Raw genomic sequence first — 72,089 nt, 5'->3', positions numbered from 1 at the left:
TCAACTCAAAAAATAGGGATAATAATGCCTTTATTACCTATCTCACTGAGCTCTTATGATGATGGAATGAGATAATCTGTATAAAGTCCTTTGCAAACATTCAAGCATTATGTAAATATCTTCGATCGTTATTAGTTAACTGGGTAATTTGGGGGAAGTCAGTTTCTTTGGTCTCAGTTTCCCCATCTTTGCAGAAAGAGAATATTGACCAGATGAGTTCTAAGGCCCCCTCCAGCTCTAATATTCTATGTTCATTTGAATCAAATTTATCTGGTAGAAAGACAGTTTAGATACTGTGGATGGGAAAAGTTCCCAGAGTTCCCTCTTGTGGAAACTTTTTGTAATTGCTTCTCCCTATCCTACAGTGGCAGAGTTTTAGGAGGCTTCTAGGTCTTGGTAAAAAGGCTTCTAGTCTAACACTACTTTTTAAAGCATAAGGAAACTGAGGCCCAGAGTGGATAACTCAAATGAATACTATTTATTAAGCACTTTGTGAAATGGGATACAAAGACAGGTAAAAAATAGTTCCCATCCTCAAGGAATCTTTACATTCAAATAGGGATGTCAATAGGTAAATAATTAAGTATAATAAGGCAATAAAGAGGGAAGGGCATTAGCAGCTGGGAGTACAGAGATCCCTGTCCCTGTAGAAGGTGGTATATGAGCTAAATCTTGAAGGAAACCAGAGAAACCAAGATGCAAAGGTAAGAAGGCAGAGTATTCCAGGGGTGATGGACAGTCAGTACAGAGAATAGAGGTGGAAGGTGATAGAGTGAGGGCAGGGGAGTAAAATGTAAGAGGGTAGGAAGGTAGTATAGTCTAGGTATTTGTGTCTTAGCCTCTTACTAGTTTGTGAGTTCCATGAACTTATCTAAATTTATCTAAACTTAAGGCAGACCCTAACAGTAATTACATCAAAATCAAGATGCCTATGGGAGCCTTCTTGTACGTTGTCTGACTAAAGATGACGAGAATTGATTAATGCCTATAAATGACCATTTCCATGTCACATGCCCTCAGCTCTGGGCATTTTCTCTGCTTGTGCCCCATGCATGGAATGCTCTCCCTCCTCATCTCTGCCTCCTGGTTTCCTCTCAGGTCCCAGCATAAATCCCACCTTCTACAGGAAGCCTTTCCCAATCCTTCTTTACCTTCCCTCTGTAATTATTTAAGTAAATAGAGTGCCTTCCCTCTGTTAATTATTTCTTATTTAACCTATATATTACTTGTTTGCCCATATTTGTTTTTTTCTTGTCTCCCTCTTTAGACTGGGAGCTCCTTTATTAAAAGCAGTCCATTGCCTCTCATTGTATTCCCAGTGCTTAAGGCAGTGCCTACTACAGAGTAGGTACTTAATAAAAGATTATTGCCTATGTCACTAATTTCATATTTAGTAACCAGAAAGCATCCTTCAGACTGAAAACTGATATCCACTTTCTAAAGTTCACCATTTCTTCCTTGGGCACACAATTCTTGCCCAAAGATGTTTGTAACTATAACAAAGACAAACATGTTTCCTTTTCTTTTGGGAAGACAATAATGCTTTCTTGCCATCAACTGTGGAGAAAATGAGGTCCATATCCTATCTTGAATAAAACTGTCTTAATTTGCTAATTACTTGAAATCAGCTGCAGACCCTAAAATAGCCCACAGGGTTGTTTTTTTTTTTTTTTTTGTCTCATACCAATCACTGCCCAGTGTGGACTGTACCATTCTAGGCTTATGCCTGGAGTCAGAAACATCTTGAGTTATAGGAGCTAGAAACAGGCTTCAAAGCACTTGTCTCTTTTGCTCCAGGCAGTAATTTACATTCCACAGTCTGGAGAAGTTTTCTCCTAAATATGATGCTGCTGATGATGAAGACTCAACCATTTTAGTCTCTCTCAAATTTATTTCAACAACTATAAATTTCTCCCCACCCTCTGAAGTGGCTTTTTATCACCCTTTTCTTCAACATGTTTAAGACTGAGACAACACCTGCTCTCTCTCTTTTTTTTTCTTACTTAAAACCATTCTGGTTAAGACTGAACATTTTAGAGAAGGCTTTTTATAAGCTCATAAAAGATATATGTTTGTATCTTTATGTAACTTTATTTTATTCAAATTAACATTTATATTCTCTCTCTCTCCCCCTCTATCTCCTCCTGAAAAAAAGGAAAAGAAAAGAAAAATGAGACCCTTGTAATAAGCATCCATTAAATCAAGCAAAACAGATTTCCACATTGACCATATCCAAATGTATCTTAAATTAGTAGCATGATTTATCATCAGATTATTGGAGTTATGATTTGTCCTTGTATTAATCAAAGATCTAAAATCTTTCAAATCTGTGAGTCTTTATAACATTATTTTATCAATTACTCTTCTAGTTCTTCTTACTTCGTTATATGTCAGTTCATAGAAATCTTCCCAGGTTTCTCTGAGACCACCTCATCATTTCTTGCAGTGAAATAGTATTCCATTACATTAACATATAATAATTTCTTTAGCTACTCCCTAGCTGATAGATACTTCCTTAGTTTCCATTCTCTGCAACCACAAAAGAACTACTGTAAATATCTTTGTCCTCATGAGTTCTTTTGCTCTTTGATCTCTTTGGGGTCTATGCATGTCTTTTCATGACTTGTAAAGTTCGAATAACAATAGTACTTACTTCAGAGGAGTGTTTTGAGGATCAAATAAGATCCATGTATATAAATCATTCTGAAAACTTTAAAGCTTTATATAAATGTCAGCTAGAGTCATTATTATTATTACTTCATCACATTATCTTCTGAAAATTTCAGAAGGGTTTATTGTGAGATGGTTCACAGCAGGGTAGTTAGTTTGTGTTGAGTAATGCTGCACATAAATTCATATTCACAGTTACTATACAGTCTAGAAAGAGAACTAGAGATTTTGGTGCCTAAAGAGAATTTCTATGGTTGTGACCTCTCAGCCCTACAGGAACATCTTTACCTATAGTTTTCTGAGGAATGAGGGCAATAGTGTTGGGACTGGTTGGCAGAAGAGGGTCATGGTGTAGACTTGGTTAGGGCAGTGGGCATAGGTCAAAGTGATTGAAGATAGAGGACAGACCCAATAGTAATTTTCCCTTATCATACAAAATAGGTAGGGCAGCTAGGTGGCTCAGTGAATAGAGTATTGGTCTTTGAGTCAAGAGGTCCCAGGTTCAAATCCAGCCTCAGAAACTGACTAGTTATGTGACCCTGGGCAAGTCACTTAACATTGTTCCTCATCTGTAAAATGAACTGAAGAAGGAAAAGGCTCCAGTATATTGGCTAAGAAAACCCCAAATGGGATCATGGAGAGTCAGACACCGCAGAAATGATTCAACAATAACAATCAAGCAGACAAGAGGCAAATAAGGTAGTAGAAATAGCAATATAATTGATGACTAAAGATCAGGACTCAAAGTCCAGCTCTGGCCCTTATAACTGTGTGACTTTGAAAGAATTCCTTCACTTTTTGGTGCCTCAGTTTCTTTACCTGTAAAATGGGAGTGTTAGTACCTTCTCAAACAATATGGCTGTGAAGATCAAATGAGATATGTGTATTTTGTGACTATAAAGTATTATTTCAGTGGGGGTTTTTCATTCATATTTGCTCTTGTGATCTAAACAAAACAAAACCTTAAATAATGCAGCATAAAACAAAGCCAAATTAAAAAAATAAGGTTAATAGAACACTTTTGCTATCCCATCCAGGGATTATAGTGGAACAATGCTAGTATCTCACATTTCCTTCCTTTGTAGTTCATCAAGATAATTGCCCTGAATTAAGATCCGCCCACCATATTTCTTTGTATCAACTTGCTGTTTATATGTGTTTATCTGCATGTTGTTTCCCCCTCCCTGTCCCAGTAGAATGCAAGCTTCTTGAGGGAAGAAACTTTTGGTTCTTGTATCCTTAGTACCTATCACAAAATAGGCAATCAACCAATCAACCCACAGGCATTTATTCAGTGCCAGGCACTCAACAAATGCTGGTTGAATTGAACTGAGTTAAATTAAAGCTTATCTCAATTCTGGCTAGAATGGCCACATTTCAGGATTAACTAAAGTAAATAATGGATAAGAACAATTAGCAAGTAAATACATTAGGGTTCTAGTTATATATCTGTTACTACTGTAATCTTTTCCCCCTCTAAATCAAGACACTATGCCTTGGATATAGGTTTCAAAATATAAAAATATTGATTTGTCTGTTTCCTGCTTTGAAATGCAAGATGTTTACATTTCAAAGATATTGTGGGGAATTCAAACACATTTTCATTCCTTCATGGCTGTTATTAAGTGCTATTCAAGACAGTTTCTTTTTTCTATATCCTTATGGTCAAACTTGATAACAGAAGTGTGAAGAGAATCTTAATTTATACATTGACTTATTCTTCATCCCTGCTGCTTCCATTACTCATTTTGGTCCTTAGATACTATAGACACACAATGAACACATAGAGTGCTGTCCTGGACATTTCTTCTTCTTTGGTCATATTCACTGGGTTATACTGCTAATGTATTTTTTGCTTAATGGGAAGATCTTTCCTGTCCATTAATAGGTCCATGTGACCTGTTTGAGCAACATAGAACCTGTGGTGGGAGAAGCTTGCTGAACAGATAGAACAGGAAGGGTGGAGCAGGAGGAGTGGAGCAGAGGCCAGAGGAAGTTGATGAGAGCAGTTAGAGCTGAGAGAGAGAGAGGAAGTAGGCTGTGAGTGTTTGTTTGTGGGAAGGCCCTAGCAGGGGGGAGGGTTGGGGATGGCAGTGCCCCCCTACAGTGTTATTGTGTATAGATTTCTTTGTTGCCATGATGGATTTGGCTTTCTGGTGTTGGGATTTGGCTTTCTGGCGTTTGAATAAATGTTTTGATTCTTTCTTCCATGTGAAGAGTCTGTTATATTTTGTGATTCAGAATTATGCCAGTTTATTCATAGCCACCATAGGCACTGTGAATATTGTGTTGGCACAACATGAACTGATGAAAAGAACATAAAAAACTACAGCTACTACAAAAATACTTGGAATTAGCTGATGACAAAAACTCCTTGTAACATTCTAGGCACCTAGAAGCTGATTTGTCATACCCCAAACTCCACCATTATATTTACCCTATTGCCTCCTGCATCCCAGACACCATGGTTACAAATTCTCTAAGATAAGGATTTGTGTCTCTTTTTTCCTCTACATTCCTTTTAGCCAATGTGTGATGCCAGCTGAGGACTGCCAAGGGTACTGGCAGAGATTACCAACTTGATGAAGGCCTGCCTCCAAAGACTTTGGGACCTGAAGTCCTTTAATAGAGGGTCATTACACTCTTAAACTATCACTCTTCTTGATCAGTGTCCTTCAACTATTATCTCTTTGCCCCTTTCCTTCCTCCTTCTACTTTTTTTGTACTCATTCCTTCCTAAGATAGCCTGTAATAGGAGAGAGGAATAACCCCTTAGCTTTTTATGTCTTTTATCCCTACTCATGTTTTAGGACATGGAATGAGAAAGGGACAAGAAGGAGGAGGTTGGAAAAGGGGACAGTGTCTATCTGCCGAGCCTGGAAAGGAGGCCAGGATGAAAGAGACTCTATCAGTTTCCTATTACCTGCCCAAGGCCTTCCTCTCTGTGCTTTAGACATGCCAGTCCTAACCAGCAAGCAGAAAGGAAGGAAGGAAGGAGGAAAGGAAGGAAGGAAGAAAAGAAGAAAGGAAGAAAGGAGGAAGGAATGAAGAAGGAAGAAAGGAAGAGAGGAAGGAAGTAAGCACTTACATCATAGTTATTGGAATAAGAACTTACAATTTGACAAAAACTGCTGGGAAAACTGTAAAACAGTATGGTAGAAACTAGGTTTAGAGCAACATCTCACACCATATACCAAAATAAGTTCCAAATGGGCACATGACTTAGACATAAAGTGTGAAAACAGAAACAAACCAGAGGAGCAAGAAAGAAATTACTGCAAATCTATGAATCTGTAGAGTTCATGATCAAATAAGGGACAGAGAAGACACAGATGTTAAAATGGACAATTTTGGCCAAATAAAATTTAAAAGATTTTTCAATACAATTTTTCACTTTATATAAGTGAGTCAGATCTCTACAAAAAGTAATTTTACCTAATGTGAATTTGCCCAAATGTGGGGAAGGGAGGGAGGGATGCAAAAAGGGGGCAACATCTGTGGAGGGGGCCAGACACAGGGAAGTAAGAGCAGGAAGAGGAACTCATAGGGCCAGGAGTCAGCCTTGTGGGGGCTTGGTCTGAACTGAAAGGAAGAAGGTAGATCTAGGGGGCAGGCACAGCCTTGGGGCTAATAAATGGAAGGACATGTGGGGCTGGATAACCCTGGCAGTGGGCAAAGGTCTCCACTCATAGTGCTGGAGGTCTCAAGCCAAGCCCCTGATCCTGCAGCATGGTGGTGGAGGTCTTTCCTCCAGTCCATTTTTCTGCTTTCACTTTTTGGGTATTTTTGGGGGTGGTAGTGGTGGAAAGATTGGGAGGTTGTGGTGTGCCAAGCTGAGGGGCAGGAGAAGAAGGGGGGGAGAGAGAGAGAGGACACCGTATTTACAATAAATTCAATATAGATTTTTTTTTTTGGAATGTGGATTTCTTTAAGCCAAAGTTGAATTTTCAAAAAGTGAATTGATATAAAGCAAGAATTGTGGCTAAAATTAGAAGAGAAGCAAATTCATGGGGAGGGAGGAGGAGAATGTTTGTGGCAAGTTTCTCTGATAAATGACCTATGTCTAATATGTAGAATATAAACACATATACATATACATACATATATATATGAATGATAGAAGAACTGATTCAAATTTGTAAGAATAAGAGCCCCTTTCCAGTTAATAAATGTTCAAAGTATATGAACAGGAAATTTTCAGAGGAAGAAATCCAAGCTATCAATAACCATCTAACAAAAATGCTCCAAATTACCAATAATTAGAGAAATGCAAATTAAAGTAATTCCATGGCTCTATATCATCTCCATCATACTGGTAAAACTGGCAAAAAAAAAATGTCAAAAATCTAGATGGGCTAAGGGAAAGAAAGAAGGATAATGTACTACTGGCAGAATTATGAACTGGTTCAGCCATTCTGGAAAACAATTTGGAACTATACCCAAAAAGCTGTTAAACTACTTTTGACTTAGCAAAACCAGTACTAGGTCTATTCCTCAAAGAGATTTAAAACAAAACAGAAAGAAAAAAGACCTATATGTACAAAAATATTTATAGCAGTATTTTTTGTGGTGGCAAAGTACTAGAAAACTAAGGAGGTGAACGGGTAAACAAATTATGCTATTTAAATGTGCTGAAATATTATTGTTCTGTATGAAATTATGAAGAAGATGGCTTCAGGAAAACCTGGAAAGACTTGTATGAACTGATGGAGAGATCGATTTATATAAAAGCAACAATACATTGTAAAGACAAACAATTCTGAAAGATTTGGGAACTCTAATCAGTGCAATGACCAACCAGAATTCCAGAGGCCTCCTGATGAAACATGTTGCCCCTCCCTCCCAACAGAGAGATGCTGGACTCAGAAAGAAGACCGAGACATGTATTTCTTGGATGTGGTCAATCTGGGAATTTGTTTTGCTTGACTATACATATTTCTTATAAGGATTTTGTTTTTCTTTCTTTTTTAGTTGAAGGCAGAGGAGAGGTGGAAGGGAGAGGGGATTTCTCATTAATTAAAAAAAATTAAATTAAAAAAAAGAAAAATACTGAATTGGTCTAGGGGATGATTCTTCACACAACAGTTAATTATTAAGTTAACTTAATAATAAGTTAAATTATTAATTATTAACACTTAAGCAGAGTAGCAGGTGTTCCTAAGGTTTGAAGGCGTCCTGCTGCCATAAGAGTCAACATACTCTCCTGACTGGACCACATTCACCCGAGTCAATGCTATATCCTTGTTGAACATCTTTTCAATCCTATAATATTAAGTAAGACCATTTTGTAACATTTCTAAAAATGCATTTATTGTTTTATTATGTACAAAGCATTATACTAAGTGCTGAGGGGAAAAAAAAGAAAGACAAAACAATGCCTGCCCTCAAGGAGCTTATAGTCTAGCAGGGGAAGACCACACCAAGAGGATGTCATTCAGTTGTAGGGTGGATCAGGCCCCGGAATCTAAGGGTGCAATGGCAGGGCTGATGGCTACCACCCTGCCCTATCCTATCCCTTCCTTGTCAGGAGACTTTAGTTAAGTCTGAAATCAGACCTTCAAAAGATTACTCCTCATGTCAGTTCTTTGTCTGTGAGAAGCTTTTCTGGGATCACCTTTTACTCAGGAGCCACTGTAATTTTACCTGACGTAGAGGGGTTGTGCCTTTCAAGGGCTTCTCATTTAAATAAATAATAATAGCTTATATTTACATAGAACTTTGTTTCCAAGGTGCTTCATATAGGTAATCTCATGTGATCCTTACAACAACCCCATTAGGTAAGTGCCATTATTATCTTCATTTTACAGATGAGGAAACTGAGTCTGAGAAAGGTTAAGTAACTTACCTGTCTTCACATGGCTAGAAAGAATTTGAGGCAGGATTTGAACTCATATCTTCCTGTTTCCAAGTCCAGCGCTTTCTCTGCTAGGTCACCTACCTGCCTTACACTGATGATATAAGCTAAACGCAAGAGTGAAACTGACATTTAGCATAGTCACTTTTAGGGGGAGTATGTGACAGCCTCCAATTGTTCTCCACCAGAATTCTCTTAAAAATCACCCTCTGCTCAACTTTAGGGTTTGGAGTTTAGGAGAGGGATGAAGGGAACTCAATGCAGGATCTCACAATGTAGTCAGAATGCAAATTCTGGAAAAGGCTTCTCTGAGGACCTCTCAAGGCAGTAATATAGTAAGTGTAGTAGCTAGGGCAATCTCTCACCTGCAGACCCCCAGGAAAGCTAAGTCAAGTTCAAGGTACTGTGGGAACAGTACCCAGTCTAAACACTGTAGCTCATAAGCCCCTATAAATTTGACCAGTCAGCCAGAGGACATAATAGTTCAAAGTAAAAGACATTTAAGCAAACAGCATAGTAAACATTGCAATAAGATAAGGTCCTCCATGTTTACTTGGGGTATAATTTACCATAGGTTACCAAATTGCCATTAGGGGACTGGACAAATACAGAGAATCTTTATGAGCTGAGGACATGTATGAAGGGAAGCAGGAAACGACAGCAGTTCATGTAACCAGAGTTCACACATAGAGGATTAGAGTCTAACATGACAATGATGCAGAACTGCTGACATCTCAACTGATAAGATTTTGTAGTATTCATAACAACAATGATAATAATAAAGCTATTTAGTATTTATGTAGTGTGTTACTGTGTATCAGGCACTATGCTAAGTGCTTTACAAATATTATCTCATTTGATCCTCATAGGAATGAGGATCCTTATATAGGATATAAGTGCTATTATTATCCCCATTTTACAGTTGAGGAAACTGAGGCAAGGAGACATTAAGTGATTTGCCCAGGGTCATAGAATTACTAACAGTGCTATCTTCAATGTGATATTTTTAGAAACCTGTCCCTGACAAAGAGCAGCTAGGTGATGCCATGGATAAAGAGCAGTCCCAGAAGTCAAGAAAACTCATCTTCCTGAGTTCAAATCCAGTCTTAGACACTTACTAGTCATGTGACCCTGGGCAAGTCACTTAACCCTGTTTGCCTCAGTTTCCTCATCTGTAAAATGAGCTGGAGAAGGAAATGGCAAACCACTCCAGTATCTCTGCCAAGAAAACCCAAATGTGGTCACAAAAAGTTAGACATGTTTTGGTTGTGTTTTCTTTCATGGCATGACTTACTTGGAAATGTGTTTTGTATGACTACCCCTGTATAACTGATGTCAAATTGCTAGCCTTCTTAATGTGGAGGCAGGGTAAGGGAGAGAGGGAGGAAGATAATTTTAAACTCAAAATTTGAAAAATAGAATGTTTTCCAAATAAAGAGTCAGACATGTCTGAAAATGACTAAATACCAACATCTCTGACAAGGGTAGAATAACAATTTGGAGGGAATTTTTTTTATTAAGACTTGTGATTTTTATCAGTGAAAGGAGGTCCCTGATAAGGAAATTCCTTCTGCACATTTTAGGAGCTTCTCTATAATTTTTAGAGTCCCCTAGGATCACTGTGAAGTTATGTCCAGGATCACAATAGCTGGTATGAGTCAGAGGTAGCACTCAAACCCAGATCTTCCTGACCACAAGGTCATTTCTTTGTCCACTGCACCACACACTGCTTTTCTGACAGTGTCTCTGGCAAATAACCAAGACTATGATTCACTAGCCTGAGCAAGGAGGAACTAACAAAACCCAGCAGAATCCCTTAAAGCTAACTATTCTTTTAGTTTAGTCTGATACAAATTTGAAGTCCATGGTCCTAGATATTTGACTTTGATTTAAGAAATCCCTTTTAACTGCTGTTACATCCCTGATTGAGATCTTGTTGTCCAAGACTGAAGTCAAAGACTGTCCCACTCAAAAAGAGTATTGTGGCCCCTGACAGAACCCTTGGCTATCCTCAGTCTGCACCGTGCATTCATTAAGAGTGATGTACAGGAAGAAAAGGGACACACACTCCTTCTTTTGAAAGTTTGCAATTATCTGGGGAAAATGGGCAGACTATTAAGAATGTATTCAATAGGGACGGCCAGGTGGCTCAGCAAGTAAGAGCACTGGCTCCAATGTCGGGATGACCTGGGGATCAAATCCAGGCTCAGATACTTAGCACCACACCCAGAAATAACTGGCCGTGTAACCTTGAGCAAGTTACTTAACCCCATTGCTTAAAAAAAAAAAAGAATGCATTCAATGGAGGACTTAGGAGTATGGCACATCATAACCTGGGGGGATAAAACTTGTCTTACTCCCAGGATCCTCTTTGATTACATGCAGATGAAGTTGGGCAAGAACAAAAACTAAATGTAATGGTCAAAGCTTTCTGAACCCTACTGATACACACACACACACAGTCCAAACCCCAACTTTGAAGCTATCACAAAACCTCCCTGTTTCCCTGTATTAGTAAACTAGGGTGTCTGAGGCACCAAAGGACACTTTTCTTTTTATGTTTATGGATTTTCTCGAGGAGGAAGCAGCAGGCATAGAATCCTCCTCTTCCAACCGGTGTTTGCAAAAGAAAAGCTAAGGCAGACTTTTGTAATCTTGAAGTTGGATAAATATCAGCTTCCTTTTTTTTGTGCCTGAGAGATATTGATACATCTTTCTTTTTTCCTAATATATGGAATCAGAAAACCTGGATTCCAGTTCTGGCTTTGCCCCTAATAACTAACTATGTGACCCTTAGGCAAGTCATTTAACCATTCTGGGTCTGTTTTCCTTATCTGCAAAATGAAAGGATGAAACTAAAATGATCTATCCAAATTTAAGACAGAGGGGAAAATTTAGATGGTGTTAAAACAAAATATAGCAAAACAATTTGTGTTAAAAAAGATTCTCTGATTCTATGCCATTTTATTTTCTTTGAGCTCCTCCCTCAAAGGCTTTTTTTTCCCCTAGGAAAGGAGCTTATTTTTTCTGGAGAGCTGCATCATGGCATTGGAATGACTTCTGAGGAGAAATGAAAGAGCACTTTATTTCTTGTCCTCATAATTCCCCTGGTTCTCTACCACTGATTGACTGTAGTTGGTGATTTTCTCAGGGGGCACTCCACCAAGGGATCTCATTTTCCTCTTCTCTCTTCACTGATTTGTGAATGCCTTTTCAGATATGGTGATAAGATGTATTGGAATGGCTTGGATCCTAACCACATTCTAGATCCTCTGATTTTTTCCCCCATATTGCTAAAAGCTATCCAATTATCATACTAGAAGTTCTAACTGTAGTGCCAATGCAATATTTACTGTGCCCACCATCACGATAAAGACTGTGACTATAAATATTGCATGACGTTTGTTCACAAAATATAACAGATGCTCTAGGTAGAGGACAGAACTGAAACATTTATTTCGATACCAGAAAACCCAATCCCAAAACCAGTAAGCCATTTCCATCATAGTACCAAAGATATTCAGAAGCCATAAAAACACTGAGAGCCACAGCATCCTAAAGGATGCTTTAAAGCATTCTAAAGGAAGGCTAAAGCCTTCCCACAAACCAATATTAGATCAATATTTACTCACAAAACTCTCTCTGTCTCCTTGCCTGAGCACCTCTCTCTCCCACTGTCTCTACCAGCTTCCTGTGGACTCTGCTTCCCTTCAGTGAACTCCTCGCACCACAGGCTCTATGTGATTACATTCAGCCTATTAGGGGACAAAATTTACTTTCAAAGCAAGGGAGTCCTTCAAACTCCCCGCTTGCTCTATTAAGGGACAGGGAAGATCTTCAAATTCCCATTCCCATTACACTAACCAATCCAAGTGCATAAGAAGGCTGCTAAACTCAGAATTAAGAAAACTCAGGCACTGAAGAGGTAAATGGTTTGCCTAAGGTCACATAGCCAAAGAGTGTCAGATGCTTCACTCCTTGATATGGCACTGGGGGAGGACCTGGGTAGAAGCATATAAATATTCTATATTTTCTGTTTCCAAATATATATGTATATACATATATATGCTATATACACTCATTTATGTATACTCACATATATTCTCATTATATATAATCATTTATATATGTACTCATCTATATTTATAGATATTTTATATATGTTATATATATACTCATATACACATATGGCCTTATAAGGCTTTCCTGATAACTTTAGACCACCAAAAGATCCCTCCCTTCTCTGAACTCCTACATTAGGTCTTTCAATATTTCATGCATACTTGTGTGATGCTCAGTCTTTCCATCTTTTTTTTTTTTGCTGGTTATTTTTTTTTTGGAGGGCAACTGGGATTAAGTGATTTGCCCAAGGTCACATGGCTAGTTTTTGTGTTAAGTGTCTGAGGCCGCATTTGAACTCAGGTCCTCCTGACTCTTGGGCCAGTGTTCTATTCACTGCACCACCTAGCAGCCCCTCCATCTTTCACTGCAAGACAGGTACATGTAGGATGTAATATATACCTGTTCAGGAGAGGCAATGCATTGTAATAGATGGGGAGGCTGGCTCCAGAATCAGGAAGAGCCAGGTTTAAGTCTTGCTTCTGACATATACTAGTTATGTGACCATGTAAAAATCACTTATCCTCTCAGGTCTCCAGGAACTTGAAAGACTTTTAATATTATACAGTAAATTACAGACAAGTTGCCAGTTTTCACTGGTGAAGGGAATTAAATCCAAAGTACAAAACTCCACCAACTTCCACCCTCCAATCCTCTATATATGTAATATATGTAAATATACTGTTTATGATGACTGTCCATGCCACTTGGATGATGTCACATAGAGTAAATTGCCAAATTTCTGATGTTCCAGCAATAATCTTTGGGCAGCTAGATGGTACAGTGGATAGAATGCCTGGTCTAGAGTCAGGAAGACTCTTCCTGAGTTCAAATATGGCCTCAGATACTTTGCAAGCTGTATGACCCTAAGCAAGTCATTTAACCCTGTTTGCCTCAGTTTCCTCATCTGTAAAAAATGAGCTGGAGAAGGAAATGGCAGACCACTCCTGTATCTTTGCCAAATGATGTCACAAAGAGTTGGACACGAATGAACAGCAACAAGCATTAATCTTAACCACATACCCACATTACAACCCTGGATGCTGGACTACAAACTTCACCCGCTTTTAGTCTCCTTCCTTGGAGGGCCAGCCTGAGGGGCTGAACTCTTTCTAAGGTCCAGAGGAAAAGTTCATGGTCAAGGTAAAGAAAAGAGAGAAGTATACCTGCATAGGAACTGGTCCAATATTAAGTAGGCATCTGGGGTTATTTAATCAATGTTCATGAAATGTAGCCAAATGAGAACCAGAAAGGAGCAGAGGTTAATGCACTGCTGCCCAGGGCAAGAGGGAGGAGATTGTAAGGACTGGCCACTGAGTCCCAGGGGCTCTGAGGCTCAAGGCTAAAGACCCATGGAGCACTTCCTTCTTTAGATGCCCCAGGGGACCTTATTATAGGAGAAAACTGGCATGAGGATAGCTGGAGTGCTAGACCTGAAGGAAGGAGGGACCTAAGGAAAGATCCTGCCTCAGTCACTCACTAGCTGTATGTTCCTGGACAAGTCACTTAACCCCTCCTAAGTTCCAGTTCCCTCCTATGTACAATGGGGGACAATAACAGCACCTCCCTCACAGTGTTATTGGGAGGAACAAATGAGATAACATATGTAAAGCATTTTGCAAACCTTAAAATGCTATATAAATGGGAACTATCACAATTATCATTAGTATTATTAACTATCATGAGGAAATTAGAGGAAATAGCTGGAAGAAATTGGTGTGATTAACTGGAATGAGCATAGGGGGAACTGGGTTTCAATTCGGAGATAAGCAAAGTTATTCATATGGTGGAAATGCAGAAAGATCCAATGGAGCCTCCAGGATTCAAAATTAATAAAAAGAAAAAAAAACTAATTCCCTCTCTCCCTCCCACCCCAGGAAAAGTAGGACCAAGCATCTCTCTGCATTTTCCAATATCAAATTCTCAGACTATATTCTTGGACCATAGGAAATTTGGATTAAATTCTCATAATATTAACTACAGTGAGCCAAGACTCTCCATAAACTTTCAGTTTTAGACAAATAAATGGAAGCAATTTGGTGAATGATCTACACTTTCTGGTCCAAATAAGGTCACTGTGGTTATACCAGAAAACTCCTGCAGACAGAAGGCCCTTTCTCATCATTGAGCAAGAGAAAATGGACTTAAATTGTAACAAGAGACATTTGGCATAAGAAAGACCTCCCTGATAGGCCCTTATCACACCTCTTTTGGATGAAGTGGAACAAGTCAGTGTCTCCCAGGCACAGCAGCCAAGAGGCTAAGATTTATTTCTGAAGTTTTTACTTTGTGGCTATAAGAGCCCAGATTTTATCTTATGCCACTGGTCCAAAGTATTTTTTCTTTGGAAACTTTGTAGTTTGACCAGATAATTGCCAAAAAAAGGTTTACTTTGACCCTTGTTCTTCTTGCTGAGGCTGAGAGACATTGACTTTTCTTCACTTTTTCTGACTCCATGTGGTCATTGAAACCCAGTGTGGTATAAACAAGGAGGCTTGTGGAAACTTCTTCTGGGAAGTCTTTTAAAAACAGGATAGAATCTCCTATGACCTAGAAGCATTTAGGACAGGGAAGATAGACTGGATTCTTTCACACCCTAGAATCCTCTGCGTCACTCACTCAGGCCCCTGGAGAGGAAAGGATGATTCAGAAATCTTTATAGCCTTACATGGGTCGTCAGCTCTGACCTGTTATCTTTTGGTCAGGATCAGGACATGTTCTTCTGGGCACAGAACTCCTGCCATCATAGAGTTAAACGCCTTCTCCTTTCCACTAACCACCTCCCCCCCACCCCTTAGAGAATCACCAGCTCTTGGAATCCCGCTCTGCTGTATCCGACAGGTGCACACATGCCCAGCATCTAGCTCTCCCTGTATGGCGTAACCTGCCTTCCTGTGGGTGATTTGCAGGAACACTCTCTTCCCTTCCCCCTCCCAGGGCTTGGCTCTCTTGAAAACTGGTTTTAAAGAAATACAAAGAAGGATCCAGTAGTTTGACTCTCTAGGACCTCCAATCTGTCATTCATTCACTCTGCAAGCATCGACTAAGTGCCTACTACGGGGCAAGCACCATGATGAGCAGTGGGATGCAGCTTACACAAAAACCTACACAAAAAAAATTAGATACAATATACGCACACACCTGTGTGTATGCCTATATGTATATGTACACACACACACACACAAGGTGTAAAAGTTTCTAAGGGAGGGCTTCAGTCTCAGAAGAGACATAAAGACCTGATTCATTTGACACTGCTGACCACTCCCTCCTCTTCTATACTCTCTCTTGTCTGGCTTTTGGTGACTCTACTCTCTCCTGGCTCTCTTTCCACCTGTCCAGCGGCTCCTTCTCAGTTATTTCCTAGGTCATCATTCATATTCCACTACCTATTCATGTGGATGTCCCCAGAGAGATGTTAATGAATGTTTAACAACTGGCTCTCAGAAGAAAAAAAATAAAAAAGAACATGCACAAGCTTTTAAGTTTAATTTGTATTATGAATATTGTCTCTGTGACTTTCTTATGTCTAGACAGTCAACAAAACAATAAATCAAGTCCTGGTTGACAGTTTTTTCCTGATTTCTAGGTATAAATGGTCACACTGAAAATTTAACAGTTGGTTCTTGGAAAGCCAGTTCAAGCTGGCTCCAGCACAGCCCTAGGTATATACCCCAGAATTTTATCCTAGATTCTTCTCTCATTCCTCAACACATTCTCTCTTGGCGATCTCCATCAGAGCCCATGAATTCAGGTATTATGTCTCTGAGGATGACTCCTGAATATACATCACCAGTCTTAGTCTCTTTGAAGCTTCATTCAAATATCACCAATTGCCTCTGGGACACACCTTCAAATAGATAACTCAGAGGCATTAAACTCAACAAATCCAGGGGCTGCTAGGTGGCACAGTGAATAGAATACCGGCCCTGGAGTCAAGAGGACCTGAGTTCAAATTCGGCCTCAGGCACTTAACACACACACACACACACACCCCAAAAATAAAAAAAATTTTAAAAGACCTTGGGCAAGTCACTTAATCCCAATTGCCCTCCAAAAAGCAAAATAATAATAATGATAAAATAAACTCAACAAATCCAAAATAGAATTCATAATCTTTCCCAGATATCTCTTTCTCTCTTTCCCCATCCCCCCCCCCAAATAAATGTATTTAAGAACAAATATGTGTCCTACTACCTTCGAATTCAAGTAAATAATCTAGGGAATATCCTTAAATATCCTACTGGGACCTACATGAAACTTTGTTATCAAGTGGGCGCTGAGATCTGATTGAGCCTGTAAGTTAGTTCATTTACTGTATTACTGAGTCTACTAAACCAGAAATGAAGAAAACCACTCTGGAAGATTAATCTCCCCTCTTTCAAATTTCCTTATTTTGGTTGAAGACACCATCCTTACTTCCAGCCACTCAGGTTCACCGAATTTGAGTCAACCTGGATGCTTGCCTTGTCAAGCTGTCAAGTCTTGTCAATTTACCTCCACAGTATCTTTTGCATATGTCCCCTTCTTTCATTTACAGAATCTCCACCCTAATTCAGGCCTTTGTCACTTCTCAACCTGGAAAGTTGCAATAGCATCTTAATTGGTCTCCTCTCTTCAATGCTATCTCCATGCAGCTGCCATTTGGATATTCCTAGAGCACATATAACAGAGGCCCTGTTCTTCTGATGCCACTTCCCACACGGAGCAGCCTGCGGAGTCCACTTGCCTGAGATGAGTGATGACACAAATTGGAAGTGATTTGGAGAGGTGGCCGGAGTGTATTTAGGCACTTTGTAACTGGTTCTGGTCTGCTAACCACATGGTGAAAGGATTAGCTGAGTAGTGAGAGCTGGAGAAGCCTTCCAAAGACACTAATAGCATTACCCCTGGCTGAGCTCTCCTTGCGGATCTCTGATCTTGGCTTAACTCCTTCCTCTGCCTATAGAATGTAGGACAGTGCCTGACACATAAGAAGTGTTTAATAAATGCTTGTTGACTTGACTTAACAATACTTGATCATAACAGAGATGGTATTGTAAGGGAAAAGGCCTTGCCTGTCCCAACTATGTCCTTCAAAAAACAGGTAGCTAGCTGGTACAGTGGATAGAGTACTGGTCCAGGAGTCATTAAGATGAGAAATCAAATCCAGTCTCAGATACTTACCAGCTATGTGACCTTGGGCAAGTCACTTAGCTTCTGATTGCCTCAGTTTCCTCACCTGTAAAAATAAAATAGCTAGCATTTATATAGCATTTACTATGTACCAGGCATTGTGCTAAGTGCTTTGTGTTTATTATCTCATTTGATCTTCACAAGGTGCCATTATTATCCCCATTTTACAGATGAGGAAACTGAGGCAGGCAACAGTTAAATGGCTTCCCAGGGTCATATACCTAGTAAGTAGCTGAGGTTAGATTTGAACTCAGGTCTTCATGACTCCAGGTCCAGTGCTCTAACTACTACACCACCTAGCTGCCCAAAATGGGCATAATAATAACACCAATCTAGGAAAGTTGTGGTGAGATCAAATGAGCTGATATTCCTACAGAGCTTAGCATAGTGCCTAGTACACAGTAGATGCTTTATATATGCTAGCTATCATTATTATTAAACACATTATTGTTCTTTTGAGTTAGGTAAGAGAAATTAATCTGGTGACTCTGACCTTAGGAATTTCAAAAGGTCAGGAAAGTGAGCCTTCAAGAGTCAGGGGTTTCAGGAATTCAAGAACTTGGGAGTCAAAGTCTATACTGGGCTTTGTAGACAGCTTAGTACTGATTCCCCTGAGGATCAGGGAATGAGGACCTTCCCTTCCAGGCACCTCTGACATATTTGGACACGAACTTGATGAGACCAGGGGCTATGTACAAAGTGTTGACTGGGAATTGACCCAGTCTCCTGAGAGATTGAGGTGACACAGGACTGTTGTTTTTTAAAACTCTATCTTCAAAGTAAATATCACTTTGTCATTGATGTTGACTGGTAAAAATAGAATTGCAATAGTAGTCCCTGCTGACCAAGAGTTGAGAGGACACAATTTGTAGGGGCTTGAGCTAATGGCAGCAGAAAAAGAAGCCCTGACCCCCCCCAGGGCACCCCTAAAACCCTGAGGCCAGTGCATGTGCACTACACATAGATCTGACCATATCACTCCTCTGCTCAAGACCCTCTGATTCCTCACCTTTCCCTCTCAGATTAAAAACCACAAACCTTTCTGTTTGATTTTTTTAAAAAGTCTTTCACAATCAGGCTTCAGTCTGCCTATCCAGAATTATTACATATCTCTGTACTTCATGAATTCTCTGTTCTAGCCCATCTAGCCAATTTCTCCTCCCTCCATGTGTTTGCACAGGCTGGTCCCTGTGCCCAGAATGCAGCCCCGCCCCCCTCAACTTTTAGAATCTGGAGCTTCCTCTAAAACCTAGATTAAGTGCTGTCTCTTATAGCACTTGTTAGGGTTCCCACCTAATTAGTAAAGTCAAAAAGCATTTACTATGTGCCCGGCACAGTGCTAAGCACTGGGGTCATAAAGAAAGGTAAATGAGATTCTCTGCTCTCAAGGAACCCACAGTCTAATGGGGAAGAGACAACATGCTTTGTCCTTAGTCTGTATTTTGTATTCAGTTGTCTGCGTACATATTTTCCCCTAATAAAATGTAAGCTCCTTGCGGGTAAGGACTATTTTGTTTCATCTTTTTATTCCCAGTGCTTAACACAGTAGCTGGCACTTAGTAGGTGCTTAGTAAATGTTTGCTAATTGAATTAGTCCTATGACTGTTTCCTTATGTAAATGAAAAATTGTAAGGTAGGACAGAGCCCTACCACTAATAGACTTGGAAGGGATTTGCCAGTTCTGGCCCCACGTTACAGAAAAGACATAGATAAGCTGGATTGTGTTTCACAGGAGGTTAACTAGGAGGCACAAGAGTCTCCCTTTCCTGTCACAAGAAAATGTTTGGAGGTTCTGGGGATAGACAGCGTAGAGAAGAGAAAACTGGGGGGAGCTGGGGAGGTAGTGGGAAGGAAGCAATAGCCATCTTCAAGTTCTGGAAAGACATGGAAGAAGGCAACTGGATTTGTTCTGTTTGGCCCAAGAGGTTAAAATCAGGAGCCACAGGTGGGAGATGCACAAAAGACAAATGTAGATCAGGAAGAAGTTCCTTAAAATTAGAACTATCCAAAAGTGCAATGGACTGCCCCCAGAGGCAGTAATTGCCCTTTCCAAAGCTCTCTAAACAAAGACTGGATGGCCATTAATCCTGTATGTTGAAGAGGGCAGGTGTGGGAGGTGGGGATAATGTAGGGAATGTTTTAGACCAAAACTCAGAAATTCAGTGATTCTAAGACCAAATTCCCAAGGTGAGGCACTATCTATGGGTAGGCCAAAGTTCCCTAGTTTTCTACTATCCCTGTGTGTGAAATTACCTTTAATGATGGTAATTACTGTACCAGAGCAGAACACTCCTCAGTACTGCTTTTCATCTTCAAAAGGGCTTCTGGGATGGAATATTAACCTTTGACATGAAAGTCTCTGGAGTTTGAGAACTGAAACCAGAGGTGCCCTACCTACTGTGTGGGCTGGAGCCCCGGGGCTGCCTGGAAGGCTGGTACCCAGCGATTTGGCCCAAATGATGCCTATTGTCTGGCCTCTAGGAAAGAGGTGATAATGCCCTTGGACAGACCCTGCTAACCTTTCCTGTCCCGGAGCCTCGGAGGTCTCAATTCCAGTGTTACTTCAGTTAACTTCGTCTGGAACCTTGGGCAATTCATGAGAGCATCAGATTTAGACCTGCAAGGGATTTGAGTGATCACCTTAGAGATCAAGAGTACATCCTTCTCGTTTGTACAGATGAGGAAATTGAGGGTCAGAGAGGAAAAGCACTTTGCCTGAGGTCACATAGCAGACTTGGAGGTTTTTGACTGCAAATTCAATACTCTAATCTCTGGGTCTCAGTTTTTCCACCCAGTGACTGACAGGTATTGTCAAGGGCAAATGACCATTATTCCCTGCCCTCATAAGGTCAAACTATTTGAAATGGGGGCTTTAATCCCTGAGTACCAGCCTCCCAGTCAACCTGAAGTCAGAGGTTAGTATGCAGAAGAAATGGATAGCTGGGCAGACCCCACAAAACCTTCCTAAAAGAAAAAAAAAAAAGAGTGAGTACAAATGGAAAGAGCTTATAAATATTTAGGGACGTCTAGGTGGCGCAGCAAATAATCACCGGCCTTGGAGTCAGGAGGACCTGAGTTCAAATGCGGCCTCAGACACTTAACACAAAAGCTAGCCATGTGACCTTGGGCAAGTCACTTAACCCCAATTGCCCTCTAAAAAGCAAAAACAAACAAACAAAAAACCTTTCTAAAAGCAAAGGCTTATCTGGGGTTATTTGGGTGAAAGTACCCTAGAAGTGGAATTTACCTGTTCTTTCATTCTCCCTTCTTTTCTCTCTTCTTGGGGTCTCCCCTTCACTCCTGGTTCATTCTGCACCACCCCCTGCCCTTTTATAACTCACTAATGGTATAATAGGAGATCTCTATACCCAGAAGACTCCAGTCATCTGGGCTGCCAAGGGTAGAAACTCTTTAGTAATGAAACTAAGAGCCAAACTGTCACCAACCCCAAAATAGCTCCTTGCCAAGGCAATAGAATCTGGGTTGCAGGATGGAAGCCCAGCCAGTCCAGACCTGAGCTAGAGAAGCGAACAGTTTCCCTGACAGGCAAAGGAGACGAGCCAGTACTTGCCACAACCTTGAATAGTAACTAGGAGGTTGTAATGCCTGCTCTGAGCCCAAGTGAAACTCTGGAGCCTCCCCACCTTGATGCTGAGTGAGAGTCCCAGCCCTCTCCTGTGCTCCCACAACTTGATTTCTCAGCCCAAAGTTAAAGGACTACAGACTTTTGTCACTCCATCATACCCACAGGGCACAATAACATGCACAGGCAGCAGACACATCCCCAGACCGAGCCTTACTTGGATATTACTTCTAAGCCTGAGGCTTTTCGAACCCCACTTCTTCAGTACCTTCTCAATGCCTATTTGTCCTCCATTTTCTTAACTCTTAGCCTCTAGCCCTGCAAATTTCTATCCAGTATCCCAAGAACTGGGGACCTTTAAAAAATGTATTTTATTTTCAGTTTATGGAATGAAACAGATTTCCATAATATTAGCATAATAAAAAAGATGATTGCACATGAAACTGCAAATCTATTGTGTACACCTTGCTATTCCTTTTAAACATATAATAAAATTGTCATGTAAATTTCTTTTTTATTCCTCCCCCACCCAGATGGCTATCATTAGACACAAATCTGTGTGTGTGTGTAAAATCATTCTATACATACTTCTATTTATCAGCTCTTTCTCTGAATGTAGATAGTGTTTTATTTCATATATCCAGGACCATTCAAAATACAGAAAAATTCAGTTTTAGAAATGGAATTGGACTCATTCATTCCTTGCCTTCCTCTGAGGTTCAATCAACTCCTCTTTGAGTAATAATAATAATAATAGCTAGTATCTATATAGTGGTTTAAGGTTTGCAAAGTGCTTTACAAATGTTATTTCATTTTACCCTCATCACAGCCCTTGGAGATTGGTGCTCTTATTAGCCCCCTTTCACAGGTGAGGTAAGTAAAGCAGGCAGAAGCTAAGTGAGCCGCCTATGGTCACACTGTTGGTGCGTGTCCTCAGGGTGTTCTTGAACTCAGATCTTAGCTCACTCCAGGTCTAATACTCTATCCACTAAGCCGCCTAGCTCCACCCTCAACCCTAAATTGTTAGTGCACTCTCCCCATCCAATTCTCTCAATCCACTCTGTGTGTGTGTGTGAATGTTCTTCCTTTCCCCAAAGGAACTTTAGCTCTTTGAGGGCATGGACTCTAATCTTTTTATTTTTGTATCTATAACACCTAGCTGAGGGTACTTGGCATCTAATAGGCATTTAATTGGTGATTGAATGGGAATGGATTGAGTGAAACTGTAAAAAACTGGAAATGTTGCAGAAGAGAATGTTATTGAGAACAATTTATTATCCAAACCATTATGGAAGAGAAAACGTGCCAGAGATTCTTTCTGTGCCCCCTTTTTTGTCTGGAGCAGTGATTCATTGACCAAATGGAGCTCCAAAGAGAGGAAACTCCCTCTACCAATGCAGATAGGCACCACTTCCGCAATGGATAACTTGGGGGGTTGCTTGGGGACAGTGAGAGGTTAGGTAACTTGCCAAAGAACAAAATTGTTTTAGGCTAGGTTTGAATCAACAATTTACTTAATTGCTTTGTGCCTCAGTTTCCACATCTCTAAAACTAGAGAGTTGGAATTGATGACTCTAAAATCACTTGCAGATCTAAATATATGAACTTAGGAGTGTTCCTGACTGAGGCCAGTTCTCCATCCACTGGGATCTGTATATACAAAATAAAGGTAGCAGAAAATGAGGGGGTGAAGTAAGATGATTCCATATCCAAATAATAGCTACATTATATAGAGCTGTAAGGTTTACTTTCCTGGAAATAACCCTGAGATAAGTTGATCTTGTGAATGTTATTTATTGTTATTCCCATTGTACACATAAAGAAATAGGCTCGAGAGGATAAAGGACTTTCCCAAGGGCACAAATAAAATTACACATCTTAACAGTCCAGACATTTTCATTTTATAAAACTTGTATTTACATGACAATAATAGTCAATTGAAATGGTAAACTTGTATTTTACCGCATTTCCAACTGGTCAATTTGTGGGATGTAAAAAGAACTTGCCACCTACTTAATAGAAACCCTGGGTTTACTGTTCTCCTCCCCCTCACTTTACTTAGGCTAAACTCTAGTCTACATCGGCCATATCCCCTTCACAACTAGTGTTTTCTATGTTTATTTAAGGCCAGGTTACTTTCCTAGAAGCCTGATTGCTTTCATCTCTGTTTATCCAGAAGCCAGACTCACTTACTCCATCTCTTTTGAGGATGTTTTGGAAATTGCTGAACGGGAACATAGATATATCCTTGGGTTCCAGTGACAGACATTTCCTGGTTAGAAGAGGTCCAGATTTCCTTGGTGGACCCCAGAAGGGCCAAGTGATGCTGCTGTTTGCTCCCAGAAAGGTGAATTCCTAACCCTGCTAAGGCTTGGCAGAATGGTCCAGTGGAAAGAATAGGAGTAAGATGAACCTAGGCTTTTTTACTTACTCCCTGTGTGACTTTAGGCAAGTCACTTAACCTTGTAGGCTTCCGACTCCTCATCTGTAAAATGAGGGGTTGGACTAACATGGCCTTTTAGGTCCTTTCCAGATGTATATCTGTGATTGAATTTGAATTATGTATTCTTAGGCAGATGTTTCTGTGCTAGAGACACACCAGTGGTCTAAGAGCACCCTTTCTACTTGATTTCTCAATCTGTGACAAAGAAAAGGAAGGAAGGAAGGAAGGAAGGAAGAAAGAAAGAAAGAAAGAAAGAAAGAAAGAAAGAAAGAAAGAAAGAAAGAAAGAAAGAAAGAAAGAAAGAAAGAAAGAAAGAAAGAAAGAAAGAAAGAAGGAAAGAAAGGAAAGAAGGAAGGAAGGAAGGAAGAAAGAAAGAAAGAAAGAAAAGAAAAGAAAGAAAGAGAGACACCCAAAACTTGGTGATAAGATGAGAAGTTTCCCAAGAGAGGTTAACAGAATTACATAGAAGATATTTCTCATAGGTTGGTCAAGCCAAGTCAACAAGTCAACAAGCATTTATTGAGTACCTACTATATATACTATTTGTAAAATGAATAGCATAGTGCTTGGTTTGTCCCAGAGTGAGGAATTAAGGTTAATTCTGAGGTGGGGAACCTGTGTGACCAAAAGGATGGCAAAGATCTTGGACAAAAATAGGGAATTTTGGAAGAGAGATGGACTTGGTGGGAAAAGATAAGTTTTGAACATGTTGATTTTTCAGTGCCTATATATATCTAATTTAAAATGTTCAATAAGCACTTAGTAGGAAATATGATTGGGGCTCTAGATTATAATTGAATCTATCGCTCTCTGAGGTATCTGAATAGACAGAGTAATTGTACCAATAGAAGTTAATGAAGTCATAACCATTCAGCACATCAACCAGGATTTGAACCAATGGGTTTTCATTTAAAATCTGAAATCCACTACACCAGGTGAAAGTCTCTGACTGCTTCCCACATCTTTTTGCATAAAACCTAAGAATGTACTCCTTTAAAGCTATTCAATTCATGATGCCTTTGTTTTCACAAGTAAAAATATTATTATTTCAAATTGTTGTACAATGTAGACAATGCATTAAAAAACAAGATTGTTCCACTTAAAAAACATAAAATAAGAATGCTTATATATATTATAATAAATATTCCCTTCCCTTTAGCCTGATTGTTAAGCCTACCTGACATCTTCCCCAACCACTCAAATGGGTACCCAGCTAACTCTCCAAACTTATTAGAACTCAGACAAACTTTTCTTCTTTAAAGTCAGAAGATTTTGCTTCCTCTTGCTTCTCTTTCATTTTTTTTTTTTGGTACAATACCCTCTACCTGGAATGCTGGAATGCCCCATTATCCACCCATCTCTGTCTTTTGAAATCTGAAATTTGTTTGAAATTGGAGGCACCACCTTCCCCCAAAAGCCTTCCCAGAATCCCTCAGCTGGAAATGATCTCTCTTTCCTCAAGCTCCTCCTACACAGCACTTTGTACCTCTCCTAAGCACTTACCAGTCTACGGTGAATTGTGGTTGTTTGCCTACCTATTTTTATCTCCTTTAATAATGATAACTTCATAATTAGCTTTCATATCCTTTACTTATTGGATCCTCACAACAAAACTACAAAATAAATAGTGCAGACATTATTTTCCTCTTTTTACTCCTGAGAAATCCAATGCTCACAAAGGTGAAGGAATCTACCCAAAGACACACAGCCAGAAATGTCAGGAGGCAGATTTTGAACTCAGGTCTTCTGGCTGCAACTCTTTACTATATCTTGCTGCTTTGAAGTCAGAAACCTTTGTATTGTCCACAGCACCTGGCAAACAGTGTGCCCTTAATTAATACATGCTGAATTAATAAATGTTGGATTCTCCTTCTCGCCCTCAAAAAAAAAATTATGTGTGATTTGGTGGTGAAACTGTGGTTGGAAATAACAGCTGACCTTAAGAAATAGAAAGTTCCCACGGTGGTTAGAGGGGCGTGGTTGCTGCGGACTGGGAGTGAACTATTTATAAGGGTCTAACTGTCAAAGGGCCCCATTCAAACCCTCCCTTCCTGCCCTTTACTCCATACTTGATTAGCAGAGAGAAGAGTACAGATGCCAGAGGTGTTGGGGAGATGGAACTGACAAGATCTGGCAAGTTATTGGCTCTTGGGAATGAGAGCTCTGCACATGTGACACTCCATTTACCATACATGCCTCTGTATTTCTTCTCCCCCAGACTTGAAAAACACTTTATTTCCACCCCTGAGTCTTGTAATCTCTGGTTTCATTCAAGAATTAGCTCAAGGGCCACCTTCTGCATGGATCACCTCAGATGCCAGTATATTCCCTCCTCAAACCATACACACACACACACACACACACACACACACACACTTAAAGGCAGTTAGATGGCACAGTGGATAGAGCAGTAGGCTTGGAACCAGGAAGCCATCTTCATGAGTTCAAATTTGGCCCCAGCCACTAACTGATCCTGAGCAAGTCACTTAACCCTGTTTGCCTTGGTTTCCTCATCTGTAAAATGAGTTAGAGAAGGAAAGGGCAAATCACACTCTTATTTTTCCCAAGAGAACCCCAAATGGGATCAATTACAGTTAGACATGGCTAAAACATTCATATCTGATTATCAGAAATATTCAAAAGGCTTTAGAACTAAAGTGGGCCTCAGAGTCTAATCTGCAGAGAAAAGGGAGGGTTCCTCACCACTGCTATCACCACCCCCCAATCCTATTTTCCCAAAACACATCCAATAACTCACTTCTGAAGTTGCTATTTTGTTAGGCACATACTGCCAATTTGCTGGGAGTTGGGGGTGGGGGAAGAGATGGAAGATGTTAAAAGCAGAAGATTCTAATTACAAAATAAGTGCAATTTAAAAATTAGACCCTTTTCAGCAATGCAAGGACCTAAAACAATTCCAAAGAACACATGATGGAAAATGTCAGTCACATCCAGAGAAAGAACTATGGAGTTGGAATGCAGAATGAAGCAGACTATTTTCTTTTTTGTTTGTTTTACTTTTTTTCTTTCTCATGGTTTTTTCCATTTGTTATTTGCAAGCCGTTTTGGGGAGGGAGAGAAAATTTAAAACTTATGGAAGTGATTGCTGAAAATGAAAAATAAATCATTTAGTTTTAAAAAATAAAAAATCATGGTCAAAAAACATTAGAAGTGAACTTGGAGATCATCTACTCCAATCTTTTCATTTTATAGGTGAAGAAATAGACCCTAATATGTTAAATGACAGTATAGAGCATATAGTAAGTGCTTAATAAATGCTTGTTTCCTTCCCTAACCTGCTCCCACCCCCCCAAATGTCTTGCTCAAAGTCCTAGAGCAGCAGCACTCTTTCCCTTAGGCTAGAAGAATGGATAAGAGGGGAAATAGGTCTTCTTTGCCTGGAACAACTCACTATGAATATCCAACACTGCTAAATGCCAGGGATGGACGATAATCCAGGAGTATTTATTAATCTCATCTATTTTCTAGAAGCTGGGGAAACAGAGAAATGAAGATGTCCCTGCTCTTGAAGAACATCTAATGAGGGAGACAACATATAAGTGTATTTTTTTTTAAAGCAATCGGGGTTAAGTAACTTGCCGAAGGTTACACGGCCAGTTATTTCTGGGTGTGGTGCTGAGTGTCTGAGCCCAGATTTGATCCCCAGGTCATCCCACCACTAGAGCCGGTGCTCTTTACTTGCTGAGCCACCTGGCTGCCCCATATACATGTATTTTGGTAGTGATTTTTTGGGGGGGAGGAATGTGGGTGGAGGATGAAGGAAGGGAAGGGGCAAGGGAATCCTACACCTGTGATCTCAGCATATGGAACTCTGGGTGATGAACTTCTGCCAACGTAGATTGGCAAACTATCACATTTGGCAATTCAGAGATTATTGATTAAATAAATGGTCAAAGGATGAGAGTAAACAGTTTTCAAAACAAGAACAGCAAAGTATTCACAGCCACATGAAGAATGCTCTAAGTCACTAATAATAAGAGAAATACACATCAGAACAACACTGAGGTTTTACTTTATACCCTGCCAATTGGCAAAAATGAGCAAAAAAATGGCAACAGTCAATGTTAGAGGAGTCGTAGGAAAATAGGCATACTAATACATTTTTAGTGGATCTGTGAAGTGGTACAACCATATTGGAAAGCAATTTGGAATTATGCAAATAAAGCAACTAAAATGTCCATACCTTTTGAACCAGAGACTCCATTACTAGGCTTATACTCCAAGGAAGTCATCAATAAGAAAAAAAGTTCCCATATACTCTAAAATATTTTTTAAATTAATCTTTTATTTATTTATCTATTTTTAGTTTTCAACATTTATTTCCACAAGATTTTGAGTTACAAATTTTCCCCCTGTCTTTCCCATACTCCTGTACCCCAAGATAGTGAGCCTACTGAATAGCCCTTCCCCCAATCTGCTCTCTTATATCCTCCTCCATCTCCCTCCTAATTTTCTAATAGGGCAAGATGGATTTCTATACCCCAGTGGCTTTATATCTTATTTCCCAGTTGCATGTAAAAAACAGGTTTTTAAAAAAATATTTGTTTTTAAAACTTTGATTTCCAGATTCTTTCCCTTTTTCCTTCTCTAAAATACTTTTAGCAGCACTTTTTGTGATACTTAAGAAGTGGACATAAAGTAGATGCTTATCAATTGCGGAATAACTAAAAAAAATTGTGGTGCATGAATGTGATGGAATATTACTATGCTGTAAGAAATTATGTATATAGTGAATACAGAGAAGCGTGTAAAAAGCTACATGAACTGATGCAGAATGTAAGTAAGCAGAACCAAGAAAACAATATACAGAATGACTACAACAACGTAAATGGAAAGAACAACTACATATCAAAAAAAATCAAAAGTAAATGAAATAAAACTATAAAGATTAAATGGTACTCAAATGAAGAAATAGGAGAAGATAATCCTAATCTACTCCTCCGCACCCTTTGTAACACATTGTGCAACACATTGAACATTTTTTTTGGACCTTTTAAATATATTGATTAGTTGTGCTAGCTTTTTTCCCTCTCTAAGTCATATGGAATCAAGTTCTAGAAGGGGGAAGGGAAATGATATAGGGGATACTATATTGACATATGATGGAGAAAATATCAATAAAAACTTGAAAAAATTTAAAGAGCAATTATTAGTAACTTTGGAGAGAGTCAGTCAATAAACACTTACAAGTGCCTACTATGTGCCAGACACTATGTTAAGCACTGGGGATAGATAGAAAGGCAAAAGATAGTCCTTGCTCTGGAGAAACTCGCAGCCTGAGGAGCTCAAGAGCGAGACCAAAGCAAGCAACCATGCACAAACCATGCGCAGGACGAATAGGAAATAATTAACAGAAGGAAAGCACGAGAACGAAAAGGAGACGGGAAAGGCTTCCTCTAGAGGGTGGGACTTTAGCTGGGCCTGCAACAAACATAGGAAAGCTGAGGTGCAAAAATGAGAAGGAAGAACATTGAAGACAGCCAGGGAAAATGGAGATGGGGTATTTTGTTTGAGGAACAGCAAGGAGGTCAGTGCCACTAGATCAGAGAGAACTGGGTGGATGTAAAGTGTAAGAAGACTGGAAAGGTAGGGGGGGGAGGAAAGCAGGTTATGAAGGTCTCTGACACTCAAATGGGATTCTATATTTGATCCTGAAGGTGATAGGAAGCCCATGGAGTTACTGAGGTGAGGATGGGGGGGCTTGGGCAGAATGGAACTTAATGGAGGATAGACTGGAGTGGGAAGAGGCTTGAAGAGGCATTGGTTCTATTCTATTAGTCCAGGTGTGAACAGATGATGGCCTGGTCCAAGGTGTGTATATACATATAAATGTATATATATATATATTATATTATGTACAATATATATTATATAGATAATATTAGGAAGGTAAAATCAATAGGCTTTGGCAATAGATGGACTATGGCAGGTGGTGAGAGAGAGTGAGAAGTTGAGAATGACACCTGGCTTGTGAGCCTGAGGGACTGGGAGAATAGTGGTTCCCACAAACAGCGATAAGGAAGTTTGGAAGGTGGATGGTTTGGGGGAAAAGATAATAAGCTTAGTTTTTGGACATTTTGAGTTTAAGAAGTCTGTAAGATACAGGGCTGGATGGATAGATCTAAGAATCATAAATACAGAGATGATAGCTGAATCCATGTGAGCTTATGAGATCAACAAGTGAAACAGTATAGAGAGAAAAGAGTAGGGGGCCCAGATCCAAGCCCTGGGGGATAGCAGTCTGAGTTGAATTGAGTGAGGCAAGAAGTAAAATTGCAAAAAGTGTGTTAGTGACTAGTTTTAAAAATTTCTCTCTAATAGTTAACATTTATATAAAATTTAAGGATTGTGAAAAACTTAACATCATCTCATTTACTCATAACAACACTGGAATGATGATGATGATGATACTATTATTATCCCCATTTTACAGATGAGGAAACTGAGGCTAAAAGAAATCAAGCAACTTGGTCACAAATTAGTAATGTCTGGGGGCAGAATTTGAACTCAGATCTTCCTGACTCTAGGTCCAGTACATAATCTACTATATTTAGCTGACTCCCTAGCATATTACTGTCTACATTAAGGCCAGCAATTTAGAATTCATACAAAGACTTTCATATTGAACCTAGTAAAAGTATTATTTTCCCAATTTTACAAAAAAGGAAGCTGAGACTGAGAGAGTTTTCCTAAGGTCATAGAACTATTTCTAGGCAGACCACAGAAAGTGATCCAGATTGAAAAGTGTATGGAGGTTGTTACTGACTTTTAAGTGACTTCGGATCAGTTCCTTCTGTTATCCCAACATAGACCCAGGTAGAGAGAGTGTGTATGTGGTGTGTGTGTGTGTGTGTGTGTGTGTGTGTGTGAAACAAAACCTCTGCTTAGGGGAAACTCATCCAGTTTGGTTTAGAGACAGAGTAAAAACAGCTAGCATTTTAAAAGTGATTTAAAGTTTGCAACCCACTTTACAAATTATTTCATTTTATCCTCACTATAGCTCTGTGAGGCAACTGCTATTACTCTCATTTTACAGAAGAGAGAACTGAGTCCGATGAGGTTAGGTGACTCACCGGGGTTCACACAGTTAATAAAGTGTTTGAGGCAAAATTGGAACCCAGGCCTCCCTGAGTCCAGCTCCACTGTTCTTTCTACTACAGCATGCCATTGAACTACCAGATCCATTGATTTTCTGTGAATACATTACAGGGTCATCTCTCCACATTCCAGGGACCAAATAATTACATTTCTGTTGTTAAGGAACTGCAGCCTCACACTTTTTCTCCTTAGTGTCTCTTCTCCCTCCTCCTATTCTTACTCCCAACCCCCAGCAATTACAAGAAATGAAGGTTATTTTTGGGTCTTGAGAGATGTGTTAGATTCTCTGGAATGACACTTTGCTAGGGGCAAGGTTGGAAGACAGGACTTAGAGGGAAAGGAGCCAATGCATCATATGGTTATTGTTCATTACAGGCCCACACAACCCTGGCACCCTGCAGTGCTCAGGGTGGGGCCAGAAATACACAGACTAGAAAAAAGGAGCAGGACAGATTCGGGGTAGATATCACAGGATTCACGATCCATTCTAGCAAGCAGAAAACCTCTCCAAAAGGAGAGTTGCCCTTACCTCCTTCCCATGCATAACCTCCCCAAAGAGCCAAAAAGTTCTTTCTTATATCTAACCCTAATCACTATACCCTGTTTGCCTCAGTTTCCTCATCTGTAAAATGAGCTGGAAAAGGAAATGGCATATCACTCCAGTATCTCTGCCAAGAGATACCGAGAGTCAGACACAACTGAAAAAAATGACTGAAAAACGACAAATCCCTCTTACTTCAACATTTTGTTTTTAAGTGTGAAACAAATCAACTGCTTAGCACATTCTCAGCTTCCACTTATAACAGGAGTTCTTAACCTGGGGTCCATAGAACCCAAAGTATCTTGAGACAGATTTCAGAGGGTCTGTGAACTTAGTTGAGGAAAAAGAAATTATAGACATTACCCTGTAACTGAAATCTTCAATTATTTAAAAACATTTTGAGAATGGGTCCATGGGTCTCACCATATTGCCAAGAAGCCCATTACAAAAAAAAAAAAAGGTTAAGAGCCTCTACCTTATAAATGGGAATCTGTAAAGTGGGAATAATGTTAATACCTACCTCTCAGAGTTGCAACAGGAATCAAATAAGATGATATTTGTAAAGTGCTATGCAAATATTTAAGAACTATATAAATGCTAGCTATTATGATTATCATGGATCATATTTATATAGCTACTTTAAAGTTAGCAAAATACTTGACATGTATCATCTCAAATGATCCTCACAAAAACCTGGTAAGGTAGTTGCTGTTATTCCTATTTTGTCTTTATATTCATGTTTATACATTTAAGTAAAATGAAATATTATATCTTTGCTTATTGAAAAACTTATTACATTTAATTATATGGTATGATTATTTCCTATTTTACTCTTTTTATGAGGCTGGGTTTGAACTTGGGGCTTACTGAGTCCAGAACTCTATTTACTATACCCTAGCCCAGGAGTAGGGAACCTGAGGCCACATAGGGTACTCTAGGTCCTCAAGTGTGGCCCTTTGGCTGAATCCAAACTTCACTTAATAAGAGGATTTGTTCTGTAAAACTTGGACTCAGTCAAAAGGCTGTACCTGAGGACCTACAACACTAACCTACAACAAAGTCTACTTTCCACACCTTCTGCTCACCCCTGACCTTTGGGCAGCTATAGACAATGGAGTTAGTAGTGACGGTTAGTGATGGTGGATTGGACTCTCTTGTAACACCTTTGGCATTGGAAAGACTAACCTCTCTGCCCAGTGAGAGGAAGCTCATTCTCCCTTGAAAGCACTTGACAGTCTGGGAATGAGCACATAGGCAAAGGGAATTCCCTATTGCCATGAATCAGGGCCCTAGTTCCGCAATACGTTCTGTACTGCCGAAACTCAGACTCATAGCTGAGTCAGTTATGCCCCACCTGTGCAGGAGACAAAACACAGGGAAAACTCCAGATCTGAGCCTGTAGAGGGAGTCAGAATCCTGAAGCCCAAAGTGAGGGGAACGGAAGACTATGATCTCACCATGGACCCATTAGAGGGTTAGGCTGTCTGTCCTTTTCCATGTAGGACAGCTTCTTCCTCCACCCAAACATAGGACTGTAGATCTAGAGCAGAAAGAGATCTTAGAAGTCTTGGGTTCTAATTCTCCTCCTTTAACAAATTAGGAAATGAGACCTGGAAAAGTTGTGACTTGTCCAAGGTCACAAAGTAGTAAGTGAAAGAGTGAGGGTTCAAATACCTTTATAAATGAGGCATTGTCTTGAACCATCCTACCATGGAAGGACATGATAGTTTGTTAGGGTAGTTTGGTTCACGTCCTGTCTCTCCAAGAGCCAGGAAATTCAATCCCTCTTATTAGGGGCAGCAAGGTGGCTTGCTGCAAAGGCAGCACAGTGGATAGAGGCTGGGCCTGGAGTCAAGAAGACATCTTCCTGAGTTCAAATGTGGCTTCAGACATTCACTAGCTGTGTGACCCTGGGCAAGTCACTTAATGCAGCTCCTCAGTTATAAAATGAGCTGGAGAAGGAAATGACAAACCATTTCAGTATCTTTGCCATAACAACCCCAAATGGGGTCATGAAGAGTTGGACATGACTCAACAACAAAATCCTTCTTATTAGAGTCAAGATCCACTATCATAGGATGCCAATTTGGAGCTAGAATCAGCATCTAGTCCAATTCCACCATTTTACAGATGAGAAAACGAAGGCCTAGAGAGGTGGAAAGTTGGAATTTCAACCCAGTGTGGTACTATGAAAATAGGGCTGGATTTGTAGTTTAGGACCTGGGTCTGAATCCTAGCTCTGCTGTTTACTACCTTCAGGACAAATTACTTGACAGGTCTGGGCCTCATTGGTAAAATGAGAAGTTTGGACCAGATACACTTTTAGGTCCCCAAAGGTTCATGCCCCTGTGGTACCAAATTCAGTGTTGGCATCTAATAGAATTATAAATTGTAAATAAGAAGTCTGTTTATCTCTCCAATGTCTCATTGCAATGGTATCAAATTCAAATACAAACCATGGTCACTAATTTGTATATAAGTATCCCTGAGGACAGTGTATAACTACCTGTATGTTACTGCATTTTTATTTATTTTGCTCAATATTTCCCAATTACATTTTAATCTAGTATTGTGGGCTCCATAAAGTTGATACTTTTGCTCCTAAATCCATTCTCTCTTGATTGTGTGTATATGTTCATGTAAAAATGCATACATAAACACACACAACACATGTTTATTTATCTCATATGTTTTGACACCAGTGGAGTCCTAGGACTGCCCATCAGTGGCCTCACTCTCATTACATAACTGACTCATCTTTTTCTTCAGGTATACATTTTTCTGCTATGTTATACTACTTCTCCATAAATTCTCATGTGTACCAAATTGCAGCCAACTCAAGCCTACCAAGAAATTTTCCACTGCCCTTTGAGTTATTCTCAATCTTAATTCTTCAGAAACTATGGTATTCTAGAACTTCAATTCATAAAATATCGTTGAAAGAATATTGGTCTTAAAAATGGGCTAAAAATAGGTCTTTGTTTCAGGAGAAGCTTGAGTTTAAGAAAAGAACTATGCAATTTCTAAAAGACAATCCCTGTGACCTCCTTGAAAGCAGGGACTTTTTTCTTTTGGGCCTTTCTTTGTATACCTAGAATGTAGTATAGGGCCTGTCACATAGGAAGGACTTTTTTTTTTTAGTCCAAAGCAACACCCTTTATGGGGGATTGGGAGAAAGAAGATAAGGGATGGGGCTGCATGTGTTATGTGTTACAGTCTTCCAGGATGGTGGCAGTGACAAGTGATTGCTCAATGACCTATGTGTTAGAACAGTTCTCATTTATACCAAATGGCTGGCCAGAGAGCTGGAAAGCCAGCCCAACCTTTGTCAGGATCCCCTGAACCCCAACTCCAGTTAGCTACTAACTCTCCAAGTAGTTTTTACAAAGTAATATTTACTTCAAAATGTATGATAACAAATAAATTAAGGTACTCCTCTGGTACATGGGAGGCATAGTCCCCCTCTCCTCTGCACTACCTCAGTCTTTGGGGAGGGGAAGGTGATTAGATTCAAAGCTTAGCTCCATCCCTCTGTCCCAATTCCAAGTCCAAAATCCCCATTGGGCTCTAGTCCTGGTTCCTTGGTTTCTTCTGGCCTCCCAGTCAGGTTGGTCAACTGTACCACCCCTCTGGGAACCTCATGGCTCAAACTCCCAGTCCCATGGAAATTAGTGCTAACACCTGATTTATTTTAGGTGATTTATGGTGCCAGAGCTGTGAGTAAACTGAGATCTTCAGGATGCAACAGGAAGCAATGTGTGGGTCAGAAAGAGCTGTTTCATAGAATCTTACATGATTTTGATTACACCTCTGGAATTCTGGCATATTGGACTATCAATCAATCAATAAACATTTATTAAACTGCCTACAATGGATTAAGTAAGCACTGGGGACACAAAAAGAGGCAAAAGTCAGTACCTGCCATCAATGAGCTTATAATTTAATTAATAGCTAATAATCTAATCCTATGACCCATATAAGGAAACACCTAAATAATGTGACTCTCTGCAAGATCAGTGGAACTGTAACAGTAGCCATGATGACCATAGGTGGTTATTATATAAAAGAAAGAAAAAAGGAAAGAAAATATGCCCAACGGTAGCCAAACTTTGATAGGTCTAGAAGGGGACACAGAACAAAAGTAACTTCTTGTTTCCTCCTCATCAACTCCTTTGTTTCTACCTAATTAAAGGTTAAGTGTTTGAGGTAGTATTTTATACCTTGCTTTGTACGCAGATTTTGATGGTTTTTGTTGCAAACTAAAGTTTAAAAAAGAAGCATGATGTGGTGTCTAGAGACTAGACTTGGACTCAGAAAGATCTGGGTTCAAATTCTACCTCAGTCAAACTGTTAGCTATGAATAACAGCTGGACTTCCTCTGAGAAGTGAGATTGGACTAGCTTATCGCTAAAGGCCCCTCTGCTTTTTAAACATTTTATGATCCTAGAATCCCGTGTCCTAAATTGGTCTCATCTCTTTAAGGCTTGGCTTTCTACTCCATGATAGAACATTCCTAGGTATATTCCAGTAGACAAACCAAGCTGTGTACCAAGTCCTCAGTGTTTTATCGATGAGAGATCATTTTAAAAGGAACAGGTCCACAAAAAAGGATTCAAAGGATAAAAAAAGAAAAAGAATCTATAGCCTGAGAGTTATATATATGGGGTAGGGCAGCTGTATCTTTATGTCTTAGTGAAGTGTGTGCTGGGATGGAAAAAAAAGGATAGGTTACTGGATAACTTCAGGTCTTTTTTTTAGACCTTCCTAGTCCTGTACCCTAGACCAGGGTTCTTAATTTTTTTTTTCTATTATGGGCCCCATTAGTAATCTGGTAAAACCTACAGCCCCTCTTTCTCAGAACAATGTTTTTAAATGCATAAAATAAAATACATAGGTTTTTAAAGGAAATCTACTACACAGGGGAGGCTGGGTGATGAAGTGGCTACACTGCTGGGGAATCTAGAAAATCTGAATTCAAATCTAGCCTCAGATACTTAATAGATGTGTGACCCTGGGCAAGTCATTTAACCTCAATCTGCCTCAATTCCGTCATCTGTAAAATGGAGATAATAATAGTACCTATCTGCCAGGATTGTTGTGAGGATCAAATCTGGTAATACTTAGAAAGTGCTTAGCACAGTGCCTGGTATGTAGAAGGTACTTAATAAGTGCTTGTTTTCTTTCTTCCTATATTGAAATATGGTTATCAAAATCTTTCTTTAAAAAAGTTTACAGACCCCAGGTTAAGAACCTTGGATGACCATCCCATGGAAGTCTCTTGATACATATCAGATTATTAATAAATTAATCAGATGATTAGATCCTTGCTAACATTTTAGCTAGTTAAATTGTTGCTAACCTAGATTAATTTGAAATTAGAAGTCACAGGGTCCAAATCCGTATTTTGTCACTAATCTCTGAGTCTTTCCTCATCTGTATTTTTATTTGGCATAGTAATACTGGTACTGCCTCCCTCACAGAGTTATTGTGAATTGTGTGTCAAATGAGCTAATATATATGTATATAAATATATATATATCTTTCTAATAATAAAAGTTGACATTTATGAAATTTGCAAAGTCCTTAATGCATATTATCTCATCTGATCCTCAGGATAAGCTTGTGAGATCAATGTTGTTATTATCCCTATTCCACAGCTTAGAAGCTAAGACTCAGGAAGACATGATTGCATAGCTAATGTGTCAGAGGTAACATTTGAACCCGGGTCTCTCTTGATTCCTTGTCCAGAGCTGTCCTCTAATACTCAGCAATACTGTGTTCCCAAAGGTTATGCCAACAAAGCTAAGCTCTTAGCAGATGCAATGAGACTGGGAATCTCTGAGCAAGAGCTTTGCCTGTCACTCCCCAGTCTGGAAAGGCTCAGCACTTCAGGTGATGATGATACCATTGATGAGGTATGGGCTCTGGGAACCCCCATGACCTCTCCTGGAGTCCTTGAGGTACAGGCTCTGGAGGCATTTCCATGAGGCAATAAGCCTTACATTGTGCCTAGTTACTAACTACTAGCCTAGTTACTACTTCATCTACTTACTTCCCACCCTGGTACTGATATCAAAATATCAATACACCCTTGAGCTGGCCTGGCACACCATTGTCTGTAGCCTCCAGCTACTTCCCACCCTTAATCACTCATTGACCTCATTAACTCCTCCTGAAGATTCTCCCCTAGACCACCCCTAGATTCCTCCCACAACCTTCTGTATATAAGACCCCATCCTGTCTTCATGTTTGTGAGAGCGCCATAGAATAGGGAGAGCGCTTTGAGAGCACCATAGAATGAATTAGCACAGACTTACTCTGTGTCTAATGCAAACCAACTTTTAATAAATTTTACTTTTCTTTGGCTGGAAAGACTCCAGTCGAATTCATTCAGCAGGACCCAGTGTGTTGGTATTTTGGGGTCTCGTAGTGGGTAACCTCTTCACCATGCGATGATTGTTTTTTCAGTCAAGACGATTTATGAAGACAGGCTGGTCTATAAGCTGGGGAGGGGATTTCCATTTGCATGGGTAGGAGGAGCACTGACTTCAGTGACATCACAGATCTTTACAGTTGTGATTTACGGCAATTTCTGCATGTGAGTAAAGTGAAAAATCATCTGACTTTCCAGAATGAGATCACATAAGTGACTGTTTTCATTGGTTCTGAGATCCCAGCACTGGGCTAAGGCAGGAGGCTGAATTTGAAATACAGGATCTGGGTTCAAATACTATGTTCGCTCCTTATGACCTGTGTGCCCATGGGGTAAGTCGTTTGATTTCTCTGGGCCTCCGTAAAAGGAGTGGTTTGAACTAAATTATCTATCTCTAAGGTCCCTTCCAGGTTTAATCCCACAGTTCAGTGAAGTCACCAGACACAGAAAATAATGATACTACTTACCAAAATAATGTCCACCTCTCTCTACTCTAAACTCTTCACCCTTAACCTGTACTCTGAGCAGGGTTCCTCAGCTTGGACAGATTAGTTTTTGTCTCACCTTGCAGTGCTTCAGGCCTCCACACCACTTTCCCACTAGGTATTCTGCCCATCCAGTCCTCTCCCCCCCACTTCCTCCAGGTTCACCTTTATGTGATGTCTTCCTACATTAGAATGCAAGCTTTTTCAAGGCAGGGACTGTTTTGCTTGCTTGGCATATAGAAAGTGCTTAATAAATTATCTATCTATCTATCTGTCTATCTGTCTGTCTGTCTGTCTCTCATACCAACGAACTCCTGTCACTTAGGGAAGAGAAGTGATAACAGGTAACATTGGAGAAGGAGGCCTGCGAGGTCCGGCCTTGACCACTCCATATTATCTCCAGCGCCAACGCAGTGCCTTGTATATAGGTAGCCAATAAATGCTTGATGAATTGAACTGAGGCCTTGCTACGTTTCCCTGGCTTGAGCAGGTAGTGGCCTAAAGCAGGGTCCAAAAGAAAGAATTACGCGTCTGTCTTTAACAACCTTCACTTTAAACAGTCCCCCAAGGGCCAGCGTTACTAGTTGCCACACCTTCTGTCCCAAAGTTAATGACCATTTCCTCCGGCGTCCTCACCCCGTGGGCTTATCCCCATAGACTGAGTTCGAAACACAGCAGTTGGGGTTGTGTCCGAAATGAAAAGTACCTCGAGCGTAGTCAGAGTGAGCCGGGAAGTTTTAAATTGCAGATTTTGATTTGAGGTGGCCCAAAGGGGCTGGACCCTGGGGCCCTGCCCCTCCCAAAGATTTAAAATACTTGCTCATTGAGTCGGTCTTAAATACCAACGAGTAACCGTCGAACTTTAGGGAACAGGCCTAGGTAAGACTTCGTGGACCCTTCACGTTCCAAGACCACCAGCCCGTGGTTCAAAGGAGCGGACCCCAAGTCTGGGACTTTCCTCCGCCCCGGGCGGATCGGAGCGGGAGGGAGGGGAAAGGACCGCGGTGGAACGCGAAGTATCACATTCCTGGCGGCGTAGCCAATCCCAGTGCCCGGGGGCGGGGCCTGGGCCACCGGGCCGCGGGGAGGGGGCGGGGAGAGACTGCGGCGGTGACGTGAGCTCCGCGCACCTGGGCTGGGCAGGTAAGGGCTGGTGTAGGACTGGGAGCGGAACCTGGAGTCCCCGCCCGGACAGAGCCAGCCACCAGTCTCCTCGGTCGGCCAGAGCGCAGAGGTGGCGGGTGAGCGTAACTGAATTCTGTTTGGGGGGCTAGTCAGTTCTTGGAGTTGATCAGAGGAGGAACTGGGACGTCTGCTTCGGGGGCACTAGGTTGAGGAAAGAGGGAAACACCGGCCCCTCCAGGAGCCGGTTGAGTGCAGTGGGGTGGGGGTGGGGTGCACAAACTTGCGGCGGGGGACTAGTTTGGAAGTAAGTGTTGACTTCTAGCGCCAAGAGCTCACTCTTGTAGTCCAGGCAGAAGTGGGCTGGTTCCAGAGCTAGGGAGGGAGCCATCTCTCTCCTAGCTGAAATGGGGTATGCCCTCCCTCCCACTGCCGGGCCCGTCACCTGGTACAGCCACTGGGCTCTCTCTGGCACTCGCTGCAACGCTACCCTCCTTCTGGGGAGGGGGTTTCCCAAGCTGCTCCTCCCAGATCTTGGTATGCTGGGAATATGGGGGTTAGGGGGGAAAGAGGTCCACTGACAGGTTATTTCCCTTTCTGTTGTTTTGACATTCCCTGGTCCCTTGCCTTGGGCCTGGGAAACACCCACAGACAGGCTCCAGTGGCCAAACCAGGTGCCACAGAGGGAGAGGCTGAGTTGGCCGGGTGTGGTGCCCTTTTTTTTTTTTTTAGGGGAGTGGGGGATTGGGAGGGGGAGGTGTGGCACTCTTCTTTACTTATACCGGGAAAGAGTTGAGAAGTGAGGAGGGAACATCAGGATCCAAGAAGACTCAATCCATCAATAAACATTTATTGCCCCAGAGTATACTAAGAGATGGGGATACAAAAAGAGGCAAAAGACAATCCCTGCCCTCAAGGAACTTACAATCTAATAGGGCAGACAACATGCAAACATATATATATATGTGTGTGTACATATAATACACACATATATTCCTATCTACAAGCTAGAGAGGAGACCCTGGAATGAAGAGGGAGAAGGTTTCCTGTAGAAGGTGGGATTTTATTTGGGGCTTAAAGGAAGGTCAATAGTCAGAATTGAGGAGGTAGAGTGTTCCAGGTATGAGGGACAACCAGAGGAAAATGCATGGGGTTGAGAGATGATTTTTTGTGGGGCAGGCAGGAGGAGACCAGTGTCTGGATCAAAGACTATTGTGCTGGGGAGTAAAGTGTAAGAAAAGTGGAAAGATAGGTTATAAAGGGCTTTGAATACCAAACAGAACATTTTGTATTTGCTCTTGAGGCAATAGGAAGCCATTGGAGTTTATTGAGTTGGGGGTGTGTGATATGATTGGAGCTTTGCTATAGGAATATCACTTTTAATGGCAGAATGGAAAATGAATTGGAGTGGGAAGAGACTTGAGGCCTGAAGATCCACCAGCAGACTGCTGGAGTAATCAGGGCAGGAGGTGATGAGGGCTTATTACAATCTGAGGGGTGGCAATATCAGAGGACAGAAAGGTAGTGTACTTACTGTTATCTGCCTCTGGTGAAGAAGGGAATAAATTCCCTGCCCCCCCTCCTGTCCTGTGCCTTTGTGAAGAAGAGGTGTACATGGTACATGCTAGAGGACCTACCACTGGATGATTTTCCCCCATCCCCTCCATACCTTCTGGTCTCACCCCTGCAGCTGGTAAGTTCAGCCAGAGCTGTGTGGTTTTGGAGTCCAAGGCTTACTTTGGGGAAGGGTTAGAGGGCAGAATTGAACAAAGTGAAGTAATGACCTTGTGAATCAGTATAGGAACAAGAGATCTCCCTACTGGACCCCAGATAAACAGGACAGATAAATAAATTTTATACAGAGAAAAATCTGTCTTTATCCAGGCAATTTCTTTCAATTCTCTGTGGAGACTTGGTCTTAGGAGCAGCTTCTCTAAGAACTAGTCTTGATGGAGGTGGAGGAGGTTTTGTGAAATGGGTATGTAGAAATTCTGATAGTTGTATAGGCAGTGTTGAAGAGAAGCCTGGCTGGAGTGGTAAAATGGATGCCTTTGGGTGCCTTCTTAGGGGGTATCTCTTTGCATGTGTGTGTGGGGGGATTACAGAGAATACTGGAATGTATAAGGACCTGGGTTCAAATTCCAGCATTGTCATTTACCATCTGAGTGACCTGAGCCTCAGTTTCCTTATCTATAAAAGAAGGGGATTAAACTAGGTGACCTCTAAGGTTTATTCCAGCTCAGAATCTGTCATAGTGCTATGGTTTCTTAAGTTGATTTTAAATGCCTGATGTTGAAGGAGTAAGACCTATATTTCAGCAGCAGGAGATACTAAGGTCCAGGGCTCATCTGATCTGGAATAGGTAACTCTACCCAGGCTTTAGAATAGGGGGGCTGAGGTACTTTGGAATTGATTGTTGCACTATAACCTTCTGTGAAGGCTGTGTTTGGATGAGGTATGATCATCTCTTCTCTTAACTTTCCTTTCCCAATATTGGGATCCTTGTGGTTCTCTGTAGACTAGGTCTTATTTATTAAATGACATGGATGTGAAGGTTGAGGAGGAAAGTGATTCAGGAAGAGAGAGGGGTTTGTTTTAGCTTGTTTACCCCTGAATTTCTCCCATGTCCATTTCCTCTTGTAGTAGCTGTGGTCCTTATTTGAAGTGTCCTGCGTTTGGCTGATGCAGGAAATTTATGCAGCTTCCTGGAAGAGGTAGGCTATTTGGGGTGGGTGTGCTTTGGGGGGAGTTGTGAGTCTACACTTAGAGGCTTTGATCTTCAAGGTAGGGAGATATTGGTACAGGCTGTTATCCCAAGAGTAACCTTTGCCATGACCCCTGGAAGGGAGGTTGAGTGTGTATTATCTTCCTTGGTTGAATGCAAGGAACATGGGGCTCCTGATCTTAAGCACTGATCTTCATGGGCAGGTGGTTCCATCTCCCTTTCCCCCTTCAACTCCTCCTTCCCCCCAAACAATATATTGAAGCTTGTTCCCTGGGCCCAATGGCTTTACTTAATGGATTGTAGATTAGTACCTTTTCTTGAAAGTTGATGGTCAGGAGATAGATGCCATGTATATTTCAGGCTCAGAAACAAGGTCTGACAGTATTACAGAAAGAATTGTTGAAAAACTTTCTGTCTTACCCAGCCTGGCCATTTTCCCTATCTGCATCTATGTACAGATAACACAGCTGATTATGAAACAAGACTATTTCCATACCTTGTGGAAATTTATGTTTTTGGAGTCCTTAAAAGCAGTGCATTCGAAGTCTGAAGACTTGGGTTTGAGTTGGCTCAGCTACTTACTCCTTGAGTGATCTTAACCTCTCTTGTTTTCCCCTCAGTTTTCTCGTCTGAAAACTGAGTAGGTTGGACTACGTCATTGGTCCCTTCTGCTTCTAAATCTTGTGAATCTCCTAGTCTAACCATTTCTCCCTCCTCACCCTTCTGCCCATACCCCCAAACCCAAAACCAGGATTTTACTGGGGAAAGGGACACTTGGGATTTAAATGCTTGTCTTACTCCCTTAAGTTAAGGCTTTGAGTTATCCTATCACTCATTCAAAAGGTTCCAGTTACAAAGATCTTGGTAACTGGGTCAGAAGGTTCATAATGAGTACTGGCACTGTTCTGCCTGGCGCCTGTTTTTTAAAGTGACCATAATGGCCGAATTGGACTAGTTTCCTCTGGGTATTAAGGAGTCTGGCATAGGGGAAAGGAGTTGGTAGTAGGGTCTGGGACCCTACTGGTCTTGTTTTGTGCTGAGTTCCCCTTGAGTGGGTGCCTCAAGTGCTGAGTCAGCCAGTATGGTTTCTGACTGATTCAGGGAATCTTTCTGGGTGTGAGGGTGACTACTCCTTTTCCTCCCCCATCTCCTCCTCCTCTTCCTGGGCCTATTGTGTGCAGAACCACTAGAAGAGATGCTAGGAGGTTCAGTGGAGACTCTGCTGAACCTGGAGTCCGAAGATGGTTTTGCCAAAGACATTTTTAATGTCTTTTGTTTTTACAACATGTTTGTTTCTGACTATATTCTTCCTTATCTCCTTTCTCCATTGAGTCATCTCTTGTAACAAAAATATAAAGAGAAAGGGGCCCAACTGCAAGGAAGGAAGGAAGGAAGGAAGGAAGGAAGGGAGGGAAAGAAGGGAAAGAAAGGAAAGAAAGAAAAAGGGGGAGAGAAACAGTTCAGCAAAACCAGCCAGTACATATAATATGTCTGACAGTATGCACAATATTCCACACTGGGCTAGTCATTCAACTTCTGTGATTGTTCCTCCTCTGGAAAATGAGTTAAAATCCATGATTTTATACTTAAGTTAAAATTTTGACCCCTACAGTCCTGCAATAATACAAAAACAACAATAATCCATCAAAAATTATTCTAACTGTGCTTTTTCTTCTGTGGCCATCTGACTCAGACCTGTTTCCTGTTGTTGACTCTGGTTGTCCTGTTGTTATGTATCATGCCAATAAATTTTTTTAAGAATCGATTGTAGACTTTACCCTGGCTAGCAACTGCAGCTCAGATGGTTTCAGTTCTCTGGATGCTGTGAGTCTACCTATATAGGCCTACCTTGGTTAGGAACGTGTGGGATGACTCAGTGTGTGAATGACTTTTGCTAGTAGTCTGGGGTCTGCAAATGTGATATTTAATGGTTGCTGTTCTTTGCCTTTCTCACAACTGGTAGACAAAAGAACTGGGTTTTTATCTGCTTTCCAGCTTTCCAATATTTTTCCTCTGTTGGGGGAATGGATCTTCCATAGTGGTTGTGCATGAATCATAATGGTCCTGTTACTGTGACTTTTTTCTCAGGACAGATATGGTCTTGGGAAATATAAGTTACAGACTTGGAGTCAGGGGAGACTTGGATTTGCATATAGTTGATTTAGTTTTTGTTTTTGCATCTTCAGAGCCTAACTGTGCTTGACATGTAGTAGGCCCTTAAAAATGCTTGTTGAATTGAATTAAACTGGCATTAGTTAGTTGACCTCCTGCAAAATCATTTAATCTTAGTTTCCTTCATCTGTAAATTGAAGGCAATAATATTTGTACTCTTTATTTTCCGGGATTATTGTAAGGCTCAAATGAGATAATGTATGGAAAGTGCTTTGTAAACTTTAAAACGCTATGTAAATGTCAGCTATTATTATTACTGGCATGGTATTCTTAGGCAACTAAGATGAAGAGAACCAGCCTGTAGGCCTGGGACTGCTGAATTTCTATGAGCACATTGAATACTAAATTTAATGTGAGGACTTTGGAAGCTGATGTTCTGTCCAGTTCTTTCTCTTTCCATCCTCACCTGCTTTGGCCTACTTATTTTCTTAAATGTTTCTTTTTCTTTTAGTTTTCTTGCCAAAATGTAGGCTGTTGTCCTTTCTACTTCTTTTTTCCCCTACCCCTTGTTTCTAAAACCTTTCTTTCCTCTGTTCTGAGGTGAGATTGTCAAGCAGCAGTCTCCCTACCACTTGTAGGTGCTTCAGGAAGGCCTTCTGTGTTCCAGCAGGGATGACATCACCTTTTATTTTTCTGTGGCAGGATTTAAATAGAAGCAGAAATGTGATCTGCTTGCATGATAAGTCTGATTTGGCTAGCACATGAAGTATAAATGGCTTTGGAATAAGAATCAAAAGAGCCTTTTAACCTCTTTTCTTTCCCACCTGGCATGGTTTATTCCCATATTTGGTTTCTGTACTTTAATCTGATGAAACTGCAGCTCTATCTATCATGAGTGAATAGTAGCTGGGACCGGCTCCCAGTGACTGGCCTAATTCTCATGGTTTGTTTTTTTCCCTCTACCTCAAACCAGATCATGGCTCTCCAACCCCGAAGAGTTCGGCTGAAGCCCTGGCTGGTGGCCCAAGTGGATAGTGGCATGTACCCTGGGCTTGTCTGGCTACACAGGGAATCTAAGCGCTTCCAGATTCCCTGGAAACATGCAACTCGACATAGCCCTCAACATGAGGAGGAGAATACAATCTTTAAGGTAAAAACATTGAAAACCCTTTGGACTTTTCTACATCTTTCATTTTGCCATCAAGTCTGCCCTAAAATAAAAACTTCTTCTTATGAAAATATACCTGTGTGTATGTATTATGCCCAACATTAACAGGCACAAGATAATACCAGAAGGTTGAATGTGTGTCTATGTAGCCAAAGTTGGTTATTAATTCTCAATGATCAGAAGTAGCCACATCTCATCACCAAAAAAAGGGGTCGAGATCTATCTAGATTGATGGGATAGGCTTGACTTGTTTCTGAATGACTTAGGATAACATGGACCCACAGGAAACAGTCCTATCTGTAAGAAACTCAAATATTCTTTTTTAACTACTCTCCCATTGACTCCAAACCTTTGGGTTTGAAACTAGGAGAGTTTTTTTTTTTTTAAAGCATTGGTGTTGATACTTGCCAGATCAATTGCTAAATAAACCCACCTTTTCGTCTGTCTTCCACTGAGTTTGCCTATGATTAGGTTTTTTAACATTAGGTCAGATAGCTTTTAGAGAAATACTATAAAGTTGGGAATATACCTTGGCTTTTCTATTCACTGTATCCTGAGGTGGAGTAGGGTTAAAAGTAAGCAGAAATGTATGGTGCTACCTTCTATTTAAAGGCAACCTATTTAAAGTCAGAGCTACATTGGGACCCCTAAAATGGGTTCTTTAGATTTCTGTGAAAGTTGTGTTAGGGGAAAGGTATTCTCGGTATAGGAAAGAATAGTCTGAGGGTAAAAGGCAGTGTGGTGGATAGAGAGCTTGCCAGAAAGACCTGAATTTGACCCATAATAACTGTGTGACTCGGGGCAAGGCATTTAACTTCTTTGTTGCATTTATAAAGTTCCCTATGCAGATGAAATTATAGAACTATTAAACCCTTTCTCTTCCCATCCCCTCCCCCGCCCCCACCATAAGATCTCATAAGGCCTAAGAATATATACTAAGGAAAACCAACCTGATTTAAAAAAAATAATAAACTGAGTCAACCTGGCTCAGTCTAGCTAGATCAGAGTGAAAATGAGGAGAGAAGACAAAAATGAGGCTGTAGGTTATTGGAGGGAAAGGTGTTGACACAGTGGAGAATATCTTTGTTAATTCATCTGTTAAATAGTGATGTGCAGGTGATAATGCATAGCTTTATGTATGAGATCTTATTATAGTTGGCTCTGAAGAGGAAGTATGACTTTTTTATAATGTGCTTCCCCACTCCCCCCATCCCACACTCCTGACTTCATTCCAGCTACATTTTTTCTCTCTCTGTAGATTTGTTCCATAACTGGGTTGTTTTCTGAATGTCGGGCCATGGGTAGGGATTGGGGAGGAAGGGACTGATTTTGAGGAGGCTCATACAGTGAATGATCTCTCTTTGTCAGGACTTAGCCTTTTTTTGTGTGCTAGGTGGTAGAAGGGAGGACCTTTCTACCAGGTTTGTCTTCATGTACCTCTACACACTATGTGGGGGAAATTTAGGGAGAAGCATATAGCAGGATGATACTTGTCTTTTGGAATGGCTTCTTTCTTCAGGGTACCAGATTCCATGAACATTTGGAAGGCTGTAATTGTGTCTCTGGTTTCAGCTCTTAGGAGTAGAATAAGTTATGAGATACCATTGAGTCCAGGAGGAGTGAGACTTTGGATTTATTTATGGGAGATGTCCTTGGCATCCTATGTCCAAATTGCCCCATCTCCATTACATGCATGAAAAGTTCCTTGATTTTGTTGGTGTGGGTGTTCTCTTTACTAATCAAGATTACCACTCATCCATACTTTAGTCTTCATTTCTTAATACTTTTAGTGGACTGTCTTCAGGCGTTTCTGTGGTTCCTCCATATCATCTGCTGCTGGTCAACCCTTTCTAACTTAGCTAGGCTGGTCTTCTGATGATAAGTTAACAGTATGTCACTAGGGCCATATTCATAATCTTTCTAGCTTGGTTTGGACCTGCCAGAGCTTGCCCTCTACTCTGTTGACACAGCCTTTGAGAACCTAGAGTCAGGAAAAGGAATTGGAGTAGGAAATGAATGATCACTCACCTCTCTTATCTTCTATTTCTCTCATTCCTGCTAGTTTTGAGGAGTAAAGATGCTTCTTCATTTTATGCACAGAAAATTGAGGCCATTCCAAAGGCAAGTTGAGGGCTTCTATCCTAAATATTCTGACCATTTTAGGGTCATAGTCTCGGAGCTGGAAGGAACTTTTGAGGTTGTCTTGTCCAACCTCCACATTTACAGATGGGGAAACTGAAAGCTTAAGAGGTGAAGTGACTTGTATGGTACTGGTTCTGCTAGATTTATATTTCTTCCTATATGCCTGCTGACTTGGATCCTTGGAGGCTCTGGAGCATTATGGCAGTGGTAGCTGTGAACATGGATATGGGAAGAAAAGGGTCAGGACACTGGATATGAACAAGAAGGCTGGTGCTGAGTTTCTGGGGTTAGTGTCTGGCAGCTCCCTATAAAGGATACAAGCCACCCACTGAAATTCCTACAACCTGTGCCAAAATCTGCCGAGTTTTGGACAGCATTCTGTAGTGGTCAGGATAGGAGTTGGGATTAGAGATAAAACAAGTAGCGATGTGGGGACCCTGGGAAAAGTGGTACTTCCTCTGACCAACTTGCCCATTTCACATTTCCCACTGAGTCATAGGAGTCAGGCATCTACAGAGGCTTAGGAAAATGTGGAAATAGAGAACAGGAAGCAGATTCCTCCAACTCTCTTTCATGGCAGAGGAGAATGGAGCAATTTGACAGGCTGGTAGAGCTTACAGCACATCTGAATTTAGAAGGTGGTACCTGAATGTAGAATGAGGAGATAGTCTGAAACCTCAGGCAGAGGTGTTAGATGTCTTTGTAGGGTTTCAATTTAATTTTTAAAAATTTAAAAAAAGTCTTATTTTCTTTCCCTTCTACCTGTTCCTCCTTAAAACAAAGAAGAAAAATAAAATCTTTAAAAAAAATGCAGTAAAGCAAAAAAAAAAAATTCCTGCATTGCCCATGTCCAAATATAGACATACACACATGTTTGTATACACACATATTTAATATTATAAATATATAATATATTATGCATAAATATATCTACATATATATATGTAGATATATTTGTGTGTGGGTATCTATCTGTCTGTCTATACCCTAACTCCAACACCTGTTAGGAGTTGGGTAACATGATTCATCACGGATACTCTAAAATTAATAATAATAGCTACCATTTATATAATGCCTGCTACGTGCCAGGAACTGTACTAAAGGTTTTACATATATTAGCTTATTTATTCCTCATAACAACCCTAAGAGATAGGTGTTATTATTATCATCCCTATTTTACAGGTGAGGAAACTGAGGTAAACAGGTCAGATGACTTGCCCAGGATCACACAGCTAAGAAATATCTGAGGGCAAATTTGAACTTGGGTCTAACTGACTCTGGGCCCAGCACTCTATCCACTGCACCATCCTGCCTGGAATTGTAGTTAATCATTTTGTTGATCAGAGTTCTTAATTCATTCAGTGTTGTTGTCTTTACAATATTGTGGTTATTATTTAAATTGTTTTCTTGGTGTTGCTCTCTTCACTCAGTATCAGTTTCTTTAACTCTTCCTAGATTTCTCCCTTCATCATTTCTTTTTCTTTTTTTCTATTGTTTTGCATTTTGGAGGAGGAAGGCAGGGCAATTGGGGTTAAGTGACTTCCCCAGGGTCACATGGCTAGTAAGTGTTAAGTGTCTGAGGCTAGATTTGAACTCAGGTCCTTTTGACTCCAGGACCGGTGCTCTGTTCACTGTGCCACCTAGCCACTCCTCTTCATCATTTCTTATAGCACAATGATATTCTATTGCATTCCTCTTTGTTCACCTATTCCTAATTGATAAAGAAGATGCTTAGATTATCTTGCTGGGTGTTAGACATGTGGATTAGGGTGACTGAGTATCTCTTTTCCTTTCCTCTCCCCGTCTTTAAGAATATAACAGAGGACCATTATTCTGGACCAGAAAAGAGGCAGACATTTCTAAACTAGGGCGTAGAACTAGATGATCCTGTTCATATCCAATCTTACTCTTCTTTTCCCATATCCATGTCTGCAGCTGCAACTGCCATCCCCTGCCTCCAGAACCTCCATGGATCCAAGTCAGTAGGCACACAGAAGTAAATATTAATATAGCAGAAGCAGTACCACTCTGCTAGCATGAACCTCATGTTTTGATTGTCTTTTCCATAATACAGTGTTTTTGTTGAATGATTAATTCTTTTGAATCTGACCAAAAATGGAATATCCCTGGAGAAAACTTGAGGTTTTGGTAATGGGGAGAGAAGGGACATGTTAAGGAAAAAGTAAATATACTAGCTAGTATAGCAGAAGGAATCTTGGTTCCCATCTCTGTTTCTTCTTGGCTTGGTCTGTGACTGGAGATGATAGAATTCTGTTCTGGAGGACTCTCTGTCTTTCCCTTTCCTAGACTGCCAGCAAAATGTGCTTGGAATATTCATAATCAAATACATATTGTGAAGGGCTCACTGAGCCTTCTCAAAGGAAGCTTGGAGGGAAGCTCCAAGACTTTGGAGCAGATAGGATTGCTATAAGATGATCATCAGGCAACAAACATGTATTTTTGGGTAGGGGTGTGTGTGTGTGTGTACATATACATATACTATACATATAAAAATCTTCTTTGCTATGATTTTAATTTTTTAAAAAACTAACAATGATTTGTTTTTTGTTCTTCTTACCCCTGTGCCCATTATAAAAAAAAAACAGAGAAAAACAGAAGCCTTGTAACAAATATGCCTAATCAAACAAAACAAATACCCACATTGGTCATGTCTAAAAATTCAACCAGTATTTATTAAGCTCCTGATAAGTACCAGGCATTGTGTTGACACTGGTGATAAAAGGTCACATGACCTCAAGGAGCTTATGTGCCAAAGTCTTGGACCAGATCATTGGCTCATAGATCTAGAGCTTGAAAGAACCTCAGGCCATTTGCTCCAACTCGTTCAATTTATGGGTGAAAGGATAGGAAACTGGGAACCAGAGCAAGACAGATCTTTGATTCATGACCCTTAGGAGTAGGACCCAGGAGTGGGTGGCTAAGCACTAGAATCCCAGGGAATAGGTTTGTTTCCTCACTTCCTGAAGGTGTTTAGTCTTTGGCCACTTGCTTATGACAGCCCTTTATTTACCTTGTGGGACTGAAAAGCAAAGAGAGTGGAGCAATAAAAACATAGGACTAGTTCATCTGCCAACTTTTTTTTTTCTCCTCTTAATTTGAACCCAAGGCTAAAAGAGGGCAGCACCAGAGCACTAGGGTCTATTTATTACTTTTAATGGGATTGTATTTGTCCATGCCCTCTGTTCTCATAGGCCCCAGGATGGTACAAACTGTAAGGCTTGCCACTGCAGCTTTGGCTTCTATGGCTGTGATGGTGGGGAAGAGGGAGGGCAGTTTGGGTGAGTGTGCTAGTGGGAGACAGTCTTTCAGATAGTTCTGGACAGCAGTATGGTCTCACTGCTGTTTTTGTTCTGCCTCCACCAGGCCTGGGCTGTGGAAACCGGGAAATACCAGGAAGGAGTTGATGACCCCGACCCCGCCAAGTGGAAGGCCCAACTCCGATGTGCGCTGAACAAGAGTCGGGAGTTCAACTTGATGTATGATGGCACCAAGGAGGTGCCCATGAACCCAGTGAAGATATATGAAGTCTGTGATATCCCCCAGGCCCAGGGTTCAATTATTAACCCAGGTGAGGTCCTAGTTGCCTTGGGAGAAGGTGGGCAGCATGCCAGAGACTGGAAGGGACTCTTAAAGTGATAGTAGCTCTTAAAACAGTCTCATTTATAATGTCTAAAGAGCGTTCAAGTACTAAATCATTTTTTTCCTTGGATGGACTCAGAAAAAAAAAAGAAACAAATGGTCACTACTCTAGGTGATTGAAGGTGGGAGGGGTGGGGCAGAAAGATATTGTATTTGTCTAAACAGAGGCATTCCTCCAATTTAAATGAGATCTTGTAAAGAGAAAAATATCTAGATCTGAAAAATTACACAGATTACAGGTTGCCTTTATGTTTAATGGAAGCTAAATTGAAGATGGGGTGGGGAAATATGTGACTTCTATTCAGTCAGTCAGGAAACATTTATTAAGTAGAAGAAGACAGTCCCTGCCCTCAAGGAGCTCACAGCTTAATGGGTGAAGATGATATGTCAACAATTATGTACAAACAAACTATATTCAGAATAAATTGGAGGGTAATCAATAGAGGATGGGGCCAGAAATAAGGGGGCTCAGGAAAGGCCTTCTCTAGGTGGTGGAATAAATATGGCAATTCAAAGAGACAAGTTCAGGAGATCCTTTAACAGATTGTACCTGGGATTTGAAGGAAGCCAGGAGATAGGAATGAGGAGGAAAAGCATTCCAGGCATGAGGAATAGTCAGAGAAAATGCCCAGAGTTGGGAGATGAGATGTCTTGTATGAAAAACAGCGATGGGGCCAGAATAAGTGGATGAGAGAGACAGACAGACAGAGAGAAGGGTATAAAGAGGAAGACTAGAAGGTAGGGGGTTGAGGGGAAGTTATAAAAGGCTTTAAATACCAAACAGAAGATTTATATTTGATCCTAGAGATGGTAGGAAGCCACTGGACTTTATTGATTAGGGGAGTGACATAGAACCGTGCTTAAGGAAGATTGTGTTGATGGGAGGATGGACTGGAATGGGGAGAGACTTGTAGCAGGCAGACCCACTGGAAGGCTGTTGGAATACTCCAGGCATGAGGTGATGAGGGTCTGCAGCAGGTTGGTGGGAGGGTCTAAGGAGAGAATGGGGATGTTTGTGAGAGGTGGTAGGAAGGTAAAAACGACAGGCCTTGGCAACAGATTAGACATGAGGGATGAGAGAGGGTGATTAGTGGGTGATGCACCTAGATTTTGAGCTTGGGTAACTAAGAGCATGGTGGTACCTTCAATGGTAACTTTCAGACCAGAATGTTAGATTATTGTTCAGGCTATCTTTAATCCTTCATATAATGGAAAGCATAACATTCTGCTATGTAAATACTCTCAGCAAGGACCAAGGTCTCTGAACCAAATTTAATTTCCATGGTACTCCTAAATGCCTCATGTTGTCTTTATCATCTAATACTTAGAAAGTGCTCCCAGGTACAGAAACAGTGCTAAGCATATAGAAATGCAGTATCTCAAAAGCTTATTTTTGAGGGGATGGGATAAAGGAGAGGGAGGTCCTTAAGTTGAGAGCTAAACCGGGTAGCACAGTGGATTTGGAGTGAGTAAAACCTGGCTTCTGATCTGGCCTTAGACACTCGCTGTGCGACCCAGGGCAGCCTCTCTCTCTGTCTCAGATAATGATAGCACCTCCCTTGCAGGGTTGTTGTGAGGATTAAATGAAATAATATCTGTCAAGCACAGTGCTTGGCACATAGTAAATGCTTAATAAATGTTGCCCTTTAGGTAAGAAAGTTACAGCTATTGAACAGTGGGAAGAGGGCTAAAGTGGGAATTAGGGACTTTCTGATATGGTGTGATAATTGCACACCATATTAGGGGGAGGGGTCAAGGAGATTTTAGAGCTAGAAAGGACTTAGAGGTCATCTAATGCAACTCAGTCATTATATAAATGGTAAACTGGGGTGCAGAGAGGCTAAATGATTGCTAGATCTGCATAGGCAGTGACAGAGATGGGATTTGAACTCAGGTGTTCTTGACTATAAGTTCAGCACTTTCTCCATTATACCAGGATGACTCGCAGCTCTTTAGTCAGAATAAAGGGGGAACAAAGAGAAGGTTGTTTACAGACTTAACTTGGCTTGAAGTTTTACCCCAAAAACCAAAGTCTGTGCTGTCTGCCCCTAGGTTGGAGCAGGTCATGATGAGAAGTGAATTAAACATAGAGACAAAAATGTTATCTGAGCTTCTAACCCTTAAGGTTTGTGTGTTTATTCCTTGGATAGGGTCTACAGGGTCTGCTCCATGGGATGAGAAGGATAATGAACTAGACGAGGAAGAGGAAGATGAGCTAGATCAATCTCAACCCCACATCCCCATCCAGGATGCCTTCCCTTTCCTGAACATCAATGGTAAGTGATGGGGGCAGTCAGAGGATGCAAGAGGCTGTGCTTCTTTTCCAATGAAGCCCCATCCATCTACAGGAGGAGCATTGATATTCATTACTGTCTTTGGGGCTCTTCGTGCTCCCTGCCTGGTTCCTACCTTGAAGGACTCTTATCAGGAAACTACTTTGCAAACCTTAAAATGCTGTATAAATGTGAGGTTTAAAAAAAATATTATTGATGCCAAATTAAAATTATTTTTAATATTACTACTTGAGTATAAAACATACCTGAAGTAGCACCAGGGCATTGTTTTGTACCCAGTTGAGGAAGTTGGGTGTTTGTTTCCAAATGCCTTTTTCACAGACTTGGACAAGTCCAACTAGAATTTTCTTTTGCTTCATACTTGACTCTTCCATTTTCTTCCCTTCGTATGGTCTATTTCTGTGCCTTAGAAATAGCAATAGGCTTCCATAGCTGACATCAATGATTTTAGATGTTTGAATATGATAGACTTTTCTCTTCCCTTACTATCCCTTTTTAGATTCAGCCTCCTAGATGTAGTTAGTTCAGAAACCAGGTGCAGTGGCATGATGCTAGAGAAGCCGCTGAATCTCCCGTTGTACATTCCTTTGGCTTAGCAAAAACAAGTCTGCTGGACTGAGGCTTTACTCTGCACTGAAATGCTCCTGGCCATATGGAACTGTTTTTTTAAACATAGGTTCCGGTTAAGCAAGTTTTAGCCATCATTTTCTTGTGGCTGTCTTGTGTCCCTCTTGGTCAGATGAGATACCTGAAACCATCTGGAAAACCTGGATTAGGAGAGGAACCTGAAGAGATTGCTCTGAGAAAGGCCAATGGTCCTTTAGGTCAGGGGTTTGTTTACTAAAATTTTCAAAAACTGTATTCCAATATAATTGGTTTTCATTGTGATCCTATGTAGTTTATGTTATATATTTAAAAATACTATTCTGAGAAGAGGTCCATAGGTCTCACCAGACTTTCAAAAGGGTCCATGGCACAAAAAGGTTAAAAACCCCTGCTCTAAGATTATAAATTGCAGACAAGTTGTCTGGCTTTAACAGTGGATGTTCCCCATACTTAGGAAAGGATAGAGTCAAACTTCCCTTCCTTTTTCCCTTTCCTTTTCCCCTCTCTCTGTCTAGATTCTCCCTTTTCTTTTCCAGCTTCTCCATTTCTCTTTTTATACTTTTCAGTCATACAACAAGAATTATTAACTAGTTACTATGTGCTAATCATTGTTCTAGATAAAAGGGCTGTAACTACAAAAATGTTGCTGCCACAAGGAGTTTATAGTCTACTTTATCACTACTGCTACCTTTTCAACCTAGGCAATAGGTAGGATAGATTTTGGGGTTGGTCGCATACCTATGTGTACCAGTTCAGTATTTATCACATGCTACATTCCTATCTAGATCTTGAAAGCTACGCCTCAGGAGATCTGGATTCCCTTTCCAGGACATGGACTGACTCACCATGGATCCTCTTTGGGAATTAGCTTCTTATCTATAAGTTGAATACATTGTTCCCACCATATGTGCACATGCATTTATCAGGGCAACATTGACTTCTGAGATTTCAGAGCTCTAGGGAATTGTGATGGATGGAGGAAGGAAAAGAAATTTCTTCTCTTGGAGAGCAAATATTCTGCCATGGCTAAGAGGAGAAAATGGAATTTGTTGCACTATGTTGATTCGATTCTACTAATTAATTTATTTGAGTTTTTTTTTTATGTGAGCAGACTAGTTAAACTGTGCAAAAATTCTGTTTGGCTGTAAAATTTGAATTTGTTGTTCCCTTCCTCTCCCCAAATCTGTTCTCCATCACTTAGCAGACTCTCCTTGTTTTTCTTCAGCCAGCATATTTAATGTCTCGCTCACAGTTCCATGAAAACCTAAGACCCAGACAGGAGAGAAAGGAGGAACAGAGGAATTCCATTCCTGGTAGACCTGCCCAGTTACCATTAGGCCACGGGCTGGTTCAGGGCTTGCTTTCATGGTTGATTGAGGCTCATAAATGGGTCTAGTGACGAGCTCATTTTACAGTTCTTAGAACCTTGGGCCACATTGTGTGTGTGTGTATGTGTGTGCGCTCTCCCTGTGTGCTCATCCATCTGCCTGTATTCCAGGTTCTCCTATGGCGCCAGCCAGTGTGGGCAACTGCAGCGTGGGCAACTGCAGCCCTGAAGCAGTGTGGCCCAAAACAGAACCCCTGGAAATGGAAGTGCCCCCAGCTCCCATGCAGCATGACTTCTTTAGTTCTCCAGAACTATGGATCAGCTCTCTCCCAAGTAAGTGATCTCTTCTGCTTCTTGTTGGATGGTCATAATTCAAGTGCCTATGAGTGGCCTCCTTTGTAGGCACCTTTTGTAGCTAAATTCTGGGTCTCTTGGCTGGCTGGAGCTTGGATTGGTGAGTCACCAAGGTTCTGTTTACCAGGATAGAGCATGCTGAAGAAATGTCAGGCCATTCTTGCTTACTGACGTGGGTGCTCTCATTGGTCAAAGCCCCAGGTTACTTACCTATCTGGTAGCTCAGGAGGCCTGGGCATGTCTGTGCTAGCTAAAGGATTGGAGGGCAGGGCCCATTCAGAGACAGGGCTATTAATGGCCAGGTACTGGACTCATCACCTAGAGAGGTTATGTTCAAAGATTTGGGAAGATCTATGATCTGCAAGAAAAATCTCATTTTGAATTGGGTCAAGTTTAAATCACCAAATCCTAAATTCTATCACTCCCTTCTCCCCCCACCTCTGTCTTTGTTTTGGGGTCATGTATGGGAAGGAACAACTTATATTCTAAGTAGGGAGAGAATTCAGTTGAGTTCAGAGGGAATTCAGTTTATGCTTCTAATAAACTTGGACTTTGGGGTGGGATGGGAATCTGATTCTAGTATAACTGTATAAGCTATATCCTGGCCTTAGATTACTGATGTGTGGCAGAACAGACAGCTTGTTTATTTTTGGAGTCTGAAGACCTAGGTTTGATTCTGCTTTTCTACATGTGTGATCTCAAGCAAGCTGAATCTCATTGGCTTTTTTTTTTTTCATACACAACCAAAATGCCTTAAATTCTATAGTGGATAAAAAATCAGTGTCTCAGGGTGATTAGGTGGCTCCATGAATAGAGCACCGGCCCTGGAACCTGAGTTCAAATCCGGCCTCAGACACTTAACACAAAACTAGCCATGTGACCTTGGGCAAGTTACTTAACCCTAATTGCCCTCACAAAAAAAAAAAAATCAATGTCTCTATCTCTGTTAGGAATTACTGGGCCAAAGTCCTGCCTCTCTTTCCTCAAACTGTGTGTCCTTGGGAAAATTATTTAGCCTCTCATTACCCTGAGGCAACTCCCTAGGACTGAAAAGCAGGTGCCTACCTGTAGTGGTAGAAGGAGTTTATTTACTGGGAGTTCCCTACAACAATGACATCATAGGTCTAATAAAAAAAATATAGCAGTTAGATGCTCCTGTGTATATGTGAGCATATGCATGCCTGGGCAAATATGTGAGCAATTTGGTGTTCCTTGTTAATTTGTTCTCCGTCGTCTCTCTAATGTGCTTAAAATGGGATAGTGTGAACAAGTGTACATAGACTAACTTCCTCGTCAAAATCTGTGGATTAAAAAACCCCATTAGTATGAGGCAGAGATATCAGGATGGAGCTCCTGGAAGACAAAGTCCAAGCTTTTAGGATCTGAGCCCTGTATAGAGTTGGTATGGGTTAACATGCTTCTTTCTTCAGGACAGTCTTTAAAAATTATTTTAAATATTATTATTTTTCAAGTAACAAGCATTTATTTTTTCCCTTGCTTTCCCACTCCTTACCCCTATTTGAACAATAACAAAAAAAGAAAAATAAAACCCTTGTAGCAAGGGTACCTAATCAAGTTAAACAAACTCCTCCATTGGCCATGTCCAAAATATATATGTCTCATTCTTCATTCTGAGTGGTAGTCTGGTGGCGGGCTTCATCTTTGGTCCTCTGAAATCATTCATTGATCAGATTTCTCGGGCATGATAGCCTTTTTGAAGTGAATTTCCAAGGATAGTTTGGAAAGTTTTTTTGTTTATGGTTCAGAGGAATGGGAAGAAGAAGCTATTGATGAAGCCTGCCTGGGACAGAATCCCTGACCCTGCTGAATTTACATAGTCTCTCTGGCAGTGGGACAGAGCAGCTGGTGGCATTTCCCTAACCATACCTTCTCTGTCTTCCAGTGACTGATTTGGACATTAAATTTCAATACCGTGGGAAGGAGCTGGGGCAGACAACGGTGAGCAACCCTCAGGGCTGCCGACTCTATTATGGTGATCTGGGGCCCATGCCAGACCAGGAGGAGCTTTTTGGTCCTGTCAGCCTGGAGCAGGTGAAGTTCCCTGGACCAGATCAGATCACTAATGAAAAGCAGAAGCTGTTCACCAGCAGGTTGCTGGATGTCATGGACAGGGGACTGATCTTGGAAGTCAGTGGCCATGCCATTTATGCCATCAGATTATGCCAGTGCAAGGTGTACTGGTCTGGGCCATGTGCCCCTTCACTTGTAGCTCCCAACTTGATTGAGCGGCAAAAGAAGGTCAAACTATTCTGCCTGGAAACCTTCCTCAGTGGTGAGTCTCTCTCTCTGAGCAGCCAAAGAGGTACCAGAGATTTCTGTTCCTGAAGCTTCTTCTCTGCTCAGTAATTTGAGAGTGTTGGGATGGGGTGGGGGCAGGAGGGGACACAAAACTTTTGTAAGGAAGCTTGTGAGAATGGAGAAGAACGGAGAATGGAGGGATAAAAGGCAAAGATAAATAGAGAAACTTAAAGATGATAAATTTGTCTTAAATGTCAGAGAGAAGCACAGGTTGTTTGTTAACTCCTAAATCTCACCCCAAGTCAAGTAGCTGGTGGTTCTATGCTTCTATAGAATGGGGGGAGCAAATGGGTTGAGTGGGGGGAGGTTTGTGACCCTGGGATGAATAAGAGAACGAATGTACAGGGGAATGCTGAGCACCCCTTGTGATTTCATTATGATCAGTCCTTCCCTCTTCCTCTAAACTTGTCTCTCCCAAAGGTGAAAAAGGGGCTGAATTCTCTTTCCTTAATTCCATCCAGGTCTAAAAAATGTTAGTGCTTTGTACCCCTACATTGTAAAAGGGGGAGGGAAACCCTCATTCTGATTAATAAAAGTGACTTAGCTGCTCAGGTAACTAAGCTTCCAAATTGTGATTGGGATCTAACTTGTGTCTGGGTTTCCTCTGACATCCTTGAGGGTGCTAGAGAGGGTGGGAGGCTAAAATGACCTCCTTGCCAATAAGCTATCCAAATCAATGATTTATTCCATTCTTAGGAACTTGATCTAGGTGGTAAAAATGAACTGAATGGGCTGGTTTTTGATTCATCTAAGAAAATCTGTTCTCTCTAAACACAAATAGGCAAGTGGGTGATTTAAGGGGACAGTTCTAGAGAAAAGAATGGGAGGTTGGAAGCAGAGTAGATCAATTCAGACCCAAAGCTCCCCTCTCCTTTTCCTTGAGATGCTGAATTTGTTTTATTTCACCTTCTGTAGAACTCATTGCCCGCCAGAAAGGACAAATAGAGAAACAGCCACCTTTTGAGATTTATTTGTGCTTTGGGGAAGAATGGCCTGATGGGAAACCCCGAGAGAGGAAGCTCATTGTGGTCCAGGTGAGGAAAAATGAGTGGCTGCTTTGGTTTGCTTTCTAAACTCTCAGCCTGGGGAGATAATTTGAGTATTCCAGTAAATCTTCTGAATTGGACCTTCCAGGGCACAAAAAGGCCCAGCCATCCTAACTAGTTTAATGCCACTATATAGTAGCAGATTTGGGAACAACTCACCCAACTCTACAGACAGAGGGTCAAACCTTTGGACCACGGGAATCTGAGAGTAAGTCTGCTCAGAACCAGTTTTATAGTCATCAGCACTAAACACAGGCTTGTTAAGACTTAATGAGTTCTGAGCTTGCTCCCTGGGACTTTAGGAGACCTGTTTTAAGGTTTTCTGAATTGTTTTAAGGGACAGGGAATATTGAGGATGATTCCAGAGGATAAGTGGCAGGATTATCCCCCAGGAGTTGATAGGCCATGATATTAATCTGTTTAAAAATTGATTGTACTAATTAGGTACTTGCCTAATTCTGGCCTTTAGCATTATTAAATGGGCTTCTAGAACTGAATGTTTCCTTGAGGTCATTTGCTTCCAGGCACGATGGCACTGAATTAAGCTTAGACAGGCAACAGCATTTCCTCTATCCTGAAGATGACCTGAATAAGGGAGGCCAGCCCTTAGCTAATCTTTACTATTGGAAAAAAGTTCTTCTTCCCTTAAATCCCTCCTACTGGAATTAAAAAAAAAAATTAATAAATTTCTACTTTGTTATGAACTTAAATATTAATGAACAATAGACATGTCAATATAAAGGCTAGAAAAGATCATATATGAAATGGTGTACTCCTCTTGCATAGTTTTTTAAAAGTATACAGCAAATTAAATATAGTAATAACAAACCTGTCCTGCTTGCCACAATACCCTTCCAATTTCTATATGCTGCCTTCTCTGTATTTTTTGTTTCATTAAGGCTCTTTCTTTTCTTGCATTACTGGCACTAATTCTCCCCTTTCCTCCCATTTTCACATTTAAAAGGTCCATTTTCTCAAAAGACATGTTTTTCTGTTTCCTGAGCAGGTGATTCCAGTGGTTGCAAGGATGATCTATGAGATGTTTTCTGGTGATTTCACCCGGTCCTTTGATAGTGGCAGTGTCCGCCTGCAGATCTCAACTCCGGATATCAAAGATAATATTGTTGCCCACTTGAAGCAGCTGTACCGCCTCCTCCAGACCCAGGAAAGCTGGCCTCCCATGAACCCTCCCCCCAACATGCATATGACCCCTGCCCTACCAGCCCAGTGATCTTGGTTGATGCAGCTCTCTTCCCTTTTTCTAAATATTGTACATATGGATATTTTTTATTATTCAGATTTGTTAACTGGCTTTTAACTCTACCCTCCTTTCCATAACAATGTTAATAATTTCTGTATGTTTCTTATTCTGCCTAGCTTTTTAAAAAACTTGATTTTAATTTATATCAAAGATCAGATTGTATAAATTTCCTATTTTTCATTATTGAAAGACCCACTGGAGTTAGTTGTAGTGGCATAATATAAGGGAAAGAATCTAGGATGGGAGTCTGGAAACCTGGTTTCTAGAGTAAGCTTAAGGTATTGACTTGTTAGGTGACTTTTGCCATGCCTCTGTGCCGCTCTGAAAAACTAGGAGATGGATCTCAATCATCTGGTTCCTCCAATTCAAACATTCCATGACTCGGTGACTGAATTCTCCCTTGTAAAAATATCTCAGAACAGAATGCCCTTCCTTACCCCATACTGGTGGTTTAGAACAAAGAATCTTGGATTGGGAGTCATTGAACCAGTGTTTGAATACCTCACTCTGTCACTTAACTGCTTGTGTATGCAATCCAGGGAAGATTCCTTGACCTCTCTGGTTCTCAGTTTCCTCATCCAAAAAGAGAAGGATTTGGACTACATGCCCTCCAAGATCCTCCAATTCTAAACCCGTTTCCCTATATTGCTTTGTCCTTGGACCACCAAAATCGTCTTTCATTAAATTTCCCTCAAGTGCTTTGACCTGCTCATCTAGAAAGCAGATTGCCAGGTTGGGGGAGAGAGGGGTAAGTGAGAGGGAAGGGCTAGCTGTGGTTGCTCAGAAACTTAGCACAATATTTAAATAGAAGCAGGTGCCAAAGTCTGAAAGTCGCCTGTATGTGAAGTCCCATAAATTGAACCTCTAAAAGGAAGCTGTCGACAATAGCTAGCTTGGGGATTTGATGGAAGAATGGGTTATGTTTACCCTGTCACTCAAATACGTGTTCGTGTGTGTGTGTGTGTGTGTTGTTGATGAGTGTATGGCTCAGGTCATTCTTTCCAGAAGAAGGATGGAGGTTTTGTCCCTTTTTTTCAAGGCCCCCTCGGGAGTGGGTTGGGTTAGGTTGGGCTTCTGCTATTTGAGGACAAATCCCATAGTAACAGAGGGGCCCTTAGAATTTCTAGTATTTTTTATAGCAGGAGGCTTAATATTAAGTCAACAAACATTTATTAAGCACCTATTATCGTCAAAGCATTGTAATGGATACTGTAATTAAAAAATAACAGCTCTTGTGTTCAAGAAGTTATCTGTCTTCTGGGAGTGTATAACATTTTGCTCAACCAAATGGGCCAAGGACACAAAAGCATAATAATAGATGACGTTTATGTGATACTGTTGTATACAACATCACTTGATCCTCACCTTATGAGGTGCTATTATTATTCCCATTTTACAGAGCAGGAAACTGAGGCTGAGTGGATGTGAGACTCGCTGAGGGTTACACAGCTACCAAGTGTCTGACATAGGACTCAGACTCAGGTCTTCCTAACTAAGTCCACACTATTCAATATGGTACCTAGCTGCCTTCAGTGAAGAGGATTGAAAGCTAGACTATGATGGCTTCCTGGGGAGATCAGTCCAGTGGTGATTTGGGCTGTATGCAGATATAAGCCAGTATATATTTTATGAAAAGTATTAAACGCCAAACAGAGGGCTTCATATTTGATCCTAGAAGTAATAGGGAACTACTGGAGTTGAATGAATAGGACAGTGACAGAGTCAGATTTATAATTTAGAAAGGTCACCTTCAATAACTGAGTGGAAGATGGGTTGGTATGAGGATACACTGAAGGCAGGGAGATGAGTTAGAAGGCTCAGGCTTGAGGTGATAAGAGCCTGAGAATAGTCCCTATGATTGGAAGAAAGGGGTTGTATGCAAGGGATGTTGTGGAGGGAGAGACTTGGCAATGGACTGAACATGATGGGTGAGTCAGGAATGACAGCAAGATTGAGAGCCTGGGTGACTTGGGTGGTTCTCTTATCAAACTTCCTAAATAGAGAAGTTTGGGAGTAGGGATGGTTTTGGGGAAAAGATAACGAGTTATATAATGAGATTTTGAAACATTCAGTTTGAGATGTCTAGAAAAGGAGCTGGAACTAGGAGAGAATAGGACTGGATATATCCATCTGACATTCATCTGCACAGGGATGATAATGGGACCCATGGAAGCTGATAAGATCACCAAGCAAGACAATATAGAGAAAAAAAGAGGAGACCCAGTATGTTAGAGTGTTTGACACCTAGGAACCAGGAAAGGCAACTGGGAAGGAATGGTCAGACAGACAGGAGGAGAACCAGGAAAGTGTCTTGAAAACCTAGTGATGAAAGAGTATCCAAAAGAAGAAGGTGATTGGCATTGTTAGATGCTGCAGGGAGATCAGAGGATCAGGACTGAAGTAAAGGCCACTAGATGTGGCAATTAAGAGAGCACTGATAATTTTGGAGAGGGTGATTTCAATTGAATTATGAGGTCAGAAGCCAGAAAGTGAGAGAGAGAAGACACTTATTCTAGATGGTTTTCCCAAGTTGTTTAGCTGAAAAATGAGAGATATAGGATGGTAGTTAGTAGGGTTAGTTGGATCAAGTGAGGTTTTAATGATGGAGGAGACATGAACATTTGTAGACGGCAGGGAATATGGTAGAGAGTATATAGATAAGGAGTGATTGAAGGTAAAAAGAGTGAAAATGATAAAATTTCTCCATCTGCTAGAGAAACCCGGAGGGACTGAATCGGGGATATATGTAGAAGGGTCTGCTTTGGCAAGGAGAATAGCCACCTCTTCGTCTGAGCCTGGAGTGAAGGAAGAGGTAATGGAGGAAGATGTCTCAGTGATGTGAGACAGAGAGGAGAGTAAGCTCTCAGGCAAAGATCTTTACTTCTTTCAGTGAAGTATGTAGGCTAAGTCCTTGCTTGAGAGGATGGGGAAGGGGTGTGGTGGGAGGCTTTTGGAAAGATTGATACAGTTTGGTATACTGAATCATAGGGTGGAATGTTACCTAACTGCAGTAGGGGTCCAGTTGAGGATTTTTTTTAAAGCTTTTACACAGGGATATTTAATGAGAAGATATAGCAAGAAAAGAAATATTAACACATCCCCCCAGATTGGGGGGGAGTACATTCTACCTTAAACACAGAGACTGGTAGAAGGGGGAAGAATGAGCTCAAATTTAGAATAGATAAAACTTTTGTCCCATTAAGTTCACTTTCAAATGTGACATGGGTTAGCAGTGGATGATTTGTTATTACCTCTTCTTGGCTGTCTTTGATCTACTCCCATGCTGGGTCAAGAAAATTCCTTGGGCCTTTTTTATTCCTTATTGGGCTCTGCTCTCTCCAAAATCTGGTATGGACTCCTGTTCCCAGACCTTTGGGCACTCACTCCCTTGAGCTTTCAAAGTTCACAAGGTCAACACAGTCTGATATTCCTTCATGTAAGGGGAAGAAAGAAAAAAAAAAAAGAGGTAAAGAATAGAGGTCTGTATTTGTTGGTGACTTGTTGGCCTGAATTGAAGAGCTCAGGGGCCCTCCTCATCCAGAGGCTTACAAGATCTCTTTCTCACTCAAACCAGCCAGACAGGAAAAAAAGGCCCAGTTGAGATTAGATAACATAAATTTTTAATGGGCTTAGGCAGCCAGGTTTTTCGATATCTTCCAGCTCTTTTCAGCAGTATATTAACAGAATTAAAAAAGACAGATGGTGGGAGCAGACTTGGGTTGATACTTGGCAAAACTGGATAAGTGATAGGAAAAGGGGGCAAGGCAAGCAAGGGTGGAAGTTGAGTTAGTTCACTAAGTCCAGACAGAGAAGAGAGGACAGTGTTGCCAGTGTAGTAGTGCAAGGGTAATAGCTTGGAGAGAATCTGCGGCCTAGAAGGAATAGAGGTCATGGTGAGGATGAACAGGGTTAGTGGTCATCAGACATAGGGAAAGATGGAATAATAGATTATGATCAGATAAAGGGATTTTTGAGTTCATGAACTTGGAAGTGCAGCATTTGTGGGTCATAGGTGTGACCATCTCCACAAAGTTGAGGTAAAGTAAAGGAGTAGCTCACAGGAACTTAATAGATTGAGGAATTGAGAAGTTAGAGTACTTGAAGGCATATCAATGTGTATTGTACTGATGGGTTGTATCAGCAAGCACCCTAGCATACCCAGGGTGGGTGCCACCACAGGTTCTTAGATCTGCTTTTCTAAAGGAAAGCAACTCAAAATGGGTTAACAATCTTGCTTTAATCAAACATACATCATTTACCTAGTTCAGGGGAAAAATGTCTGTACCCCAAACTTCAGAGAATACAAACAAATTACAAGCAGAAGTTACAAGCAGACAGAGAAACAGAGCAGCAGACAGGCTTCCAGTTGTCTGACCATTACATACATACCTAGTCAGTTACCAGAGAGGGAAGCACCAATATCTGTCTGGGTTTTCAAAGCCAGGGGGCTCAATGGCTGCCCAGAGTCTCATCTGGTGAAATCACACAACTCTTCTCAAAGTGAGCCCCAAAATAAAATCTCACATCAGGGTATATACATAGCCTTCTCCTGGCTCAGAGAATGTCACAACCCTCTTGACCCATTGCCCAATCACAAAGTGACAAGGTATGGGCATTCCTGAAAAACAAGCCTCCCGCCACAGGCTCCAGGTGATCACATTCAGCCTATTAGGGGGCAGAGTATATTTTCAAATCAAGGAAGGTTCTCAGTCACTTAAGCCTATCAAAGGGCCTAGGGGCAGGGAAGATCTTAGATTCCCATTCCCATAACATGTGTACATCAGTATGTATGGTGAAATCTCTCATATAAGGGCAAGTGTTGGGGAGGAGAAAAAGACCATGAGCCAAGCTACTAAACTCACTGAAGAAGGAAGAAGAAAGTCACAGGAGTCAATAGATAACAGCCATCTGGCTCTAGATGGGATGATAAATTGGTGTAGAATGAACCACAGAGGAGAAGAGATTACTTGGTGAAAGCAGTCAAGGGAGAGTCTGGAAGTAGCAAGGAGTAGGGAACATTCCTTACATTCAGCAGAAGCAGGGGAGTGATATGAGAGAGAGTGTAGCCAACACTGGAAAGGGTAGTGAGGAAAAGTGTCATCAGGAAGGAGCTACATCTCATTGAGGGGTAGAAAATGAAAGGAGTGAAAAAGAGGCTTGAGATGAAAGGAAATTTATTAATCATGGAGCAGGCATTGCAGAGAGCATGGTGGAAGGGGTAGAAAGATCTGGAGTGGCAAATTGTGAGGGTAGGGTTGAGGCAGATTGGCACGAGAAAGAACAAGGTTTGTACCTTGTCCATTGGAAGTACACGATCATAGGAATGGGATATGAGTATAAGGGGATGTGAGTACCCTAACTATTGAGCAGTGAATTTAGGCTGAGTGCCAGTGATTGTAGAGGGAAACACAAGATTACAAAGTTCAAGGGCCTCCCTTAAGATTCATCCTCCTGTTAAAAGCACCGGCCTGGAGGCAGGAGGACCCTAGTTCAGTTCCCGCCTCAGACACTTAACACCCACACACACAAAAAAAAACTAGCCGTGTAACCTTGGGCAAGTTACTTAACCCCAATTGCCCTCCAAAAGGCAAAAAAAAAAAAAAAGAAGATGCATCCTCCTGACTGATGAGGGATGTTAGATTTTCTAAGACCTAAGGAGCCCTGCCTCAGCAGGCAGGAGCAAGAGAAAGTATGGGAGCCCAGGGAGGACGCCAAGGTGACTTGCTTATCAGGGTGAAGGCCCTGGGGGTGGGATGGGGCAAGAAATGGAAGAGCCCTTGTTCAAAGTGGGCAGCCCAATCGCTGAAGAATGTCCTGGGACAATGACCTCCCCCCCTCCCCACTTATGATGAAAGAAGGTCCAGGAGCTGGCCAGGTTTCTGGGGGTCTTCTGCCCAGTCTTTGTGTCCTGTCGTTGCTAAAAGCAGCTTTGGCTCTGGGCCCAATAGGAAGATGTAAGCAGTACTGTGATAGCTGACAAACAGGAGCCTCAGTGACCCACTCCACAATCCCTGCATCCTTCCCTCTCTGCTGGAGCCAACATTCAGTTCCTTCTGAAATTGCTTCAGGGCAGGGCTAGCAAGTGGCATCTGATTGGCATGGAGTATGCCGCTACCATAATTGCCCACTGCCTCCCTTTGATAGAAGGTCTTGGCTCTTTCCCCCTGCTATCAGGGTCTTCACAAAGGAGTAAAAAGTCAGGTCCATGCATGGGGGCACATAAAGTAAAGAGGAGAAAAGGGAAAGGTCAGCATCATATTCCTTCCACCAAGAGTTGGAGTAAATTCACTAAATTAGTCTCCCTGTGAGCTTTGTTTAGAATTGTATCTGTATAATGTAAGCTTAAAAAAAGGCATAATTACAGGGGAAGCCCAAGGAAGCTGTCAAGTGATGCTGGTTTTCTCCCCATTTTCTCATTCTTTCCTGTGCAGATCTGACAATCACAGGTTCCTGTGGATACCACATCTGGATGCTGAGGTCTTATAGTATAGTAGTTAGTGCTTTGAACTTATAATCAGGAAGACTTTTAGTTCAAAGCTTGCCTTGATGATTGTATAACTACAGGCAAATTATTTAACCTCTCTAAACTTCATTTTCCCCATCTGTAAAACAGGTAGTATAATAATAATACCTAAGGTACCTATTTCTTAGGATGATATTGAGGCTCAAATGAGAAACCATATGTAAAATACTTTGCAAGTTGTGTAAAAATTAGTTATTATCTGTATTTGAGATGGCATAGTATGCATGGAACATTGTGATCTGCAAGTGCCCCAAAACACCAATCTTTAGTATGTGACTGGAATTGAAAATGTAAAGACTGGAGTCCTGCATGAGTGGTTTTATGTAGCCTTAACTCGATAAAACTAGAATGGTTTCCTCCTCTTGTGTTTTTTGGCACTCTTAGGAATTTTCTTAAAAACTTGAATCAGGAAACCCTGATGTTTTCAAGAGGCTCAGGGCAGTTTTCTTTCCTCCCTTGACTCTTGGGTTCCCAACTTCCTGTTAAGCCAAAACACTGGTGACTGATGACAAATTGTACCCCAAATCCCAACTATGAGTGTTAATGCCTAAGTTTTCTCCTGCTTCTTCTGCTTGGGGATGGAAGCTGAAAGGGCTTTTATAGGATCAATTAGGCAACAAACATTTATTGTAAGAAACAATATAAACTATGTTTTAAGAACTGGGCTAAGTACAAGGGATACAAAAATAGCAAAAACCAAAATAAACAAACAAAAACCAGTCCCAGCTCCTGAGACATGTAAATAAATTCAAATGAAGGAGACAACATGTAAATAAATAGGTACATACAAACTACGTAAAATGGATGGTAACCTTAGATGGGATGGCATTAGCACCTGGGGGAATCAGGAAAATATCCTGTAGAAAGTAGCATCTGAGTTGAGCTTTGAAGGTCAGGGATTCTAGGAGTGGGAGATGAAAAGTGATAGCATTCCAAGTAGGGGGGAACAGCCATTGCAAAGATAGAGACCAGAGGTGCATCTGAGTGAGAACAAACAGGACAAAGTGTCTGTATTGTATAATGGGTGGAGGAGAAAATGTATAAAAATACTAGAAAAACAGGCAGATCCCCAGGTTGTGAAGATCTTTTAACAAAGAAGTTTATATTTGAACCTAGAGGTAATAGAGACTCACTATAGTGTGCTGAGCAGGGGGATAGGAAAGTGACATTGACCTTTCCATTGCTTTAATAAAATCACTCACTGGTAGGTGTGTGCAGAAAAGATTGGAATGGAAAGAGACTTAAGGCAGGAAAACCTTAGAAAGCTATTGCCCTCATCTGGGTGAGGGGTATTAAGAACCTCTTTTTTTTTTTAAGTTTAAACCATAAGACATTTAACCAAACAGCATAGCAAATTCGGAAAAAAGAAAAGATCTTCCCTTTCCTTCATCCCTACAGGGGTACACTCACAGGTTACTACACCACCTACTGCAAGTGTATGCAGGCAATATACACAGGTAAGGGCAGCTTGGTGGTTCAGTGGACAGAGTGCCATGCTGGAACTCTTCCTGAGTTCAAATCCAGCCTCAGACACTTACTAGCTCTGTGACCCTGGGCAAGTCACTTAACCCTGTTTGCCTCAGTTTCCTTATCTGTAAAATGAGCTGGAGAAGGAAATGGCAAACCATTCCAGTATCTCTGCCAAGAAAATCTCAAAAGCATCCATGAAGAGTTGGACACAACTAAAAAGCATAGGTAACTGAGGAAAAGGAATAGAAGGGACACAAATGTAAGGAACAAGCATGGCCAGAGCACACGTGTACCTGGGGCAGTTGCAGAGCTGCTGACGTCCTTTGGTGACACAGTCGTGCTGCTCACTTGTGGATATCAAGCCGCCTTTTTTGCCTTCCTCGTGTCACTGTTAGGCAGCTCGGCTGCTCTCTGCTGCCCTCTGCTGTGGTGCAGGTGCTAGTAAGTCTCTCCCTTCCAAAGGGGTATTAACTTCTTTTGGTAAATTTCACACCTGGAAATGTTTGGTAAGTCAACAAGACAGAAGCCTGGAGGCTAAGATTGATTTTCTTCTTTTTTTTTAAACTACCTTTTCTCTAGCAATTGGTTAGTCCCGGAACTCAAGCAACCATCTGACTTGGAGCCCCTTGATTTTGGGGAAACATGATGAAGTTGAGTGACTTTCTCAATGTTACCCAGGTGTTATGAATTTGAAGCTAGGTCACCAGTTCGCTAGTCTTTATGCTATATCTCCTGTATTCTCAATATCTTAGAGATGAAGCTACTTTTTTTTTCATCATTGAACAGTTTATAACAAAGGCTCAATTCAAATATACATAGCTCTTAAAATTTGAATAACCTATGACCTTGTTTCATATCCTGTTCTTAAGTTTCTAGTCTGCCCCTGCCCCCTGCCAAATCCCTGGATTTTACTGAGAGAGATTTATTTACTCACAAACAATCTTTAAGTACCTGTGGTGTGCATAGAACTTCTAGGTGCTAGAAGAAGTGCTCAGATATTGCTTCTAGGATAAAAGACTAACATTATGACTTGGCACCAAAAACTCTTTACAATGTGGCTCTAGACCACAACTTGTATTTCCCTTTAAACACTCTAATTGGGTCTTCTTGCTGTTCCCCAAACACAGTGGAGACCAAGCATAATGAGACTACTCATTCTTCTGTTTTTTTATTTTAATTTTTTGCTTTTTGGAGGGGGGAAGGCAGGGTAGTTGGGATTAAGTGACTTGCCCAAGGTCACATGGCTAGTAAGTGTTAAGTGTCTGAGTTCAGATTTGAACTCAGGTCCTCCTGACTCTAGGGCTCTACTTACTGCCACCTAGCCGCCCCAAGACTTCTCATTCTTAATCTCTGGGCTGCTTCATTTGTCCAACCTAAACTCAGGTCAGCAGGTCTGGGTTTCCAGAGAGGGAACACCAGACTCAAACTTTTTCAGGGAAACTCTGTTGACAAGGGGGCCAGGGAAGGGAAGGGGTGTTGAGATGCATTCATATTACCCACTTTCATAGTTCCTGAGCCTCCATCAGTGCACTTCTCATTTTTCCCAAGTCAATCATTTACAATGACAACAACATTAACCTTTATTTAATGACAGGGCAAAAGCAAGACTAATTGTAACATCACAGTTATTCAATATAAGACAAAACATCATCCAATAACCTGGGTCACACTTTCCCATCAATGTGCACAATGTCCATGGGAGAGTGTGCACCCCTTACTGAAATCTAGGAGGGAGGTATATGAATGGAGCACCTCTGTACCTCGGTGCAATTCACAGCTATGAAGTGCAGGCCTTGATTGTCTTGGGCTTTTCAGGAACAATATGTACCAGACAAAACTGCTCCCCATTTGGTCCTCAACCTCTCTATGTTGGGCAAATCTGATCCTCTTCTTCTTTAAAGCTGATGAAACAGAGTATGGTAGGAGCAATCTCCCTTACCCTCATCCAAGTTAGTCTAGATTTTCCTTAAATGGTATTGAAACCATTCTTGAGACTTGATTGGCTCCAGGGGCTGACAACTAGGTGGCATAGAGGGTAAGAGTGCTAGACTTGGAGTAAGGAAGAACTGAGTTCAAATATCCCCTCTGACTCTTAGCTGTGTGACCCTGAGCAAATCACTTAACCCTTCTCAGCCTCAGTTACCTCAGCTGTAAAATAGAGATAACATTAGGGTTGTTATGAGTGTCAAATGAGATGACATATGTTATTTCAAAGTAACAGCACTTGGCAAGCCATAACTCACTGTATAAATGCTAGCTATTATTATTACTGTTCATAATTGTGTTCTCCCAAGTACAAAGCAGTCACAAGGAGCGTGAAGAGTCCTCTCGGATGCTTGGTTGGTGGAAAATGATGGACAACTCAGGCAAGAGAGCATCCTTCAATCAGCTGAGTCAACTCAACATCAAGGTGTCTGTCCTTAATGCCTATCCTAAATACCCCCCTGCTATGGCTAAGGGAGTCCCTGTTTATTAACTGTTGAATCACCTGTGAGTGTCTCATTTTGTTCCAAATATCCAAAATAAACTACCAGGGACAGGCCTGAGTCAGGCACAGCTCAGAACTTGCATAGTTGTGCAGGATTGAAACAGAATGATCTTACTGAAGTAGAGACTGGGTTTCAAAAAGGAAGATGAATCCAGATTGGTCTTTGTGTTTCTGGTGGTACATTTGTTATTGCTTCTAGAGATGGTGGTTGTTTATGTGAAGTACCCTCTACTTCTGGAGAATTAGAGCACAAACTTCCTGTGGACAGGCAAGGGTGCTTCATCAGTAAGGAGAGGATGGTGGGAATATGCTCTGTATGCTTGAGAACTGTATCCTAAAGATAATTACAGTAAACTGTCTTTTATACCCACCAGGTGTGTTCTTCCTGGGCCTTCCAGTTTAATAACTTTTGACCTTTTTCAAGTTTTACTAGGAGTTCTCCTCAGAACTCAAGTTTACTTTCACAGCAGTTAGGAAGGATTTAAATTTTTTTTAGGATTAAAAATGATTTCCCCATAATATAAAAGGACAAATACAGAAGAAGAATAAGATGTGCTCCGATTTTGTATTGCTAATAGTCATTATTTAATTACCTTTGGGAGAGTTTGTAGAAAGAAGGCCCCTCCCAACTTGAAGGGAGTCTAGTCACCATTTGTGTGTGAATGGGGAAATTAATTTTGAATGACTTTGGAAATGACAGTCCAGAAGAACAAGCAGTCCTCAATCCTGTCATTGCATACAGACATATATTACCTTTGAGCAGTAGCATAATGTACCTGACAGTGAAAGAATGCAAGTGAAGGCAGATCCCCGGAATTTTAGGACTGTCTAAATATTGTGCTGAAGGAACCGTTCAGATTTTGTTTTGTCCTTTTTTAAAGTTGGCATCTGGAGTTTTGCCATATGGACTTTGTTTCTATTCTTTGGTGCAAGCCATTGGGGAAGGGACTTTAGAAGACAATGTTTAAGGGGCGGCCAGCACCGGCTCCAGTGTCGGGATGACCTGGAGATCAAATCTGGGCTCAGGTACTCAGCACCACACCCAGAAATAAC

General features: G+C 41.1%; 1 protein-coding gene across 2 annotated transcripts; it reads left to right on the top strand.

The window, feature by feature from the left end:
* Positions 1–39,509: 39,509 nt before the first annotated feature.
* On the top strand, positions 39,510–60,721 carry IRF6 (interferon regulatory factor 6). Of its 2 annotated transcripts, XM_069074775.1 has the most exons (9): positions 39,516–39,660; positions 42,185–42,255; positions 45,352–45,528; positions 51,073–51,277; positions 53,499–53,624; positions 55,747–55,908; positions 57,833–58,222; positions 59,164–59,282; positions 60,301–60,721. In XM_069074775.1, the coding sequence occupies exons 3-9, from the start codon at positions 45,355–45,357 to the stop codon at positions 60,523–60,525; spliced, it is 1,401 nt and encodes a 466-aa protein (XP_068930876.1). In that variant the 5' UTR covers positions 39,516–39,660; positions 42,185–42,255; positions 45,352–45,354; the 3' UTR covers positions 60,526–60,721. The 2 variants fall into 2 exon arrangements, with proteins under 2 accessions (XP_068930875.1, XP_068930876.1); XM_069074774.1 differs by lacking the exon at positions 42,185–42,255 and having other exon boundaries at positions 39,510–39,660.
* Positions 60,722–72,089: the final 11,368 nt, after the last annotated feature.

The sequence above is a fragment of the Petaurus breviceps genome, unplaced genomic scaffold (genome assembly GCF_028583685.1).
Source record: "Petaurus breviceps papuanus isolate PSGF00001 unplaced genomic scaffold, PetGlider_PUasm1.0 90895, whole genome shotgun sequence".
NCBI lineage: Eukaryota > Metazoa > Chordata > Mammalia > Diprotodontia > Petauridae > Petaurus > Petaurus breviceps.
This window is presented reverse-complemented; position numbering and strand designations above follow the sequence as displayed.

Bases quoted from the DNA above. Each gene is read 5' to 3' on its own strand.
- IRF6 (XM_069074774.1), top strand. From the start codon at position 45,355: ATGGCTCTCCAACCCCGAAGAGTTCGGCTGAAGCCCTGGCTGGTGGCC. The intron at 51,278-53,498 runs GTGAGGTCCTAG...TTCCTTGGATAG, and splicing joins GGGTTCAATTATTAACCCAG to GGTCTACAGGGTCTGCTCCA. The intron at 55,909-57,832 runs GTAAGTGATCTC...TCTGTCTTCCAG, and splicing joins ATGGATCAGCTCTCTCCCAA to TGACTGATTTGGACATTAAA.